Source organism: Anolis sagrei, chromosome 3 (assembly GCF_037176765.1).
Source record: "Anolis sagrei isolate rAnoSag1 chromosome 3, rAnoSag1.mat, whole genome shotgun sequence".
Lineage (NCBI taxonomy): Eukaryota > Metazoa > Chordata > Lepidosauria > Squamata > Dactyloidae > Anolis > Anolis sagrei.
The window spans coordinates 265,395,903-265,467,991 of NC_090023.1; the positions used below are offsets into that span (position 1 = coordinate 265,395,903).

General features: G+C 43.8%; 2 protein-coding genes across 3 annotated transcripts in view; both read right to left on the minus strand.

Annotated features, from left to right (window-relative positions):
- Positions 1 to 3,309: 3,309 nt before the first annotated feature.
- CHRNG (cholinergic receptor nicotinic gamma subunit) lies at positions 3,310 to 39,748 on the minus strand. Of its 2 annotated transcripts, none has more exons than XM_060767330.2 (12): positions 39,601 to 39,748; positions 31,780 to 31,919; positions 30,753 to 30,797; positions 28,226 to 28,335; positions 24,735 to 24,890; positions 24,337 to 24,434; positions 19,966 to 20,169; positions 18,381 to 18,495; positions 12,861 to 12,975; positions 10,267 to 10,477; positions 9,204 to 9,337; positions 3,310 to 6,208 (listed from the first exon to the last, which is right to left on the minus strand). In XM_060767330.2, the coding sequence occupies exons 1-12, from the start codon at positions 39,644 to 39,646 to the stop codon at positions 6,044 to 6,046; spliced, it is 1,539 nt and encodes a 512-aa protein (XP_060623313.2). In that variant the 5' UTR covers positions 39,647 to 39,748; the 3' UTR covers positions 3,310 to 6,043. The 2 variants fall into 2 exon arrangements, with proteins under 2 accessions (XP_060623313.2, XP_067322208.1); XM_067466107.1 differs by lacking the exon at positions 39,601 to 39,748 and adding an exon at positions 37,383 to 37,546.
- Positions 39,749 to 50,556: 10,808 nt separating this feature from the next.
- Positions 50,557 to 72,089, minus strand: part of CHRND (cholinergic receptor nicotinic delta subunit) — a 27,072-nt gene continuing 5,539 nt past the window's right edge. The window contains exons 3-12 of the mRNA XM_060767329.2: positions 70,966 to 71,010; positions 69,805 to 69,914; positions 64,941 to 65,096; positions 62,899 to 63,041; positions 62,369 to 62,569; positions 59,410 to 59,521; positions 56,778 to 56,892; positions 55,144 to 55,354; positions 54,109 to 54,227; positions 50,557 to 50,941 (exon numbers count right to left, since the gene is read on the minus strand). Coding sequence (XP_060623312.2) covers positions 50,759 to 50,941; positions 54,109 to 54,227; positions 55,144 to 55,354; positions 56,778 to 56,892; positions 59,410 to 59,521; positions 62,369 to 62,569; positions 62,899 to 63,041; positions 64,941 to 65,096; positions 69,805 to 69,914; positions 70,966 to 71,010 — 1,395 coding nt within the window. The 3' untranslated portion in view covers positions 50,557 to 50,758. The remainder of the gene's footprint in view (positions 50,942 to 54,108; positions 54,228 to 55,143; positions 55,355 to 56,777; positions 56,893 to 59,409; positions 59,522 to 62,368; positions 62,570 to 62,898; positions 63,042 to 64,940; positions 65,097 to 69,804; positions 69,915 to 70,965; positions 71,011 to 72,089) is intronic.

Here is a 72,089-nt window from a genome sequence, read left to right on the forward strand (position 1 = left end):
TCTATGTGGATCTTCGTTGCCAGTCTGATGTCTCTACTCTTCACTATTTTATCAAGATTGGTCCTTGCTCTCCTCCCAAGAAGTAAGCGTCTCCTGATTTCCTGGCTTCATTCTGCGTCTGCAGTCATCTTTGCACCTAGAAATACAAAGTCTGTCAATGCCTCCACATTTTCTCCCTCTATTTCCAGTTGTCAATCATTCTTGTTTCCATAATCTTGGTCTTTTTGATGTTTAGCTGTGACCCAGCTTTTGCATGTTCTTCTTTCACCTTGATTAGAAGGCTCCTCAGCTCGTCCTCGCTTTCGGCCATCAAAGTGGTGTCATCTGCATATCTAAAGTTGTTAAGGTTTCTTCTAGCAATTTTCACCCCAGCCTTGGATTCGTCAAGCCTCGCACATCACATGATGTGTGTTCTGCATACAAGTTCAATCAGCCTGGTGGAGCCCCTGGTGGTGCAGTGGGTTAAACCCCTGTGCCGGCAGGACTGAATACCGACAGGTTGCAGGTTCGAATCCGGGGAGAGGCGGATGAGCTTCCTCTATCAGCTCCAGCTCCTCATGCGGGGACATGAGAGAAGCCTCCCACAAGGATGATAAAAACATCAAATCATCTGTGCGTCCCCTGGGCAACGTCCTTGCAGACGGCCAATTCTCTCACACCAGAAGCAACTTGCAGTTTCTCAAGTTGCTCCTGACACGAACAAAAAAAAAAATCAGTCTGGTTGCCTTCATCTTGGTTTTTATTATGTTTATATCCCTCTGATGCAACTGATATTTCCTGATTTAGTTTTGGTAAGTTATCTTCAGTTTCAGCTCTGACATTAAAGACAACTTCTAAACAAATAAAGAAATAGGAAAGGGGGCTTGTTTCAATCAAAATGTCATTGGCAAACGCAATCCCGGGGGCTGCAATCGCAAAATGAAAATGGAACAGAGACATAAACGGAATGGAACTGGCAAACAAAATTCCAATTTAATATAATACAGGATAAAAGTCTGCTGTAGTAATGCTGCAGTTTGGTGTCTCTTGAAATGCTACAGAATCCTGGAATTTGTTGTTTGGTGAAGCACCAACACTGTTTGGCAGAGAAGGTTAAATAAGGGCTTTGTAGAACAATAACACTAAGGGTTCTATAGATGGAGTTGTGCCAATGAAAGGGTAGATCAGGCATGGGCAAACTTTGGCCCTCCAGGTGTTTTGGACTCCAACTCCCACCATTCCTAACAGCCTCAGGCCCTTTCCTTTTCCCCCTCAGCCGCTTAAGCGGCTGAGGGGGAAAAGGAAAGGGCCTGAGGCTGTTAGGAATGGTGGGAGTTGGAGTCCAAAACACCTGGAGGGCCAAACTTTGCCTATGCCTGCAGTAGATGCACAAACACTCCATCAGTTCGGATGCAGTATATTTGTCCTCTGTTTTGTATTCTTCCTGTTGTTTCTCCCATTTGTTGTCATTCTGCTTTTTTTTTATGGTTGCGTTAATCGTTGAGCTGCTCGTTTCTGTGATTTTTATTGATGTGTTTTTCTGTCCTGTTTTCTATAGTGTTTAAAAATCTCTGTAGTTCGGTGCTTTTTTATTGTATTTGCATTGGATTGTTCACGATCTTGCCTTGAGCAGCGTTTTCTTTCCGAATGTCAGGAGACCCATTTGCAGAATGTCAGGAGACAAATTTGCAAATTAAATAATTTGATATATTTTGGAAACTCATTGGAAAAGGGAGCGATATCGTTGCTGTAGAAATACATGGGCAACAAATCTCAACTTCAGAAACGTGTTGAGTAAATGAAGTTGCTTTTCCCTGACGATCTTTCCTGTTTCATGTTGTCTATTTGGATTATGTACATGCTTGGACTGCACCTCCCAGAATCCCCAATGTCCCCACTTACTTACGGATCCTGAGAATTGTTGTCCAAAAAAAGTAACATTTCCAAGCTTAAGTTCTGGCTAGCAAGAATGCATCCATCCATCCATCCATCCATCCATTGATTGATTGATTCAATGCCACATAGCAATAACATACTCCATCCAACTATAAAACAATTAAAACACATGAGCAAATAAAACATATAGAACCATAATATAGATTAAAACATAAAGCACTTGATTCCATTAATCCATAATCTAGTTCAGACTGTGTCAAAATCTGTAATGTCTTAGTCTCCAGATGCCTCTCGCAACAAGTATCCAAAAAGCGAAGGAAGATGTGAGGTCTGACAGCAACGGCCACAAAGCAAAGAGGGGAAGGAATCATAGAATCATAGAATCAAAGAGTTGGAAGAGACCTCATGGGCCATCCAGTCCAACCCCATTCTGCCAAGAAGCAGGAATATTGCATTCAAATCACCCCTGACAGATGGCTATCCAGCCTCTGTTTAAAAGCTTCCAAAGAAGGAGCCTCCACCACACTCCAGGGCAGAGAGTTCCACTGCTGAACAGCTCTCACAGTCAGGAAGTTCTTCCTCGTGTTCAGATGGAATCTCCTCTCTTGTAGTTTGAAGCCATTGTTCCGCGACCTAGTCTCCAGGGAAGCAGAAAACAAGCTTGCTCCCTCATCCCTGTGGCTTCCTCTCACATATTTATACATGGGAGTCGGAGACGACTGAACGAATGAACAACAACAACAACATCATATCTCCTCTCAGCCTTCTCTTCTTCAGGTTAAACATGCCCAGCTCCTTAAGCCGCTCCTCATAGGGCTTGTTCTCCAGAACCTTGATCATTTTAGTCGCCCTCCTCTGGACACATTCCGGCTTGTCAATATCTCTCTTCAATTGTGGTGCCCAGAATTGGACACAATATTCCAGGTGTGGTCTAACCAAGGCAGAATAGAGCATGGAGAGCATGACTTCCTTAGATCTTCCTTAGATCTATGCTCCTATTGATGCAGGCCAAAATCCCATTGCCTTTTTTTGCTGCCACATCACATTGTGGGCTCATGTTTAGCTTGTTGTCCACGAGGACTCCAAGATCTTTTTCACATGTACTGCTCTCGAGCCAGGTGTCCATTTAACCAATTACTGATCCAATTACAGAAGTCAATGGCAAGCTATTAATGAGTCTTTGGATAGATGGGGCGTGCTCTAGGGATGGAAAGGGTGTGTTCCATTACACTATGAAACAAAATTTGAAACATTTTCTGTTCCTGGTTTGAAAGTATTATTTCCTGTTTAATTGTGTAGTACTTGCTTTGAAAGTAGTTGTTCTACCCCAGAAACTTTGTTTTTGTGGCCACAAACTAGGTTGAATTGGTTGAGACTTGATGAGATATTATTTGAAAAACTAGAACGAAATGTGCAACAGGATGTCACTCAGAATCAATGTTTTTGCAGTTTAATTAACCTTTTCCATGTTTTTGTGATAGAACCAATTAGGAAATGACATTTATAATGCAGGTACAAAATTTGTGTTACATAGTGTTATTTGTTTCCCTTTCCTCAATTTCAGCACAGCTTTCTTCTAATATTCAATTATCCCAAAGTTTTCTGTTATTTCTGCAGAAAACATGTAGTTCATATAGAAGAAATACAGTATATATACGAAGCAAACAATTTATTATAGATACATTATATAACAAACCTCTGCACACACGGGAAAATCGTGACATCAATAGGTGAGTGCTGAATAGCTAAATACAGGTTGAATATCTCTTATTGAAAATCTTAGGATCAGAAGTGTTTTGAATTTGAGTGTTTTTAAATTTTGGAATACTTTTACTTTCATATTGTGTACATAACAAGATGTTCTTGGAGGTGGAACTCAAGTCAAAACATGAGGTTCAATTGTTTCATATATACATTGCATACGAGGGTTGAATGAAAAGTAATGCCTCCACTTTCGTTACTTGGGTTTGGAGGGGAATATTTTAATAAATCAAATGCAGAAATAATCCTTAGAATGTGCTCTTTAACTACCACTATTCACTTTCCCACATAATCATCAGACAATTGGATACATTTCTGTCAACGATGAACAAGTTTTCTGAAGCCATCATGGAAGAAGTCGGAGCTCCCGGTGGCGCAGTGGGTTAAACCCCTGTGCCGGCAGGACTGAAGACCAACAGGTCGCAGGTTCGAATCCTTGGAGAGGCAGATGAGCTCCTTCTATCAGCTCCAGCTCATGTGGGGACATGAGAGAAGCCTCCCACAAGGATGATAAAAACATCAAATCATCCGGGCATCCCCTGGGCAACGTCCTTGCAGATGGCCAATTCTCTCACACCAGAAGTGACTTGCAGTTTCTCAAGTCACTCTTCACATGACAAAAAAAAAATGGAAGAAGTAAACACTGTGTTCCCGCAACCCATCGTGCACAGACCTTCTGATAGCTAAGCAAAGCAATAATGTCACCCACAGGTTTTTGTGAAATGCCGATTATGCTTGAAATTTCTCTGATACGACAAATGTCTTGAATCAATCTGTCAACCTTTTGTTTCTGAAACTCAGTGGTTGCTGTCACAGGACGTCCAACTCTTTGTTTATCAGATGTTCCCACCTCAACATCTTTAAACTTACTTGGCCAATGACGCACAGTATTCACATCAACACAATCAGCATAAACAGCTTGCATTCTCCGATGAATCTCCTTTGGGGTGACACCTTCTGCTGTCAAGAATTTAACGACTGCACATTGCTTAAGTCGCATTGACCAACCGTCTGCGCAGGGTTCCATACTATGCAATTTAACAGCACAATCGTTCAATGCTAAGGCTTCCTGCCAAAATGAAACTGTAGAGGAGAGTCTACTGAACAAACCAGTATCTTGTGACGGCGTAAGTGGCGCCACCTATGTGTAGATCTATTAGTTGCAAGATTTAAACTTGTATTATGCTTAATCCTGTCTTTTTACCCTGCCTATGTATAGCTGGATTGATTGGTTATTTATAGCTGTCAATCAGTGTTGTTTGCACCAGTTGAATTGCTTTCTCAGCTCAATTGTTTGGCTCCACCTCTTCCTGGAGGAGGGGAGTGCTTCCTTTTTTTTTATTCCACCATCAGATTTTCTACCAGATGGACGTGAGTAAGAGACTTGGCTCTAAAAGCCCCTGATTAAATTACCTCTCAGCAGCAATTCTGAGGTTCTTACCTTTCAGACTTATGCTTCATGTTCAGACCAACCTGAACAACATTGGGAAGTCTCAAGCGCCTTCAAACTAGTTCTTTTGGCACCAAAGGAAGACCCTGTGTCTTCAAACATAGGCCATTTGGACTGGGGTTGTAGATTGCTCCGGCATTTTCAGCCATTGAGAAAGAGGGACCTGGAAAAGCTTCTCAGCTGCAAAACTCCTTGAACCCAAGACAACCAGAGACTGTAATGCACATTTTCCTTCACCCCTTTGAAACTTCCAGCTTATTGCCTTAAAGAGATAACTCTTTGTGAACAATAAAACTTATTTTGAGTTATCTACAGTGTTTGGGTCTTTGAGAGTTCCAGTTTCCTAAAAGAGGGCAAGAAGCAATCCCCTGGGGGAAAGATGTCACATCCATGCCTCTTTCACTAAGAGCTATAGCCCCCAGGTGTGACGGCACATACCTGCCACATGCCAGTACTGCCATCTTTTGAGGAGTTACAAAGGTGGAGGCATTACTTTTCATTCAACTCTTGTACATAATCTGAAAGTGATTTCATAGAACTTTTAAAATAATTTTGTTCATGGAAAAAAATTTGTGTGCACTGAAACATTAGAAAGCAAAGGTGTCTCAGCCACCTAGGTGAACAGTTTTGGATTTTAGACTACTTCAGATTTCAGAATTATAAATACACCAGCAAAACGGTGGCAACAGCGCCAAGAAGGCAGGCCACCAGTATTGATATGCTGTTGGCTTAGGAGGCCACATGAATTGCAAGGTGGCTTCGAGACACTTCTTTGCTGATGCTTCTGAATACTGCGTGTACAAGGCAGCTCTGGAGTAAACATCAGCTTAAAGAAGAAGGACTTGCAGAACAATGCAGCTCAAGGTCAGAGATCCACCAAACCCTCAAAATTCATTTGTGAGTCAGTCTCTCTTCATCCTGCAGAAGGTTAACCCCGCTGGCCCCATGACTAGAGTCTTAGGGCAGGTATCGTTTAGGATCCCCAGGGAAGGGTAGTTCAGGTGCCTGGTTGAAGCGAGCCATCAAGAAGACGCCTATGGTTCCAAAAACAAAGATGGAAGCCATGATGAGGAAGCAGACGCGGTCAATGACTCTTCCCACCAGGATCCACTCCTCGTTCTCCTGGAAGGAAACAAAAAACAGATAGGTTGCGTGCCCAAAAAGTCTTTAAAAAGTGGTAAAGTGGGGCAACTGTGTAACAGAGCAGGGTAATCATTGTGGGCTGAATGTATTGCAACATGTGTCCAGAGAAGGGCGATTAAATGATCAAGGGTCTGGAGAACAAGCCTTATGAGGAGCGGCTTAAGGAGCTGGGCATGTTTAGCCTGAAGAAGAGAAGGCTGAGAGGAGCTATGAAAGCCATGTATAAATATGTGAGAGGAAGCCACAGGGAGGAGGGAGCAAGCTTGTTTTCTGCTTCCTTGGAGACTAAGACGCAGAACAATGACTTCAAACTACAAGAGAGGAGATTCCATCTGAACATAAGGAAGAACTTCCTGATTGTGAGAGCCGTTCAGCAGTGGAACTCTCTGCCCCGGAGTGTGGTGGAGTCTCCTTCTTTGGAAGCTTTTAAGCAGAGGCTGGATGGCCATATGTCGGGGGTGATTTGAATGCAATATTCCTGCTTCTTGGCAGGGGGTTGGACTGGATGGCCAATGAGGTCTCTTCCAACTCTTTGATTCTATGATTCTATGTTCATTTTGTATTTGGACAAATCTTTGACTTTTCTAGAGACATCTCTTCTTCCCAATTCTATCGCTTTGATATAGAACATGACAGACTGTGTGGTTGGATTTTGGGTTCTTTTACTACTGCAAAAAAGGTTACACTGCAACCTAGCAAAAATATTCACTATCTATCATTCAATGCCCCCCTGGTGGCACAGCAGGTTAAACCGCTGAGCTGCTGAATTTGCTGACTGACAAGTTGGTGGTTCAAATCCGGGGAGCGGGGTGAGCTCCCACTGTTAGCCCAGCTGCTGCAAACCTAACTGTTCGAAAACATGCAAATGTGAGTAGATCGATAGGTACCGCTTCTGCGCGAAGGTAATGGCGCTCTATGCAGTCATGCTGGCCACATAATTTAGGAGGTGCCTATGGACAAAGCCGGCTCTTTGGCTTAGAGATGGGGATGAGCACCACCCTCAGAGTCAGACACGACTAGTCTTAATGTCAGGAGAAACCTTTACTTTTACCTTATCATTCAATAGTCAGATCTTCTGGCTTCCTCTATCCTATAAATATGCATTTTGTGGATACTAATCTATATAAATAAAAATGTAATGTTTGTTTGTAGCAGAACTCAAAAACCACTGGATGAATTGACAACAAATTTGGACACAAGACACCTAACAACCTAATGTATGTCCTTCACTCAAAAAAATTGATTTTGTCATTTGGGAGATGTAGTTGCTGGGATTTATAGCTCACCTACAAACAAAAAACATTCTGATCCCCACCAACGATGGAATTGAACCAAACTTGGCTCACAGTTCTCCCATGACCAACAGAAAATACTGGAAGGGTTTGGTGGGCAATGTCCTTTGGTTTTGGAGTTGTAGTTCATCTACATCCAGAGAGCACTGTGGACTCAAACAATGATGGATCTGGACCAAACTCTACACAAATACTTAATATGCCCAAATGTGAACAGTAGTGGAGTTTGGAGAAAAGAGATTCTTGACATTTGGAAGTTGTAGTTGCTGGGATTTATAGTTCACCTACAATCACAGAGCATTCTGAACCCTACCAACAATAGAATTGGGCCAAACCCTCCACACAGAACCCCCATGTGGGCCACAGCAACGCGTGGCAGGGGACAGCTAGTGTCCAGAATAAGTCCAGAATTGCAAACAGTCTTCCCAAACAACACCATTTTCAAAGATCTCCTTGCTAAAATTGTATTTGTTTCTTCCTTTGAAAATGAAATGATCAAATAGAGGTAGAGGCTGCTTCTTTGGAAGCTTTTAAACAGAGGCTGGATGGCCATCTGTCGGGGGAGCTTTGAATGCAATTTTCCTGCTTCTTGGATGGCCCATGAGGTCTCTTCCAACTCTATGATTCTATGAAATAATAACATCTTTGACTTCCTGATGTGTTGGTTAACAATCCTCAACATCTCTGATCAGCATGCTGTCTAGGGATTATTAGTATTGCAGTCTAATCTATTTAGGCAAGGTGCACCAGGTGGAGAAGACTGCTGTCAAGCTTCTTAGTGTCCCATTTTATGGTTCACTCACTGATCTTTTCAAAACAAATTCATATTCTGACACTGGGCAATACCAGAGGCAGCTCTAGGTAATTTTCAATGGTAAGCAAACAATATTTTGCCGCCACCCCCCCCCCCCCCTCAACCAATCACTGTTCGTCATGGGAGTTCTGTGTGCCATATTTGGTTCAATTCCATCATTGGTAGAGTTCAGAATGCTCTTTGATTTTAGGCAAACTATACATCCCAGTAACTACAACTCACCTATGTCAAGTCTATTTTCCCCCAAGAGCGCCACAAGAGCGCCCCTGGGCAAAATCAACTATACTGCGAATGCTTACTTTGCGTAATGGTTGAGCCACCCCTGGGCAATACACTAGGTAAAGGGAAAGAGTTCCCCTGATATTAAGTCTGACTTCGGGAGGTGGTGCTCATCTCCATTTCTAAGCCGGAGAGCTGGCATTGTCCATAGACAACTCCAAGGTCATGTGGCCAACATGACTTTATGGAGTGCCATTACCTTCCCGCCAAGGCGGTACCTATTGATCTACTCACATTTACATTTTTTCGAACTGCTAGGGTGGCAGAAGTTGGGCCTAACAGTGGGAGCTCACCCCACTCCCCAGATTTAAACACCAACCTTTCAATCAGCAAGTTCAGCAGCTCAGTGGTTTAATCCGCTGCACCACTAGGGCACTCATGAGCTATACACTCCTATGTTACATACATACATACAAATACACGGAGTGTTTCTAAGTACTTGGTAGCTCATCCAAACGTCTTGAAGCTGTATCTTAGAAAGGGATTAAGGTTTGAAAGATATCCCACTACTGGTGCCCATCTCCTTCTCATTTGCATATAATTGCTCAACACTCCAAAACTGACATAGACAATCTAGGCTGGCACTTACGCTGTCAAACTCATTCTTCTCTTTCAAAGTCTTGGTGATGTGGTTGCAGGCGTCCACACAGGCCTGGATTTCTGGTGCAGCGTGGCGTAGGCTGCTGCAAAAGTCCTGAGGGCATCCATTCTCTATACCTTCTCCTAAACAGAAAGGCATATTCTGTACCTAATGTGTATTGCAAAAATGTTATAGTAGGTGCTTGTCAACTGTGGCCCCAACCCCAGCAACACTGCTATCTGACAGCAACAGATTGTAAGATGGGGAAAGTGTTAATGGAAACGTGAAAAGCAGGGGATGTTTTCAACATTATAACTGAGTGCAGTGAAAAATTCTTCCCCTCCATCCTGATTACAATGCCTTGTTTGTTTCATTTCTGCATATAATGGTCACAACTGCATGCAATCGAGTGCAGTATAGTGGTTCTAGGCACAGAACTAAGAATGGGTTGTTGTAGGTTTTTTCGGGCTATATGGCCATATTCTAGAGGCATTCTCTCCTGATGTTTCGTCTGCATCTATGGCAAGCATCCTCAGAGGTAGTGAGGTAGTGAGGACCTCACTACCTCTGAGGATGCTTGCCATAGATGCGGGTGAAACATCAGGAGAGAATGCCTCCAGAACATGGCCATATAGCCCGAAAAAACCTACAACAACCCAGTGATTCCGGCCATGAAAGCCTTCGACAATACATAGAACTAAGAATGTTATTTCACGAAGCAAGCAACCTAGCATTGCAGCTGAACCCTTGGTGACGGTCCCTATCACGCAACGTAACGTGCATCCTGCAATTGGTTTGCATCCTTCTCCATATGATTCCCCTATCCTTGGCTATTGAAGGAAAAACCCTTTCCATCATTCCCAATCCTGCTCCATCCCATCACCTACCATGAAGTGATGGGTGCCTTCCACTTTTGTGCTAAGATGATGGCAATAATGTGATGTTAGGAGGTGGGATTCTCCTCCTCTCCTCTCTCTTCTCTCCACCTTGCCATTTCAAAACATGGCTTGCAATTTGCACACCCCTGTCCCAGACCAAAGCCTGCTACATGCAACAAGCTTGTCCAACTCACCTATCTTTGCCAGCAGGAGCTTCATCAATCCATCTCGCTCTTTCTGCCTCTCAAAAAGGAGCTCACTCCGTGCCTTCCACAGCATGTACTCGTCGGCTTTCGCCATGAGCCCCAGCGAGCTCCGTCGACGGAGGAGTTGTGCCCCCATAGGCATGTTATTGGGCCGCCGTGTGTGCATGCCTAAAAAATTGGGCACAAGGTGCAGAAACACCTGGGGAAGAAGGAACAGAAACAAGGTGGTGGGAGAACTTGCTGTTGTACTACTATTCCTGGGATGACCCTAAGTCAAACCTATCACTTGGTTATCTTGGCAAGGCTTGGTCAGAGGGAGAATGCCTTTACCTTTTTCTGAGTCTGAGAGAATTTGACTTGCACAAGGTCACCAGGTGGGTTTCCATGGTTAAGCATGGACTCAAACCTGCTTAACCAGAGACCTAGTCCAGTGTTCAAACCACCACATGACACCGACTCCTCCTAGTGTACTATGGCACATGTTAGGAAAGGATAGATGCCATTTGGATGGTCTGTCTACCTTCAAATACAAAAATAATAGTTGTGCTTGCAATGAATGAATTTTATTGTATGTATCATATGTTTTGACTTTCTTGTATCCCATCTCAAGCCATCGGGAAAGGCATGGAACAAATGTATTGTTGTTGTTGTTGTTATTATTACATGGGATCTTTAGCTAGTTAGTTACTGGTCAGTGGGGGACGTGTGCTACTCACTTAATTTGCTAGGGAGAATTCAGGTAAGTGGCCCAGAAACAGTGAAATACTTATAATGGTTGGAAAGGCTATCCAGATCTCTACACTTCTTTAGCATGGTGCAATCATAATTCAAAATGTGATCTGGTTTCTCCCCACATTAAGACAAATTGGGGAATGTTTCAACATTTTTCTGAAACTTTGGAAGAAAATTGTGGCAAAAATTTGGAGAAGTATGGTCAACAGGACTGGGTCTGATTTGGAGTAATGTACTGTCCACACATAGCACTGCCATCATCCTCTTTCCCCTGCATTCATCAACATAGGAAAAAAACAACAGATGGAGCCCCTGTTGCGAGCATGACATTCCTAGGACCTTATCACATTAGGAAAGACTCCATTTCTGAGACTGCTTGAGAATGATTGCAAACGGGTCCCATCACATGATGTTTGCCACATCCCATCAGTATTCCATCAGAATTGATCTGCAAAGTGCCTCAGAAACGGAGTATTTGCAAGAGGAATTCTAATCGTGGTTTTTGAAATACTACGGATTCTTCCATTGCTGAAGCTCTCTTTTTGTGTGTGATAGGAAAATCTGTATGCATTCCATCAGCAATGATACTTTTTTAAAAAAGTCATAGAGTATTGTCGAAGGCTTTCATGGCTGGAATCATAGAATCATAGAATCATAGAATCAAAGAGTTGGAAGAGACCTCATGGGCCATCCAGTCCAACCCCCTGCCAAGAAGCAGGAATATTGCATTCAAATCACCCCTGACAGATGGCCATCCAGCCTCTGCTTAAAAGCTTCCAAAGAAGGAGCCTCCACCACACTCCGGGGCAGAGAGTTCCACTGCTGAATGGCTCTCACAGTCAGGAAGTTCTTCCTCATGTTCAGATGGAATCTCCTCTCCTGTAGTTTGAAGCCATTGTTCCGCGTCCTAGTCTCCAGGGAAGCAGAAAACAAGCTTGCTCCCTCCTCCCTGTGGCTTCCTCTCACATATTTATCACTGGATTGTTGTAGGTTTTTTCGGGCTATATGGCCATGGTCTAGAGGCATTCTCTCCTGACGTTACGCCTGCATCTATGGCAAGCATCCTCAGAGGTAGTGAGGTCTGTTGGAACTAGGAAAATGGGTTTATATATCTGTGGAATGACCAGGGTGAGACAAAGGACTCCTGTCTGCTGGAGCTAGGTATGAATGTTTACATACACAAGCACGTGGACAATTTCAACAGAAAGGAGGAAACCATGAAAATGAACAAAATCTGGCTACCAGTATTAAAAAAAACTGTAAAATTACAACAGCACAACAACATAGAGGAAACAAACAAGGACATCTAATCACCTCTCAACAAAAGTTTGCTCTAGGCACTGTCAGGCCATTATATGCTAATCAAGGTGGTCAGTTGAAAGATTCATACCTAGCTCCAGCAGGCAAGAGGCCTTTGTCCCACCCTGGTCATTCCACAGATATATAAACCCTTTTTTCTAGTTCCAATAGATATCACTACCTCTGAGGATGCTTGCCATAGATGCAGGCGAAACGTCAGGAGAGAATGCCTCTAGATCATGGCCATATAGCCTGAAAAAACCTACAACAACCCATGTCATAGAGTGATTGTAGCATGTTTTGAATGGATTGGGAGGAGCCAGCCTTCCGTGGTGAGATGAGTAAAAACACAGTATTTTCGATTCATAAAAATCATAATAATCAGGTATGATGAGGAGAATATGCATCAAGTCCTTTAAAAAAATATGGGGGGCATACTGGTATAAATGGATAAAATTCCAATGTGATAAGGTTCCTAGGTAGTCAAGAAAGTCCCTGACCACTGAGGGCATCTCATATTAACATCAGCAGACATGATTCTCTGGACTTACCTGCCGGACTCGCTTGGACATTGAATGGGTGTTGGGGGTCCGCAGAGAAACATTGAGTACAATAACAGCATTCACAACTATAGCTATGGTGACCACCAGTAGGAAAGTTAAATACCTACAGAAAAGAAATAAGGAGACACTAATCAGTTGGCATTGCTTAGTCTTTGATTACAGACAGGAACAACAACCCATGAATTCATGTTAGAAATCTGAGACCAATGTCTCCAATCCACAGGCTTAAGTCCCACCACTACTATGGTCTTCTCATCTCAAGATGGATGTCTTCCATGATGTACTGACTTTTTCTGTGTTGTTGAATGCTTATTCAATCGTGTGATGCCCCTTCACTTTCATTGCAAGCAACAGCATTGTCTTGGATGGTTCAAGATTGGGAAAGGCGTGCGGCAGGGTTGTATACTCTCACCCAACCTATTCAACTTGTATGCAGAACACATCATGCAATGTGTGGGGCTTGACAAATGCAAGGCTGGGGTTAAAATTTCTGGAAGAAACATTAACAACCTTAGATATGCAGATGATACCACTTTGATGGCTGAAAGTGAGGAGGAACTGAGGAGCCTTCTCACCAAGGTGAAAGAAGAAAGGGCAAAAGCTGGGTTGCAGCTAAATATCAAAAAAAACCAAGATTCTGGCAACCAGACTGACTGATAACTGGCAAATAGAGGGAGAAAACGTGGAGGCAGTGACAGACTTTGTATTTCTAGGTGCAAAGATGACTGCAGACACAGACTGCAGCCAGGAATCAGAAGATGTTTCCTTCTTGGAAGGAGAGCAATGTCCAATCTCGATAAAATAGTGAAGAGTAGAGACATCACACTGGCAACCAAGATCCGCATAGTTAAAGCAATGGTATTCCCCGTAGTGGAGCCCTTGGTGGTGCAGTGGGTTAAAGCGCTGACCTGCTGAGCTTGTTGACCGAAAGGTCGCAGGTTCAAATCCGGGAAGTGGCATGAGCTTCCGCTATCAGCCCCAGCTTCTGCCAACCTAGCAGTTTGAAAACATGCAAATGTGAGTAGATCAATAGGTACCACTCTGGCAGGAAGGTAACGGCGCTCCATGCAGTCATCCGGCTTTATGACCTTGGAGGTGTCTACGACAACGCCAGCTCTTCAGCTTAGAAATGGAGATGAGCGCCACATCCTGGAGTCAGACACGGCTGGACTTCATGTCAGGGGAAAACCGTTACCTTTTAGAGACATCACACTGGTAACGAAGATCCGCACAGTTAAAGCAATGGTATTCCCCGTAGTAAGCTACAAATGTGAAAGATGGACCATAAGGAAGGCTGAGCGAAGGAAGAGAGATGCTTTTGAATTGTGGTGTTGGAGGAAAGTTCTGAGAGTGCCTTGGACCATGAGAACATCCAACCAGTCCATACTTCAGGAAATAAAGCCTCGTTGGAGGGAAGGATATTAGAAGCAAAGATGAAGTACTTTGGCCACATCATGAGAAGACAGGAAAGCTTAGAGAAGAGACTGATGCTGGGGGAAATGGAAGGAAAAAGGAAGAGGGGCCAACCAAGGGCAAGGTGGATGGATGGCATCCTTGAAGTGACTGGCTTGAGCTTGAAGGAGCTGGAGGAGGTGGTGGCCGACAGGGAGCTCTGGCGTGGGCTGGTCCATGAGGTCAAGAAGAGTCGGAAATGACTGAACGAATGAACAACAACAACAAAGAAAGCACAAAAGCTGGGTTGCAGTTAAATGTCAAAAAACCAAGATTATGGCAACAAGAATGATTGACAACTGGGAAATAGAGGGAGAAAACGTGGAGGCAGTGACAGACTTTGTATTTCTAGGCGCAAAGATGACTGCAGACGCAGACTGCAGCCAGGAAATCAGGAGACGCTTCCTTCTTGGGAGGAGAGCAAGGACCAATCTGGATAAAATAGTGAAGAGTAGAGACATCACACTGGCAACGAAAATCTGCCTAGTCAAAGCCATGGTCTTCCCTGTAGTCACCTACGGATGTGAGAGCTGGACCTTAGGGAAGGCTGAGCGAAGGAAGAGAGATGCTTTTGAACTGTGGTGCTGGAGGAAAGTTCTGAGAGTGCATTCGACCGCGAGAAGATCCAACCAGTCCATACTTCAGGAAATAAAGCCCGGCTGCTCATTGGAGGGGAGGATATTAGAGGAAAAGATGAAGTACTTTGGCCACATCATGAGAAGACAGGAAAGCTTAGAGAAGACAATGATGCTTGGGGAAACTGGAAGGAAAAAGGAAGAGGGGCCAACCAAGGGCAAGGTGGATGGGTGGTATCCTTGAAGGGACTGGATTGACTCTGAAGGAGCTGGGGGTGGCCATGGCCAACAGGGTGCTCTGATGTGGGCTGGTTGGAAGTAACTGAACAAATAAACAACAACTACAAGTTAATTTCCTAAAGAAAGTTGGCCACTACATGTAAAATATTCAAGAGCCAAATATTCTGGGTAATGTTTTGGGAGGGTTTTGAACCACCTCTAATAAGAACAAGAAACACAGAATTTTCCAATAGCTCCCACTGGGTTGTTGTTGTTTTTAAAATCAAACTCTGATTAATACCATGCTGAGAAAGTGAAATAAGTTTTCATTTTTTGGTTACCTGGTATGCTTCCCAAACTTAAGCTATTTTACACATCGAGCTGAAATCAACCCACTGTTTTGTAATTCAAGTTCATTAATGTTGCAATAGGGATGTGTGGCTCACCCCAGTAATAAAGGTGCAAGTGAAATGTTAATTTATCGTTAGAGTTTAGGAGCAATCGGCACATGCAATAATAAGGTTAATTCAGGGTCTGGAATTAATTAACAGAGAGGGGTTGTTGCAAAGAGGGTTCAGAAAGCTAGGGACAGGGAGGAAATGGTATCTAGCAGGCAGGCAAAATAAAAAAAGATTTCCTTTTAGTCGGGATATTCAGCATAATTCTGTAGTACTTGCTTCATTCAGTTAAAAGTTTGACCAAAATGAATGTATAGAGGACTAGCGGTCCCTGCCACGCGTTGCTGTGGCCCAGTCTGGTGATCAGATAATTGTTATATTGTATAACATTATAATATTATATGTGCATACAAAATATTATATTATGATTTTGTCATTTGGGAGTTGTAGTTGCTGAGATTTATAGTTCGCCTACAAAGAGCATTATGAACTCCACCAGCGATGGAATTGAATCAAATTTGGCACAGAGAACTCCCATGACCAACAGGAAATACTGGAAGAGTTTGGTGGGCATTGACCTTCAGTTTTGGAGTTGTTGTTCACCTACATCCAAAGAGCACTGTGGACTGAAACAATGATGGATATGGACCAAACTTGGCACAAAAACTCAATATGCCCAAATATGAACATTGGTGGAGTTTGGGGGAAATAGACCTTGGCATTTGGGAGTTGTAGTTACTGGGATGTATAGTTCACCTACAATCAAAGAGCATTCTGAACTCCATCAATGATGAAATTGGCCAAACTTAGCACAAAGCAGTCCCCTGACCAACAGAAAACACCGGAAGGGTTTGATGGGCATTGACCCTGAGTTTGGGAGTTGTAGTTCACCTATATCCAGAGAGCACTGTGGACTAAAACAATGATGGATCTGGACCAAACTTGGCAGGAATATTCCATATGCCCAAATATGAACACAGATGGAGTTTGGGGAAAATAGACCTTAGCATTTGTGATTTGTAGTTTCTGGGATTTATAGTTCACCTACAAAGAGCATGCTGAACCCCACCAATGACAGAACTGGGGCAAACTTCCCACACAGAACCCCCATACTGAAGGCTATCCAGTCCAACTCCCTTCACCAGGGGAAGAAAACATAATCAAAGACCTCCTGGCAAAGACTCATCAAACCATAGATATAGAGAAAATAAATAATTCACACACAGAGAGATATAGTGTCATAGATTGGAAAGGGACCACTAAAGAAGTACAATTATATGTTGCGTGTTCCAGAGTAGGCAAACCTTTAGATTCTTAGAGATATAGATTGTGGGAGGGACTGGAAAGATACTCCTTATTGTACTGTAATTGGAAGGCTCTGCATGTGGACAATTTCAACAGAAAGGAAGAAACCATGACAATGAACAAAATCTGGCTACCAGTATTATAAAAAACCTCTAAAATCATAACAGTAAACAAAGAACACTAAAAAAAAGTCAGGGGAATTCAAGACAAGAAACCATCAGGGCCAGCTAATCAACTCCCAACAAAGGATTCTCCCAGGCAGTAAGAAGCCAGACCTTGAAACTGCTAGGCCATTAAATGCTAATCAAGGTGGCCAGTGTAAACATTCACACCTACTTCAAACAGATAAGAGTTCTTTCTCCCACCCTGGACATCGTACTGAAGGATGCTAAACAAGAGGCTTTGAATTAAATTAATAGCAAAAAAGAAACATACCCTTCCTTTGTAGAAAAATAGCAATACAAAAGAAAATGTCTTTAAGAAACAAGAAGGTACTGTGTTACACAGGATGTCGTATTGTGGTTAACTTCAAAGGTTACAAGAAGGTACTTTCTGTCAAAAGGTCAAGGAAGAGGGGGCTGGAAAGAGAGTACTTTCCATGAAAAAAAAAGTATTCTTCTGTTAAAGGTTAAAATTGTCGATCTCACAGTAAAAGGTTAAAATTGATGGTGGTGGTACTTTCCCTTTTGCATTGGGGTATAAAGATATGCAGATTTCAAGAGACGGGGTGGGCAGTCTTTGAAAGCACAAACAGAAGTGCTTCTGTCCGTCTCATGTTGATCAGCTTGATTAAATGGTGTCTTACATGAACCAATTAGACTCTGTGGATTTCTTCGAAAAGGGACCCCACACTCTAAACCCATGATTCCTTACAGTACCACAGGTATATGAACCTCCCTTGCTTTGTTTCCAACAGACCTCACAACCCCTGAGGATGCCTGCCATAGATGCAAGCAAAACATCAGGACAGTATGCTTCTGGACCGGCTTGTGGTGCAGCTGGTTGGGAGTCAGTTGCATTAAAATCATTATTGACCGAGAGGTCATGAGTTCGAAGCCAGCCCAGGTCGGAGTGAGCTTCCGGCCATTTGTCTAGTTTGCTATCGACCTTTGTAGCCCGAAAGACAGTTGCATCTGTCAAGTAGGAAATTTAGGTACCTCTTATGCGTGGAGGCTAATTTAACTAATTTACAACACCATAAAAACTCTCCAGCAGTGTGCAAAAGAATGAGGAAGTACTCCATCAGTGTCACAGATGGACGGTGAAGCAACAGCTCCCCCGATGGCCAGAATTCAAAAAGCATACCCTCATGAAGTTGGAAAGTTAAATAGCCTCTGTGTCTCTGTTTATGTATGTTGTGAGTCTAGGACATTGAATGTTTGCCATGTATACGTGCATTGTGATCCTCCCTGAGTCCCCTGTGGGATAAGAAGGGAGGAATAAAACTCACAACAACCCTTTGCATAATGTTTCTGATGGCTTTTGAGGTGACTCAGGGGGCATTTATATAGTTTTACGTTAAGACTACATACTTCTGAAGCCTTATTCGAAATGCTTACTTTCCAATGAGTGGCACATCCTGGGATGTTTCTGGGACCTTTTTGGCAATCAGGAAGAGGAAGACAGTCTGGGCGAGGAGGACATTGATGGAAACTGTGCACTTCTGGCCACCAGCTGCAGAAATAGGAAGGTAAAGTGAGAGTTAGAATCCTCCGGCCTGTGTGTATATGTGTATACCTTCTAGCATGTCACAGAAATTTGTAGCTAAGTAAACGGGTTGTAGCGCAACTGGTTGGGAGTCAGCTGAATTAAAATCACTGCTGACCAAAGCCAGCCTGGGTCGGAGTGAGCTTCCGGACATTTGTCTAGCTTGCTGTTGACCTTTGCAGCCCGAAAGACAGTTGCATCTGTCAAGTAGGAAATTTAGGTACTGCTTATGCGAGGAGGCTAATTTAACTAATTTATGCCGCCATAAAACTCTCCAACGGCGTACAAAAGAATGAGGAAGTACTCCATCGGTGTCACAAGTGAATGGTGGAGCAAAAGCTCCCCCGGTGGGTGGAATTTTTTAAAAAAGCATACCCTCATGAAGCTGGAAAGTTAAATAGCCTCTGTGTTGTTATTATTATTATTTTATTATTTACAGCTTTTATATTCTGCCCTTCTCACCCCGCAGGGGACTGAGGGGGGATTACAGTGTACACATATATATGGCCAACCCGGGCTGGCTTCGAATTCATGACCTTTGGAAAGAGTGATCTTAATGCAGCTGACACTCAGCCAGCTGTGCCACAATCCCGGTGCTCTCTGTGTTTCTGTTTATTTACAAGCCCTATGAGGAGCGGCTTAAGGAGCTGGGCATGTTTAGCCTGAAGAAGAGAAGGCTGAGAGGGGATATGATAGCCATGTATAAATATGTGAGAGGAAGCCACAGGGAGGAGGGAGCAAGCTTGTTTTCTGCTGCCCTGGAGACTAGGACGTGGAACAATGGCTTCAAACTACAAGAGAGGAGATTCCATCTGAACATGAGGAAGAACTTCCTGACTGTGAGAGCCGTTCAGCAGTGGAACTCTCTGCCCCGGAGTGTGGTGGAGGCTCCTTCTTTGGAAGCTTTTAAACAGAGGCTGGATGGCCATCTGTCAGGGGTGATTTGAATGCAATATTCCTGCTTCTTGGCAGAATGGGGTTGGACTGGATGGCCCAGGAGGTCTCTTCCAACTCTTGGATTCTATGATTCTATGTTGTGTGTCTATGGCATTGAATGTTTGCCATGTATATGTGCATTGTGAGTCCCCTGCAAGGTCAGAAGTGTGGAATATAAATACTTTAAATAAATAATAGCAAACATTGTTTACAATGGCAAGACTCAAGCTGCAGCAATTTGCTTTTGCCTGACCTACTGGGAAGAGGAATATTCTTTTCTCCTCATTTCAAGTTAGTTGAGTGCAAACTCTTTTTTGCACTTTGAACGCAGCTTGCAGCAACTGAAGTAAACCAGGTCAAATGGACAAAAGGAACACAATTTGGGGATAGGATCCCACGCCCTGGTTACTTGAGTGAAAGTTCATACAAAAGTCCCCATCAGATCCACTTCCCCGGGAGAAGCTCCCAGCCACTACTGCACGGTAACACAGCGCTGCTCACCTTTGGCAGGCAAGAAATACACAACCACGGCCACGGAGGAAATGAGCACACAAGGAATGATGATGTTGATGATGTAGAAGAGCGGCTTCCTTTGGATGATGAGAAAGAAGACAATCCGCTGGTATTCAATATCATCTGGTGTGAAAGATCCAGCATTGACTATCTTCTTTGCTGGCCGGTGTTTAATTGCCCATTCTCCATTCTCTGTAGGAAGGTGACAGCACACGCGGAGGTGAGGGAAGCCCTTTGGTAGCAGCAGATGCAGCTTAGAATAACCCAGGTTTCCCCCTGTTTCTGACATAGACCTCTACAAATCATAGCCAGGCCAGCATGGACTTCAGCCATCCCATGAATCTCAACATATTTTGTAATTCCGACCCTTCATTCTACATTGCCTGCTTAACTATACCGAGGACATTATCACACAAGGCTATTATATCCTCATAGCGATGCATCAGGACCACTTTTGCCTCAACTTAATCACACAATGTTGTTGCTCTCCAAGCATTGTTGAGTTGCAAGGTTATTTGAAAGGTATTATTTCATACTGGAAATGTTTATTTATTTATTTACGGTATTTTTATTCCACCCTTCTCACCCCACAGGGGACTCAGGGCAGATTACATTGTACATATACATGGCAAACATTCAGTGCCATAGACACACAAGATATATAGACAGTTCAGTCGTCCGACTCTTCGTGACCTCATGGACCAGCCCATGCCAGAGCTCCCTGTCGGCCGTCACCACCCCCAGCTCCTTCAAGGTCAGTCCAGTCACTTCAAGGATGCCATCCATCCATCTTGCCCTTGGTTGGCCCCTCTTCCTTTTACCTTCCACTTTCCCCAGCATAATTGTCTTCTCTAGGCTTTGCTGTCTCCTCATGATGTGGCCAAAGTATTTCAACTTTGTCTCTAATATATAGACAGACACAGAGGCAATTTATCATTCCAGCTTTTTTTGAGGCTATTTTGGCCACAAGGGGAGTTGTAGTTCCTGGGATGTATAGTTCACTTATAATTAAAGAGCATTCTGAACCCCACCAACAACAGAATTGGGCCAAACATCCCACACTGAACCCCCATGACCAACAGAAAATACTGTGTTTTCTGATGGCCTTTGGCGACCCTTCTGACACACCCTCGCAACACCCTCAGGGGTCTTGACCCCCCAGGTTGAGAAATGCTGTGTTATAGGGATGTTTTCTCTATATTGTCAAAGGCTTTCATGGCTGGAATCACTTGGTTGTTGTAGGTTTTTCGGGCTGTATGGCCATGTTCTAGAAGCATTGTCTCCTGATGTTTTGCCTGCATCTATGGCAGGCATCCTCAGAGGTTGTGAGGTCTTTTGGAAACTAGGAAAATTGTGTTTATATATCAATTTTCCTAGTTTCCAACAGACCTCACAATCTCTAAGAATGCCTTCCATAGATGCAGGCGAAACATCAGGAGAGAATGCTTCTGGAACATGGCCATACAGCCCAAAAAACCTACAACGACCTAATGTTTCCTCTGCTACCATGGCTGCTCTGGTTCATGATAAGAATCCAGCAAACAAATGATTTGTATTCATCCTTCCCGTTTCATTATTCCTGCTCCCCCTTCTTCTCTGGGCCTCTCCTCAAGCTAACAGTTGCATTTCAGCTGACTGACCCATTGACACAGTTGTCCTGAGCAGCTGCCGCTGCCATTCTCCATCATATCTGACCAGCATATTGATGTTGCACAGTTTCTCTTTTGGCAGCGAAAGGCTTTTTTTTTTTTTCATTACAGAGACAAGCTGGTTATTTTCGCACTATTAAAAAGCCATCACTCCATCAGATATGACAGGAGGGTGGAAACTGCATAACAGGGTGTTAATACATGGCGTGTGATGAGGAGAAAAGAGAAGAAAACATGGCCTTTATAGCAGCGGGCTCAGGCTATTGGGACTGAATTCCTGGCAGAATGAGCTCTCCGCTCCATCAAATCCCAGCATCTGGCTGAAATCCCCTTGCCTTGGAAGGCAGCAAACTGGTATGGCTCCAAATATCCAGTCTGAGATGAACTGACTTGTATGATTATGGACATCTCTATCGGGCTCTGCTTTAGCCATCTAAATCCTCACTTAGATCCAGAGCCCTTTGCTCAGGGTTTTATATTATCCATTTAAACAGACCTTCAAGCCATTACGTTTGGTATTCTAACTCCCAAAATCTGCAGTCCAAAACATAATGGAAAAAACAGGGGAAGGTTTGGGGGTTTTGGAGGAGGTTTTTTTTGCTTCCTCTGTCATAATGTTGGAAGTTGGATGAGGACTAGAAAACAAGACATCAGAGATACAGCAGATACCTAACTTCTGGAGTTTTTTGCTACATGCCCTGCGGAAAGCTGGTAATTCCCACAAGGCACAGACTTCAGGTGGCAGAGTGTTCCAGAGCGATGGTGCCACTGCTGTGAAGGCTCTGCGTCTCGTTGCTGTTAGACGCAAGGTCTTGACGCTGGGAATTTCCAATAGATCTTGGTCCTCAGAACGGAGGGATCCCTGGGGTTGGTAGGGGGTGAGGCGGTCCCTCATGTACATCAGCCCCAGACCATGCAAGGTCTTAAAGGTGAGTACCATCACTTTGAAAGTGATCCGGTGCTCAATTGGTAACCAATGCAGCTGTAGTAAGATTGGGGTTATGTGGCATCTCATCGAAATTCCCGCAAGAAGCCGAGCAGCTGCGTTTTGTACCAACTTGAGCTTCCGGATCACCGACAGAGAAAGGCCAATGTAGAGGGTGTTACAGTAGTCCAGTCTTGAGATGACCGTGGCCTGGATCACCATAGCTAGGTCGTCCCTGGACAGGGAGGGGGCCAGCCATCTAGCCTGCCGCAGATGAAAGAAGGCGGTTCTGCTAATGGCGGAGACCTGGGCTTCCATCATCAGCAGAGGGTCCAAAAGGACTCCCAGACTCTTTACCAATAATGACAGGCGTAGCGCCTCGCCATCCAGGGTAGGCAGCTGGATATCCCCACTGCCCGGTCGACCCAGCCATAGGATCTCTGTCTTTGCTGGATTCACCCTCCGTATTCACAGACAGTGTACCCTTTGAATGTGAATGAGCAGGACCAAACGTGTATGGCTTTAAAAAAAAATGTGAGTTTGCCAAAGTCGTTGGGTTGGTGGAAACAAGATGATGACTTAGATGAGATCTTAGTCCAATGGAGAGTTAGTTAGTGTTTTGGACTTTGTGTGTGTGTGTCAGGAGCGACTTGAGAAACTGCAAGTCACTTCTGGTGTGAGAGAACTGGCTGTCTGCAAGGACATTACCATCCTGTGGAAGGCTTCTCTCATGTCCGCACATGCGGAGCTGGAGCTGACAGAGGAAGCTCATCCCGCTCGCCGGATTTGAACCGCCAACCTTTCGGGCAGCAGTCCTGCAGGCACAAGGGTTTAACTCATTGTGCCACCAGAGGACTACAACTCCATATTCCCCCAGCACATGTTACAACTAGACTGATGCAAGAAAGTTACTAGTAGTAGTAGTAGCATTTCTGTTAATCAAGGCGGGGAACAATAACCAGTTAAAATAAAGCAGAAACAACTCTTTAAAATGGCTGATAGCAATTAAAGAGCATACAAAATCACTACATATTGAAAAACAATCAATTCCCACTTCAAATATTTTAATTTTAGCGTCAGTTGAATGCGCATGTTGGAAGAGACTGATCTTTAATGCCTTTATATTATATCTTTGTATTTCTAGGCGCAAAGATTACTGCAGATGCAGACTGTGGCCAGGAAATCAGAAGACGCTTACTTCTTGGGAGGAGAGCAATGTCCAGTCTCGATAAAATAGTGAAGAGTAGAGACATCACACTGGCAACAAAGATCCATTGCCTAGTCAAAGCCATGGTATTCCCTGTAGTCACCTACGGATGTGAGAGCTGGACCTTAGGGAAGGCTGAGCGAAGGAAGATTGATGCTTTTGAGCTGTGGTGTTGGAGGAAAGTGCTGAGAGTGCCTTGGACCGTGAGAAGATCCAACCAGTCCATCCTCCAAGAAATAAAGCCCAACTGCTCACTGGAGGGAAGGAGACTAGAGACAAAGTTGAAGTACTTTGGCCACATCATGAGGAGACAGCAAAGCCTAGAGAAGACAATTATGCTGGGGAAAGTGGAAGGCAAAAGGAAGAGGGGCCGACCAAGGGCAAGATGGATGGATGGCATCCTTGAAGTGACTGGACTGACCTTGAAGGAGCTGGGGGTGGTGACAGCCGACAGGGAGCTCTGGCGTGGACTGGTCCATGAGGTCACGAAGAGTCGGAGACGACTGAACGACTGAACAACAATTATATCTTTAAAGATCAGCCAGTATCAACCACAACTTACATGCAGACATGCTTACCTGTGAAATCTTCAGGGTCAATAAAGATCCATTCAATTGTCTGCTCCTCTTCAACTGTCAACAGTAGATTGATTTCATGGGCATTGTAGGTCTGTGACCTTGTAAACACATAATCACCAGATAGAGTCAGTTTACACAATGGCCAGTGTGGCTTTGTGATTTGGGCGTTGGACTAGGATTTGTGGAAACACACTGGACTTGAGCAAGTCACATTGGCTAAAAGAGGGATTCATAGAATTGAAAGAGACACAAGAGCCATCCAGTCCAACCCCATTCTGCCACATGGGAAGATACAAGCAAAGCTCTCCCAACAGATGGGCAATCACCCTCTGTTCAAAAGCCTCCAGAGGGGATTCTGCCACTCCAGGGTATAAAAATCATAAAGATCATTGACTCACTGGAATTCAAGGGAGCAATTCTGCCAGTCGAAGGGAAAGTAGGTGACAACGATAGAGCAGACACTGCGATAGATGGCCGGAGGAAGCCAGGTGATGCTGCCACTCGGAGACACCAAAACATTGGCGTATAGCGCAACATCAAACACACCATCGATACTGCAAGGAACAAGGGGAGAAAGAGGGCAAGTTAAGATCTTATAGGACCAGAAGGTAAGTCTGATATATTCTCCAATAGTTCAGAAACTAAAGGTGAGACACTTGTGACCAAGCAACCACAGAATGTGGTCAAGAGAACAACATGCATTCTTGAAGAAGAGCATACAAGGTAGGAGAGGGTGCAACCATTTGCTTTTGCCTAAATCTACTGAGAAGAGTAAGATCCAGCATCCTCCTCTCTTCTCTGCCCAACTGAGTTAATACAGTGTTTCTCAACCTGGGGGTCGGGACCCCTGTGGGGGTCGTGAGGGGATGTCAGAGGGGTCACCAAAGACCATCAGAAAACATAGTATTTTCTGTTGGTCATGGGTTCTGTGTGGGAAGTTTGGTCCAATTCTATCGTTGGTGGGGTACAGAATGCTCTTTAATTGTAGGTGAACTATAAATCCCAGCAACTACACTACCCACATCCACACGCACAAAAGATGTTGAAAAATCAACTTTCCGTTCTTCAAGCCAAGGACCATTTACACTGCCATTATAATGTAGATTAAATTGGATTACATGGATGATATAATCCAGTTTAATGCAATGTAGATGGGACCTGTGTCTGTAGAAAACAAATCCCACAATTCCACTGAAAATGCTGATCCTTTTGTCCCAAAAAGTAACAGACTCATGAGCTGGAAATATTTTGTAGATTCTCTTCTCTTTTAATATTAAGGCACTAACATTTGTGACCACTATATTGAACCGCTAAAGTGTTCAACATTTGCACTGACAAAAGATTTACCGTATATACTCGAGTATTAGCCGACTTGAATATAAGCCAAGGCACCTATGTCAAGCTCTAGTTTCTCCAAACTCCACCAGTATTCACATTTGGGCACATTGAGTATTCGTGCCAAGTTTGGTCCAGATCCATCATTGTTTGGGTCCATAGTGCTCTCTGGATGTAGGTGAACTACAACTTCCAAACTCAAGCTCAATGCCCACCAAACCCTTCCAGTATTTTCTGTTGGTCATGGGAGTTCTGTGTGCCAAGTTTGGTTCAATTCCATCGTTGGTGGAGTTCAGAATGCTCTTTGATGGTAGGTGAACTATCAATCCCAGCACCTAAAACTCCCAAATGACAACATCAATCCCTGCCCTCCGAACCCCACCAGTATTCAAATTTGGGCGTATCAGGTATTTGTGCCAAATTTGGTCCAGTAAATGAAAATACATCCTGCATATCAGATATTTACGTTACAATTCATAACATTAGCAAAATTACAGTTATGAAGTAGCAACAAAAATAATGTTATGGTTGGGGGTCACCACAACATGAGGAACTGTACTAAGGGGTCACGGCATTAGGAAGGTTGAGAAACACTGTTATAGGACCAGAAGGTAAGACCGACATATTCTCCTATAGTTCAGAAACTAAAGGTGAGACACTTGTGACCAAGCAATTACAGAATGCAGTCAAGAGAACAACATGCATTCTTGAAGAAGAGCAGACAAGGTAGGAGAGGGTGCCACCATTTGCTTTTGCCTAAATCTACTGAGAAGGGTAAGATCCAGCATCCTCCTCTCTTCTCTGCCCAACTGAGTTAATAGAACCCAAACAGCTTTGGCACTTTGAACTCAGTTTGCAGCAACAGGAGTAAGCTGAGCACTAAGGGAAAAAGTAGTAGGAGGAAAGAAAAACTGGGACATTTGAAAAGCAGCTGGAAAAGTGGGACGACAGAGAGTTGGAACTGTCCTTTCCAAATTGGCATAAAATATTATGTGTTTGTTGGGAGATTTCAGCTACATCAAGAACTTTGGGTGTGTTTAGTTAATCCAAAAGGTGGAAACACAAATGAAATAGAAGGAATGAACAGAGGTTTATTCTCAATGGCCAAAGAGGATGTCAGTGGAGAAAGCACTCCAAAGTACTGTTGTGTTTCATTTGACAGCTATCCAATACAGCTATTGGAAAATGAGAATTCGCATTCTGATAGGCTTGGGACTTCATTGGACGTCTTTGTTGGTTGATTCTTGGTGGTGGAGGAAAATTCAATAAAATATTATCAAAGCATTTGAAGCACCAGTTTGTTTAATAATCTAGGTATGGTAAACATAATAGGGCTAGTCCAATGCACACAGTAGATATTTGGGGATGATGTCCATTTCAATAGATGAAAATGGCTCCGGGCATGGGTGCCAGATTGTTCTCTCAGGTAGCCCTGATCTTATCAATAGAAGAAGGAAGCACTCCTTAAGTCATGCCCTCCCCCCACCCACCCATCTCCCAGTCCATTGTGAGGAGATTATGGAAATTAAAGGCAGGGGTTTTGAATATGACCAGACAATATCCTAAGAACACTTTATACAAAAGATAAATGTAAGGCATAGCTCGTTGGGTTTTCAATTTTATATAATTTTATACATTTCAAGGAGCCCTGGTGGTGCATTGGGTTATAAAGAGCTGAGCTGCTGAGCTTGGTGACCGAAAGGTTGCAGGTTCGATTCCGGGGAGTGGTGTGAGCTTTTGCTGTCAGCCCTAGCTTCTGCCAACCTAGCCGTTCGAAAACATGCAAATGTGAGTAGATCAATAGGTACCACTCTGGCGGGAAGGTAACGGCACTCCATGCAGTCATGCTGGCCACATGACCTTGGAGGTGTCTACGGACAATGCCGGCTCTTCGGCTTAGAAATGGAGATGAGCACCACACCCCAGAGTCAGACATGACTGGACTTAATGTCAGGGGACAACCTTATACATTTCATAGTTTGGGGATATGATTTCTTGATGTCAATGTTCATTACATACTAGTCATGGGAGAAGATCTTCTACCATGCCCTTTGGAAGCTACTTTGCATTCCACTCTGGGAGAAAAGTGATATATAAATTAAATAAATACACTCCAGGCAGCTGCCATCCAGAAAGAGACATGGTAGACCATTTCTCCTGTTACAGAAGAGGCAACACAAATGCACTCATCCTTTGGAGGAGGAGGAGGAGGAGGAGATGGAGGAGGAAGAGAAGGAGGAGGAGGAAGAGAAGGAGGAGGAGGAGATGGAGGAGGAAGAGGAGGAGGAGGAGATGATGGAGGAGGAGGAGAAGATGGAGGAGGAAGAGAAGGAGGAGGAGGAAGAGAAGGAGGAGAAGGAGATGGAGGAGGAAGAGAAGGAGGAGATGGAGGAGGAAGAGGAGAAGGAGGAGGAGATGATGGAGGAGGAGGAGGAGGAGGAGATGATGATGGAGGAGGAGGAGGAGATGGAGGAGGAGGAAGAGGAGGAGGAGGAGGAGGATGAGAAGGAGAAAGAGGAGGAGGAGGAGGGAAGAACCCTTGAAGGACACTAACTTGTTCTCCAAGACAATATCTGGCAGCCACACCATCGTGGAGGGAATCCGTAAACACTTGATATTGTCATAGTCATTTGGATCCCACTGCAGGCGATAATCGTTCCACTTCTGGCAACAAAGAAACTGATTCATTATCTTAGACCGAGGAAGAATTGTAATGCCATATGGTGGCTCTCAAAACAAGGAATCTAAATCTTGAATCATTCATATAGGTGCTCTAATGTATACAAAAGAAAAAACATTACTCTACAATCACCCAGAAAATAAAACATAACAAGAAGAACAAAACACTATAAAGAAAGGCAACAAGAAAAACATGAATACTGATTGCCCCAAATTGCTATAGACTACCCACATCCACACACACAAAAGATGTTAAAAAATTGACTTTTCGTTCTTCAAGCCAAGGACCATCTACACTGCCATTATAATGCAGTTTAAATTGGTTTATATGGATTATATAACGTAGATGGGGCCTGTGTCTGTAGAAAACAAATCCCACAATTCCACTGAAAATGCAGATCTTTTTGTCCAAAAACGTAATAGACTCGTGAGCTGGAAATATTTTGTAGATTCTCTTCTCTTTTAATACTAAGGCGCTAACATTTGTGACCACTATATTGAACCGCTAAAGTGTTCAACATTTGCACTGACAAAAGTTTTACCATATATACTCGAGTATAAGCCGACTTGAATAAAAGCCGAGACACCTAATTTTACCACAAAAAAACTGGGAAAATCTATTGACTCGAGTATAAGCCATGGTTGGGAAATGCAGCCGCTACGGGTAAATTTCAAAATACAAACAGATATCAATAAAATTATATTAATTGAGGCATCAGCAGGTTAAATGGTTTTGAATATTTACATAAAACTGTAATTTGATTAAACTATTATTCTAACCTTCTTCAATGTAAACGTGCTTACGTATCCTTCCAATAATAATAAAGAGACTAAAATAATAAATGTAATAATAATAATAGAGTAAAATAATTGAAATTCAATAATAACAATAATAATAATAGAGTAATTGTGCTGTAGCACACTGGGCCTGTGCATAAGACTGTAGACAGGACATAAATTCTGTGTGCCCAACGGGACGCCCGGGCTGCCTCAGATTAAAGACCTTTGGATTTCCTTAAAACAGAGTCTTTAGATTGCTTAGAGGTTCAACAAAGTTCTTTATTATTGAAAACAAACAGGTACTTTAAGGCTTTCTTAACAGTCTATTGGCTCTCTCTCAATCTTGTCCAGGGGGAACAGGCACTATCTTCATAACTGTATACTAACTAATGGGGAAATCCTTAACTTCTAATCGGGGCAGTCTGTCTCTGCCTCTGTTGGTGTGGAGCCCCTGCACCCGGTACCAACTGCTCTGGCTTCCGCAAGTGATCCTTACCAAGCAGAGCTTTGTAGACTTCCAGAGGAAAAAGGAATTCAGGTTTCGGTGATGGCTGGCTGAAGTCCCTCAGCAAAGGAGCTGTAAGGCTGTATAATCCTCGGACAAGTTGTAGTGCTGTATATCCCTGGCCAAGCTGTAGAAGACGAAGCTTTCTACAGGAGCTCTTGGTTTTATGTCCTGTATGAAAGGCTTCTCTGTGTGAACTGACCCAAAATGGCTCCTATTCCCTCCAAAAACCCAAAAAGAGGCGGGACCAGGGAACCTAACTATAATTGAAAAGTGGCTTGCCCTATGATTGCAGCCAAAAGAAGCCACCTATCTGCAGAGTCCCTGAAACTTAGGACTACAACAATGCAAAGCAAACAAAATTGGAGCTCCTGGTACAGCTGTACCTGCACAGTAATATAATAATAATAAATGTAATAATAATAAATAGAGTAAAATAATAAATGTAATAATAATAATACTGTAAAATATTGTAAATATAATAATAATACATTAAGTTAAATAATAAATGTAATAAAAATAATACTAATAACAGAGAAAAATAATAAATAACCTTGACTCAAGTATAAACCGAGGGGAGCTTTTTCAGCCTAAAAAGGGGGCTGAAAAACTAGGTTTATACTCGAGTATATACAGTAAATCCTAAATTCAACAGAGGCCCCTTCCACACAGCTGAATAAAATCCCACGTTTTCTGCTTTGAACTGGAATATATGGCAGTGTGGACTCAGATAACCCAGTTCAAAGCAGGTGTGGTGGGATTTTCTGCCTTGTTTTCTGCTTCCGTGGAGACTAGGACGCGAAACAATGGCTTCAAACTACAAGAAAGGAGATTCCATCTGAACATGAGGAAGAACTTCCTGACTGTGAGAGCCGTTCAGCAGTGGAACTCTCTGCCCGGGAGTGTGGTGGAGGCTCCTTCTTTGGAAGCTTTTAAACAGAGGCTGGATGGCCATCTGTCAGGGGTGCTTTGAATGCAATATTCCTATTTCTTGGCAAGGGGTTGGACTAGATGGTCCATGAGGTCTCTTCCAACTCTTTGATGATTCTATGATTCTATGATATTCTGGGTTATATGGCTGTGTGGAAGGGCCCTGAGACTTGAGCTGCTCTCTTACCAGTTCCACCCAGACGTTGGTTGTGAGCGCCTCATCCCGTTCGTTCTGGAAAAAGATAAGAGGGTGAAATGGGTGGCTGAAACGCCAATATAGTCCTGTTACAACTTCCTTTAAAAATCCTGTAATGGGATTTTGGCCTACATCAATACCTCACTACCTCTGAGGATGCTTGTCATAAATGCAGGCAAAACGTCAGGAGAGAATGCCTCTAGAACATGACCATATAGCCCAAAAAAACCTACAACAACCCAGTGATTCCGTCCATGAAAGCCTTCAACAATACATTAAATAGGAGTATAGTGTCTAGATCCAGGGAAGTCATGCTACCCCTCTATTCTGTCTTGGTCAGACCACATTTGGAATACTGTGTCCAATTACGTACATCACAATTGAAGAGAGATGTTGACAAGCTGGTATGTGCCCAGAGGAAGGTGACTAAAATGATCCAGGGTCTGGAGAACAAGCCCTATGAGGAGTGGCTTAAAGAGCTGGGCATGTTTAGCCTGAAGAAGAGAAGGCTGAGAGGAGACATGATAGCCATCTATAAATACGTGAGAGAAAGTCATAGGGAGGAGGGAGCAAGCTTGTTTTCTGCTGCCCTGGAGACTAGGACGCAGTGGAACAATGGCTTCAAACTACAGAAAAGGAGATTCCACCTGAACATTAGGAAGAACTTCCTTACTGTGAGAGCTGTTCAGCAGTGGAACTCTCTGCCCCGGAATGTGGTGGAGGCACCTTCTTTGGAAGCTTTTAAGCAGAGGCTGCATAGCCATCTGCCAGGAGTACTTTGAATGTGATTTTCCTGCTTCTTGGCAGAATGGGGTTGGACTGGATGGTCCATGAGGTCTCTTCCAACTCTAGGATTCTATGATTATTTCATAGCCTTGAACCATAGCAGTTAAAATGGTGTGAAACTGCATTAATTCAGTTCTCCTTGTGTTTTCAACTCAGTTAAGGGTGCATCTACACTATCAAAACACTAGCATTTTGCCATGTGGTCTCGGGGGGAAATGGCGCTTTTCCTTACCAATGTGATGAGGTTGGTGAGAGTTAGCTTGAGGGAAACATCAATAATGTCCCCTTTGTCTCTAGCCGGGCGAAAGTTGCGGTTATAGTCAGCCATCAAGTCATTGATCAGTTTCTCCTCCTGGTTCTGGCTCAGGACCACTGGAAAAAGGAAGCAGGCAGATGCTGAAGATATGCAAGGATTGTGATGCAAATAGTCAGTCATGAAGAGGACAGTGAGTGAACTGAACAAGCTCTTCGGCAATTGTTTGAGAACCCTCTTGACCAGGGGTTCTCAACCTTCCTAATGCCATGACCCCTTAATACAGTTCCTCATGTTGTGGTGACCCCCAACCATAACCCTAACATTATGAATCGCCATGTAAATAATGATCGGCAGGATGTATTTTCATTCACTGGAGCAAATTTGGCACAAATATCCGGTATGCCCAAATTTGAATACTGGTGGGGTTGGCAGGGGGATTGCTTCTGTCATTTGGGAGTTGTAGTTGCTGGGATTTATAGTTAACATGTAAGCAAAGAGCATTCTGAACCCCACCAACAATGGAATTGAACCAAAGTTGGCGCAGAAAACTCCCATGATCAACAGAAAATACTGGAAGGGTCTGGTGGCCATTGACCTTGAGTATGGGAGTTGTAGTTCGCCTGCATCCAGAGAGCACTGTGGGCTCAAACAATGATGGATCTGGACCAAACTTGGCACGGATACCCAACATGCCCAAATGTGAACACTGATGGGGTTTGGGGAAAATAGACTTTGACATTTGGGAGTTGTAGATACTGGGATTTATAGTTCACCTACAATGAAGGAGCGTTCTGAATCCCACCAATGACAGAATTGGGCCAAACTTCCCACACAGAACCCCCATTACCAACAGAAAATACTGTGTTTTCTGATGGTCTTTGGCGACCCCTCCGACACCCCTTCGCGACCCCCTCAGGTTGAGAAACACTGCTCTTGACCATTTGCTTCCACTTAAGGGTCTCCTAACCTATTATTTGTTTCTGCGATTGACCATTCAGACTCTTCTGCGTAGTTGTGATTGCTTACTAGAGTGTTTATGATTATTGTTTATCCTATAATGTAAAATAAGAATAAAAGATTCAGCTGTATCCTGACCTGTTTTAATGAGCCTAACCAGCTCCATTTTGACCATTGTGAACATCTCCCCATGACCTGTGTTACGTGCTGCGCTCTGTCATTTGTGCTAGGCTAAAAATGATGTATTTGCAATATTATGTGCTCAGGGTCAACAACTAGAAGTAATGGCCAGATGCAGTGCCAGACTCTGAGTGTGCTGTCGCACGCTGGGCCTGTGCATAAGACTGTAGACAGGACATAAATTCCATGTGCCCAATGAGACGCTGGGGCTGCCTCAGATTAAAGGCCCTTGGATTTCCTTAAAACAGAGTCTCTAGAATGCTTAAAGGTTCAACAAAGTTCTTTATACATGAAAACAAACAGGTACTTTAAGGCTTTCTTAACAGTCTATTGGCTCTTTCAATCTTGTCCACAGGGAACAGGCACTATCTTCTTAACTGCAACTAATCTGGGCAGTCTGTCTTTGTCTCTGTTGGCGTGGAGCCCCTACACCTGGTACCAACTGCTTCTGGCTTCCGCGAGAGACCCTTACCAAGCAGAGCTTTGTAGACTTCCAGGGGGAAAGAACTCGGGTTTCCGTGATGGCTGACTGAAGTCCCTCAGCGAAGGAACTGTAGGGCTGTATAACCCTGGCCAAGCTGTGGGCTGTATATCTCCCCGGCCAAGCTGTAGAAGACGAAGCTTTCTACAGGAGCTCTTGGTATTATGTCCTGCATGAAAGGCTTCTCTGTGTGGACTGAACCCAAACTGGCTCCTATTTCCTCCAAAACCCAAAAGGGGGGCGGGACCAGGGAACCACCTATAATTGACAGGTGGCTTGCCCTATGATTGCAGCCAAAAGAAGCCACCTATCTGCATAATCCCTGAAACTTAGGACTGCAACAAACATTCAATGCAAAGCAAACAAAAGTGGAGCTCCTGGTACAGCTGTACCTGCACACTGAGAAACAGCCTTATCAACAACAAGTAAGTTTATTTATTTCTAGCTGTACCTGCCACGCGTTGCTGTGGCCAACCTCCCCTCCCTCTTTCTCTCCTTTCTTTCTCTCCTTCCTTCCCTCCTTCCTTCCTTCCTTCTTTCCTTCCTTCCTTCCTTCCTTCCTTCCTTCCTTCCTTCTCTTCCTCTTCCCTTCCTTCCCCCCTCCTTTTCTTTCCCTTCCTCTTTCTCCCGTTTCTTCCTTCTCTACCTATTCTTGGACTGCAACTCCCAGCAGTCTTCCTGATATACCTACCTACCTACCTATCGATCTCTATCTAATCTATCTACCTTATCTGGAGGATTGCTGGAAGTTGCAGTCCAGGAATAGGAAATTGAAAATATGCAGGGATTGGGATGCTCTCAAAGAAATCCAAGGAGAAGAAAGCTTGCATCTTGGAAGCAGTGCATTTGGATCACCCTCCTCTCCGAAAGGAGCTGTAGTCTGGAAGAGAGTGTCGATATGCTATTGTGTATTTTGTTTTCCATGGGGAGTCGTTTTTGCGCATGCGCTATAGCGTATTTTTCCTTTTTTGTCTTTTTAAGTCCCTTCTGCTGTGTTTTTCAATATTTTTATGAGCGATGGCCACTCGTTGGCCTGATAGGTGTCTTGTGTCCAGATTTCATGTCAATTCATCCAGTGCCAAGTTTGTTGGTGGGGTTCAGAATGCTCTTTGATTGTAGGTGAACTATAAATCCCACAAACTACAACTCCCAAATGACAAAATCATTTTTTTAAGTAAAGGACATAAATTGCATTGTTAGGTGTCTTGTGTCCAAATTTGGTGTCAATTCGTCCAGTGGTTTTTGAGTTATGTTAATCCCACAAATGAACATTATATTTTTATTTATATAAATTTCAAACATTTGTACCCCCTCCTTCTCAACTCCCGAGGGGGACTCAGGGTTGGCAGCAATTCAATGCAAATGCATACACCATAACAAATAACACAGATTCAACATTAATTAAAACATTAACTTATAAAATAGTCATTTAAAACATTTAAAACTTTATTATTACAATAACAATATAACTGCATCCAAGTTCAGTAAAGAGATCCAGTCCAAAGCCTGTGCATTATCAATTAGAATATAACATTACAACTGCAACAGGGAGGAGGGAGCAAGCTTGTTTTCTGCTTCCCTGGAGACTAGGACGCAGAACAATGGCTTCAAACTACAAGAGAGAAGATTCCATCTAAACACGAGGAAGAACTTCCTGGCTGTGAGAGCCGTTCAGCAGTGGAACTCTCTGCCCCGGAGTGTGGTGGAGGCTCCTTCTTTGGAAGCTTTTAAACAGAGGCTGGATGGCCATCTGTCAGGGGTGATTTGAATGCAACATTCCTGCTTCTTGGCAGAATGGGGTTGGACTGGATGGCCCATGAGGTCTCTTCCAACTCTTTGATTCTATGATTCTATGCTGTTAGGCCTGTTGCCCAAATGCCTGGTACTGAAACCATGTCTTGAGCTTTTTCCTGACGGAAAGGAGAGATGGAGCCGATCTGATTTTCCTGGGGAGTGTGTTTCACAGATGGGGGGCCACCACTGAGAAGGTCCTGTCTCTCGTCTCCGCCAATCTTGTTTGCAAAGAGGGTGGGACCAAGAGCAGGGCCTCCCCAAACGATCTGAAACTCCGAGGTGGATTGCATAGAGAGATAGGTTCAGACAAGTAAGCTGGATAATATACATTCTGTACTGGTCACATAGATTTCAGATGAGGATTGCCATGTATACATTAACTATTGCTCATACATACATCTTTGCTTCTTCCAGCACACTGACATTTGTCCGCTTATCTTCCCAAGAGATTTGCAGGATTTTCTGAGACAACACTGATGGAATTGTTCCAGGAGTTGAGTGTGACATCTGTAGACAGTCCACGTTTCACAGAATTGTCTGCATAATTCTGAAGTACTATAATATACCGATGCATGGAATGAACTTTATCTCAACCAGGAGGGAGTCATTTTTGTGCATGCGCCATAGCATGCACAAAAGGAAGGAAGTTGGACTGAAAGCAGGGTTGGGACTTGGTAGATCCTTTGGCCAAAAGTATTGTTTGTGATCTGTCTGGCTTCCTGATCAGTTTTAAGTCTAGGTTCTTGTGGGTTTTTCCGGGCTATAGAGCCATGTTCTAGAGGCATTTCTAGAACATGCCTCTAGAACATGGCTCTATAGCCCGGAAAAACCCACAAGAACCTAGTGATTCCAGCCATGAAAGCCTTCGACAATACTTTTAGGTCTCATTCCAGCTCTATGTTTCACTTGGGTGATACAAGAGGGTTGATATTTCAGTTCTATCCAACAATAGGTTTCAAGATGTGCTATTTTCGGATCCAGTGCCTCTGCCCCTGAAGTTTCCATAAAGCCAGGGTAATAAATAAAAGTCCCTGACTCTGGAACACATCTGTTATGTTCCTCTTGCTTTCCTTGACCAAAAAACCTAACTCTCATGTGCCTCCCCTGAGCTACAATGAGGAATTAATTAGACAGGTGCCATGCATCCTGTTCATTCTAATTGATTAATAATAAATAACCCTCTTGTCTCTGCTTGCGATCCACCCTCATCTGGTCCATGGACCATTACCTTACTAATGATGTTTTTTAATCCCATACATTATCAAATTATGAAGGAATGGAGACTGCCCAATAAACTCTTACAAGGGAACCATGTGGGAGAAGTGTTGGCAAATTGCCTTCATTACGCTAATTGCAGTTACTTTCAGGCCGGCAAGAAGGCATTCGAGTTGCCACCATGGTATTTATTTATTTACTGTAGTTATATATTGCCTTTCTCACCCTGGAGGGACTCAAGACAGTTTACAACATATTAATTGTGTCCAGAATTGGACACAATATTCCAGGTGTGGTCTAACCTCTATTCCGCTTTGGTTAGACCACACCTGGAATATTGTGTCCAATTCTGGGCACCACAATTCAAGAGAGATATTGACAAGCTGGAATGCATCCAGAGGAGAATGACTAAAATGATCAAGGGTCTGGAGAACAAGCCCTATGAGGAGCGGCTTAAGGAGCTGGGCATGTTTAGCCTGAAGAAGAGAAGGCTGAGAGGAGATATGATAGCCATGTATAAATATGTGAGAGGAAGCCACAGGGAGGAGGGAGCAAGCTTGTTTTCTGCTTCCTTGGAGACTACGACACAGAACAATGGCTTCACACTACAAGAGAGGAGATTCCATCTGAACACAAGGAAGAACTTCCTGACTGTGAGAGCCATTCAGCAGTGGAACTCTCTGCCCCGGAGTGTGGTGGAGGCTCCTTCTTTGGAAGCTTTTAAACAGAGGCTGGATGGCCATCTGTCAGGGGTGATTTGAATGCAACATTCCTGCTTCTTGGCAGAATGGGGTTGGACTGGATGGCCCATGAGGTCTCTTCCAACTCTTTGATTCTATGATTCTAATGATAAAAATTCAATGCCAACATACAGTGCACAAAGAATTACTACATATAACTATGCACTTAAAATAAATTAAATGGTACCCTGAACTTCACTGTATTTACTTACTTTGACGAACCCTCATAGCCCGAGGATGATGGTCCTCCAAGTGTAGTGTCTTGGTGGTGGGTCCATAGGTGGCTGTGGAGCCCTATTCATGATCCGCATGTTCTCCTGCAGTGAGGATATGGGTTTCCAGGTGGAAGGCGGTCCCAGTCAGGGTTGGCTTGACACACATCCTCTTGGCATGTTTCTCCCTTTTGCCCTCCATTCGTGCCTCTTGGAATTCTGCAGCACTGCTGGTCACAGCTGACCTCCAATTAGAGCACTCGAGAGCCAGGGCTTCCCAGTTCTCGGTGTCTATGCCACAGTTTTTAAGGTTGGCTTTAAGCCCATCTTTAAATCTCTTTTCCTGTCCACCAACATCACAGTTCCCTTTCTGGAGTTGGGAGTATAGTAACTGCTTTGGGAGATGGTGATTGGGCATTTGGACAATGTGGTCAGTCCAGCGAAGTTGGAGCACCTCTTCAACGCTAGTAGTCTTTGCTTCTTCCAGCACACTGACATCTGTAGACAGTCCACGTTTCACATATAGCAGGGTTGGGAGGACAATAGCTCTATAAACAAGCACTGACCGCATAGGGAAGCTGATGAGGAAACACAACATACAAACAATCTACAAACCCACCAAGAAAATCCAACAAATGCTACGTTCAGCAAAGGACAAGAGGGATCCTCTCCCCTCTGCAGGAGTCTACCGTATACCATGCAGCTGTGGACAAGTCTACAGAGGGACCACCAAACGCAGTGTTGCCCAAACACGAATCAAGGAACATGAAAGGCACTGCAGACTACGTCAACCAGAGAAGTCAGCCATAGCAGAGCACCTGATGAACCAGCCTGGACACAGCATATTATTTGAGAACACAGAAATGCTGGACCACTCCCACAACCACCATGTCAGACTACACAGAGAAGCCATTGAAATCCACAAGAATGTGGACAATTTCAACAGAAAGGAGGAAACCATGAAAATGAACAATATCTGGCTACCAGTATTAAAAAACTCTAAAATTACAACAGCACAACAACAGAGAGGAAACAACCAGGCACATCTTAACACCTCTCAACATAAGATTTTCCCAGGCTCAGCCAGGCCTTCAAATGCTAATGAAGGTGGTCAGTTGAAACATTCACACCTAGCTCCAGCAGAGAAGAGCTCTTTGCCCCACCCCAGCCATTCCACAGATATATAAACCCATTGTCCTAATTCCAACAGACCTCACTACCTCGGAGGATGCTTGCCATAGATGCAGGCGAAATGTCAGGAGAAATGCCTCTAGAACATGGCCCTATAGCCCGAAAAAACCCACAAGAACCTAGTGATTCCAGCCATGAAAGCCTTCGACAATACAATAAGCACCTTGGTCTCCCTACGGATGTTCCAACTTTTTATATAGGGCAACCTTCTTGGCTCTTCAACACAAACTGGCCACTTGGAGTTTCTTTGGTGTTGCTGTAAGACGGTCCTCCATTGTGCATGTGGCAGGGCTTGGGTTGCATTGTAATAGGTGGCCTGTGGTTTGCTCTTCTCCACACTCACGTGTCATGGCCTTCACTTTCTAGCCCCATTTCTTAAGGTTGACTCTGCATCCCATGGTACCGGAGTGCATTCTGTTCAGCGCCTGACATGAGAGAAGCCTCCCCACAGGATGGTAACATATCTGAGCGTCCCCTGGGCAACGACTTTGTAGATGGTTGATTCTCTCACACCAGAAGTGACTTACAGTATTTAACCAACCAAACAACCAACCAAACAGATCTTTTCAAGACCAGCTATGACAATAATCTCAATTAACATCGAAGGCAGGTCAGCTACCAAAGAACAGTTGCTTTTATGAACTGTGTTAAACATTATGATGAATGGCCCCATCCCTTGCACATTTAGTTCAGTTTCAAAACCCCTGCCTTTCCTGCCAGTAATAGTATATGTTCTAGGTTCTTGTAGGTTTTTTCGGGCTATATGGCCATGTTCTAGAGGCATTTCTCCTGACATTTCTCCTGCATCTATGGCAAGCATCCTCAGAGGTAGTAAGGTCCTCACTACGTCTGAGGATGCTTGCCATAGATGCAGGCGAAACGTCAGGAGAAATGCCTCTAGAACATGGCCCTATAGCCCGAAAAAACGTACAAGAACCTAGTGATTCCAGCCATGAAAGCCTTCGACAGTATATGTTCTATTCCTGGATGCTAATCCATAGTTCCCCTCCCGATCCGCAAAGCTTACCTGTAAGAAAGCTAAAAGTAAGGAAGACCACGCTAGGCCAATTCATGCTGTCAATGGGGTTCAGCCTTCCTTTCCCCCCCAAAGCAGAAGCCTTTGCCTATACAGCTGGGAGGGTCTGGAAGATTATTTTGAGCTGGACCCACCTCTCCCTTCTTCTTCCTCCCACCCAACCCTGTGTCCCCTCCTCTGTGGACACTTTGCTGCCCAGCTGTCTGACCGCTGCCGCATTGTCAGCTGTTTTCCTCCATAATGATGACAGCTGTCAGAACAACAATAGATTTGAGGGGGGGGGGGCATATGGCAGAACTGACTGTCCCTACCAACCCCTTTGGGGATGCAAACCAAGCCAGTCTGCTGTATGGGAGAATCGTCTTGACGAATGAAGCGGAAGTGTTTCAGGAACGTGCCAGAGATATCTCTGTGCCCAGCCCACGATTACATGGACCAGCCAAGCCAATTTCCTCTATTTATAGGAACCTTCTGATTTGGGGAACATTTCTGCCTGGTTCACGGAGACATGCCTCAAGTGCAATTGATGCAAAAGACAAGGATACAGAGTTTGGTCAAAACTCTGTATCCTCTGATCTGGCTAAAGCAGTCCACGCCTTAGTCACCTCTAGACTGGATTACTGCAATGGCCAAAACTCTGATCTGGCCAAAACTCTGATCTGGCCAAAGTGGTCCATGCCTTAGTCACCTCTAGACTGGATTACTGCAATGGCCAAAACTCTGATCTGGCCAAAGTGGTCCATGCCTTAGTCACCTCTAGACTGGATTACTGCAATGGCCAAAACTCTGATCTGGCCAAAACTCTGATCTGGCCAAAGTGGTCCATGCCTTAGTCACCTCTAGACTGGATTACTGCAATGGCCAAAACTCTGATCTGGCCAAAGTTGTCCATGCCTTAGTCACCTCTAGACTGGATTACTGCAATGGCCAAAACTCTGATCTGGCCAAAGTGGTCCATGCCTTAGTCACCTCTAGACTGGATTACTGCAATGCACTCTATATGGGGCTGCCCTTGAAAACAGCCTGGAAATTTCAGATGATCCAACGGGTGGCAGCCAGGTTGTTAACTGGGGCTCCTTACAGGGAGAGGTCAACCCTCGTGTTCAAGGAGCTCCACTGGCTGCCATTCATCTACCGGACCCAACTCAAGGTGCAGGTTCTTACCTACAAAGCCCTGAACGGTTTGGGACCCGCCTACCTGCGTGTCCGCATCTCTGTATATGAACCCACACGATCCCTTCCATCATCCGGAGAGGCCCTGCTCTCGATCCCACCAGCATCGCAGGCACGATTGGTGGGGACGAGAGAGAGGGCCTTTTCAGTGGTGGCCCCTCAACTCTGGAACTCACTCCCTAAAGACATCAGGGAGGCTCCGACTCTGGCAGTCTTCAGGAGGAGCTTGAAGACATGGCTGTTCCAGTGTGCCTTCCCGGAATAATGATCCCATAGCACTTTGTCCTCCAAAGCACTTTATCTTTCTTTAGGTCTGCTCGTATGCCCTTCCACAAACACCACTATCACCTTTCGTCCATGTCCCAGCATTATTTCCAATTTTAACTCTACATTTGGCCTTCCCACTGTTTTTAATTGTGTGTTGTCTTATTGATAATGTTGTGTATTTTATTGTCTATGTTTTTTAATTGCTTGTATTGTTGTTATTATTGCTTGTATTGTTGTGTTTGGGCTCGGTCTCATGTAAGCCGCACCGAGTCCCTTGGGGAGATGGTAGTGGGGTACAAATAAAGTATTGTTGTTGTTGTTATTATTATTATTATTATTATTATTATTATTATTATTATTATTATTTTGCTTCTCAGAGCATTTGCATCAACCTGGCATCTGTCCTGCCTTAACAGCTGCTATTATTTAAAAAACTGTATACAAAATGTGAACAGGAGGGGAATACTCCTTTCCTATACTTGGCCAAAAAGAAGGACTCCTGCATGAATGCTCCATAGCAATTTCTGAGATTGGTTGAGACCCTTGCAGGTCATTTTTGGAAGTCCTCCTGGACTCATCACTGAGCCTGGAAGCTCAGGTTGCAGCGGTAGCTAGGGGGGCGTTGCACAATTAAAACTTGTGCGCCAGCTGTGCCCGTACCTTGAGAAGTCAGACTTGACCACGGTGGTCCACACTCTCATTACATTCAAGATAGACTACTGCAATGTGCTCTATATGGAGTTGCCTTTGAAGACAGTTCGGAAACTTCAAATAGTCCAAGGAGAGGCAGCCAGGTTAATAACTGGGGCGGCATACAAGGAGCACACAACTCCCATGTTATGCCAACTCCACTTGCTGCCTGTTTGCTACCGGGCATAATTCAAAGTGCTGACTTTGGCCTATAAAGCCCTAAACAGCCCCAGCCCAGTTTCAGCGTTTTGAAGTTATGGCCTTATGGAAGTTATGGAACTATACGTTGACAGTCTACAGGAAAGCAAGGTCTGGCCTAACAGGTGCTTCTCCAAGGAGGGAGAAAATGATATGGTAATATTTGGATGCATGTGGATGAATGCGTGTACATGTGTGTGAATGTTGAGTGAAAATATAATTCCTCTTTGTTTGTTTGTTAACTAATGTAATTGTAAATCCAATGTAGTTGCATAGAATCTGTATGTCTGTATGTCGAATGTCATTCTTTGTCTAAATGTTTTCTGTAATCTGATATACCTCCTCACACTGGAAATTGCAATAAAAAGAATCTATGCTTCAAAGTCATAGAATCATAGAATCAAAGAGTTGGAAGAGACCGCATGGGCCATCCAGTCCAACCCCATTCTGCCAAGAAGCAGGAATATTGCATTCAAAGCAACCCTGACAGATGGCCATCCAGCCTCTGCTTAAAAGCTTCCAAAGAAGGAGCCTCCACCACACTCCGGGGCAGAGAGTTCCACTGCTGAACGGCTCTCACAATCAGGAAGTTCTTCCTCATGTTCAGATGGAATCTCCTCTCTTGTAGTTTGACGCCATTGTTCCATTGCGTCCTAGTCTCCAAGGAAGCAGAAAACAAGCTTGCTCCCTCCTCCCTGTGGCTTCCTCTCACATATTTATACATGGCTATCATATCTCCTCTCAGCCTTCTCTTCTTCAGGCTAAACATGCCTAGCTCCTTAAGCCGCTCCTCATAGGGCTTGTTCTCCAGACCTTTTATCATTTTAATCACTCTCCTCTGGACACATTCCAGCTTGTCAATATCTCTCTTGAATTGTGGTGCCCAGAATTGGACACAATATTCCAGGTGTGGTCTAACCAAAATAAAATAGAGGGGTAGCATGACTTCCCTAGATCTAGACACTCCTATTGATGTCATTGAAAAGTCATTTGTGACACCAATATCATTTAAGATTCAGGCAAAAGAAAAGTGCCACAGCTTCTTGTATCAGATGGAATCTTCTTCATTCACACCTTTTCTTCATTCACACCTTTTCTTCATTCACACCTTTTGCCATTCTGATGCTGTTTGGCAGCACATCCCAGTTTTCTTCTGACATGTTGTTTTATGTTGCATGCCTTCAAGGTGTTTCCACCCTAAGGCAGACCTATAATGGGGCTCTCTTGGCAAGTAATTTCTATGGCTGGCTGAGTGGGGATTTGAAAACTGGTTTTCCAAAATTGGAGAATGCATCCTTCTATTTAGTTGCCCATCCTATGTTCTCTGAGACCCTCTTGCTCAAGGAAAAGGAACCCATGAACCTGCAGCTGTCTTCCTGTCTGGGGCTCACATTCCAGGCCTTCCCGAGCCTCAGCTGCCTCCAGTGAAATGGGATCTGTCCCTCACCCCTGAAATGCCCATTCCTCTGGGTTTTGTCTGTTTTGCTTGACGTCTGAACACTGGTCTCCTTTCCCCACACAACAACTGGTGGGGGTGGACACAGCAGGACCTGGGGGTTAAAAATAAGCCCGGGTCACAACTTGCATCTGCCTAGAAGTTGCCTCTATTGCTTTCCTGGAACTAGAAAAGGCCCAGGTATATGGACACCCAACCTGCATATGGGGTGGTAAATTTGGAACACCAGGCAAGAAAGCATGAAATTATCTCTATGGCATACCAGCCAATCTATATAGATAAAAATGTAATGTTCGTTTGTGGGATTAACATAACTCAAAAACCACTGGACGAATTACTGCCAAATTTGGCCACAAGACCTACTAACCCAAGGAGTTACCTTCACTCAAAAAAACTGATTTTGTCATTTGGGAGTTGTAGTTGATGGGATTTATAGTTAACCTACAATCAAAGAGCATTCTGAACTCCACCAACGATGGAATTGAACCAAATGTGGCACACAGGACTCCCATGACCTAACAAAGAACACTAGAAGGTGTTGGTGGGCATTGACCTTGAGTTTGGGAGTTATAATTCACCAACATCCAGAGAGCACTCTGGGCTCAAACAACGATGGGTCTGGACCAAACTTGACACGAATATTCGATGTGCCCAAATATGAACATAGATGGCATTCAGAGGCATTCAGAACTCCCAAATGCCAAGGTCTATTTTCCCCAAACTCCACCAGTGTTCACATTTGGGCATATTGAGTATTTGTGCCAAGTTTGGTCCAGATCTATCATTGTTTGAGTCCACAGTGATCTCTGGATGTAGGTGAGCTACAACTCCAAAACTCAAGGTCAATGCCCAAAAAACCCTTCTAGTCTTTTCTGTTGGTCATGGGGGCTCTGTGTGCCAAGTTTGGTCCAATCCATCATTGGTGGAGTTCAGAATGCTCTTTGATTGTAGGTGAACTATAAATCCCAGCAACTACAACTCCCAAATGCAAAAGTCTATTTTCCCCAAACTCCACCAGTGTTCACATTTGGGCATATTGAGTATTTGTGCCAAGTTTGGTCCAGATCTATCATTGTTTGAGTCCACAGTGATCTCTGGATGTAGGTGAACTACAACTCCAAAACTCAAGGTCAATGCCCAAAAAACCCTTCTGTAGTATTTTCTGTTGGTCATGGGGGCTCTGTGTGCCAAGTTTGGTTCAACCCATCATTGGTGGAGTTCAGAATGCTCTTTGATTGTAGGTGAACTATAAATCTCAGCAACTACAACTACAACTCCCCTACCCAACCCCGGCAACCCCACCAGTATTCAAATTTGGGCGTATCAGGTATTTGTGCCAAATTTGGTCCAGTGAATGAAAATACATCCTGCATATCAGATATTTACATTACGATTCATAACATTAGCAAAATTACAGTTATGAAGTAGCAACAAAAATAATGTTATGTTTGGGGGTCACCACAACATGAGGACCTGTATTAAGGGGTTGCGGCATTATGAAGGTTGGGAAAAACTGCTCCAAAAGGTTATGGAGATTCTGGTTTTCCAAAAGGCTATCCTCTCTAAAAGGTCATTCCTTTCCTAAAGATAGCGATGCTAAAGGTGAAGCACCTGACTGTGTGTGCAACCACAAGACTTCAAACAGAAACGACACATCTGATCCATGCTGTTCTATTAATGCCCTTCAGGATGCATCATTACACCTCATGCTGGTTCACATCATCTCAATATAGATCAAAATATTTGCCTATTCTCTTGCATTTAATTTCATTGCATTGCTTGACACAAACTATAATTTTCTGGCTAATATACAAAGATTATTATTTTACCTAGTGATGTAACACTAGGAGTGCCTTATGATTGCCTTCCATAAGTGAGGGTTGATTAGCATATAGATAACCAATGATGTGTGTGAGGCTGTAATTCATAGGATTGCCACAAGTCATCTCCCTGAGATGAGAGAGCTGTATCTGCAGTCTGCAACAAGAAACATTCCCAACCGGAAATAACATAGACAGTGAGACTATTTGCCATGTAGTACAGTTGATTCTGCATCCATGGAGCCCACCATCCACATCGTGAAAACATTCACACACAACAACAACATCCCAAAAGTAAACCTTGATTTTTACCAGTTGATAGAAGGGACACCATTTTTTCTTACTAAGTAGTTGTGTGTAATGGGATTTGAATGTCTATGAAATTTGGTATCCACATAGAGTCCTGAAACTAAACTCTATGAGATACCAAGAGCCCACTGTATTGCCTATGCAAACTAGCATTATATTTCTAGGACAGTGTTTTTCAACCTTCCTAAAGCCGTGGCCCCTTAATACAGTTCCTCATGTTGTGGTGACCCCCAATCATAACATTATTTTTGTTGCTACTTCATAACTTTAAATTTGCTATTGTTATTAATCATAATGTAAATATCTGATATGCGGGAAGTGTTTTCATTCACTGGACCAAATTTGGCACAAATACCCAATACGCCCAAATTTGAATACTGCTGGGATTTTTTTGGGGGGGGGGGGGTGTTGATTTTATCATTTAGGATTTATAGTTGCTGGGATTTATAGTTCATCTACAATCAACAAACATTCTGAACTCCACCAACAATGGAATTGAACCAAACTTGGCACACAGAACTCCCATGACCAACAGAAAATGCTGGAAGGGTTTGGTGGGCATTGACCTTGAGTTTTGGAGTTGTAGTTCACCTACATTCAGAGAGCACTGTGGACTCAAACAGTGATGGGCCTGGACCAAACTTGGAAGGAATACTCAATGTGCCCAAATGTGAACATTGGTAGAGTTTGGGGGAAATAGACCTTGTAGTTGCTGGGATGTATAGTTCACTTACAATCAAAGAACATTCTGAACTCCACCAATGATAGAATTGGGCCAAAGTTACCATACAGAAACTCCATGACCAACAGAAAATACTGTGCTTTCTGATGGTCTTTGGCGACCCCTCTGACACCACCTCACGACCCTCCCAGGGGTCCCGACCCCAGATTGATAAACACTGTTTTAGGGCTTCAGAAAGAAAAATATATTTTCCCATCACCTCCTACCAATTGTTTTTGCTGGAAATGTCCAGACAGAAACTTCCTGCATAGAATATATGAGCTCTTGCCTCTGATCTACCGCCTTCCAGCATAACGGTAGTATTTGACGTTCATATGCAAGGATTCTTTCAAAGCTTGAAAGAGTATGAAAACTCTGTGCAATTTTTAGATGGAAAACACCAAGGAGAAGTAGCTGTCTTTTCCATATATAAATCAACCCAAAACCGAATGCTATCCAAACAAACAGAGTAACATTCACGCACATCCATTGCAAAACTCTGGTAGAAGGGCAACCAACCATAGTGAGTCTGGAGCCTTGAGACCTTCTGGAGGCTGTATGAGCTGTCCAAAGTGCTAACTACACTTTATATCTGCCAGAGTTTCTGCTTCTTTTCCCATTGTGCAATGCATGAATAGCTGTTTCCAAAACCCTCACGAATCAAGTGGTATGTTTAAAGCATTGATGAGTGGTTGAATGCCAACCAAAAATGTATTGCTGTATGTGCAGCAGTGTATACCTGCAGAACTCTGCTTGTAAGACTGGGAATTGAATATGGATATTACGCAATGGCCCAAAGTGTCCAACTGAATATGTAAGAGAAGTTATGTGTGCATGAAACAGCCAGTATTTTTACTAAATTTGCAAGCCGGTCTGAGTCCCTCTACAGAGGTTGAGAAGATCAGGATATAAAAGTCTATATAAATAAAAATGTAATGTTCGTTTGTGGGATTAACAGAACACAAAAACCACTGGGCGAATTGACACCAAATTTGGACACAAGACATCTAATAACCCAATGTATGTCCTTCACTCAAAAAAATTGATTTTGTCATTTGGGAGTTGTAGTTGCTGGGATTTATAGTTCACCTAAAATCAAAGAGATTTCTGAACCCCACCAATGATGGAATTGAACCAAACTTGGCACACAGTTCTCCCATGACCAACAGAAAATACTGGAAGGGTTGGGTGGGCAGTGTCCTTTGGTTTTGGAGTTGTAGTTCACCTACATCCAGAGATCACTGTAGACTCAAACAATGATGGATCTGGACCAAACTCTACATGAATACTCAATATGCCCAAATCTGAACACTGGTGGAGTTTGGGTAAAATAGAATCTTGACATTTGGGAGTTGTAGTTCCTGGGATTTGTAGTTCACCTACAATCACAGAGCATTCTGAACCCCACCAACGATGGAATTGGGCCAAACCTCCCACACAGAACCCCCATGACCACCAGAGTGGGCCACAGTAATGCGTGGCAGGGGACGGCTAGTTTTAAACAAATTTTAAATTAAAAAATAGACGTGAAAAGAAATCTGTGTGCTGAACACACATAGTGGTTGGGACCAGCCATAAGGGTCTCCTATCTTTATCTGTTTTTCTATCTATCTATCTATCTCTGTCTCTCTCTGTCTCTCTCTCTCTCTCTCTCTTTATCTGTCTTTTCAGAACAATCCAGTCTAGGATACCATCCCATAACTGGGGGTGGGGGGTGTAACTGGGTAGTCACTGGAAATTTTGTTTCTCACTTCTAGTGCCAAAAGCTGATAATGTAAGCATTTAATTTTATCCATGTTCACAACAGTGTTCTTCATCCCCTATTGTGATTCCAGCTGTGCACCTGAGTTAGGTAAGATTTTCCCCTGACATTAAGCCCAGTCGTGTCCGACTCTGGGGATTGGTGCTCATCTCCATTTCTAAGCCAATGAGCCAGCATTGCCCATAGACACCTCCAAGGTCGTGTGGCCAGCATGACTGCATGGAGCGCTGTTACCTTCCCATTGGAGCGGTATCTATTGATCTACTCACATTTGCATGTTTTTGAAATGCTAGGTTGGCAGAAGCTGGGGCTAAACAGCAGGAGCTCGCATCACTCACCAGATTCGAACCTGCAACCTTCTGGTTAGCAAGTTCAGCAGCTCAGCGATTTAACCCACTGACCACTGAGTTTACAAATGACTTTTCACTTACATCAGAGTGGCTGAAGAAAACAAGCTGAAAGTTTGCCTTGAAACTTAAACATTTCTATTCAGTCATATGGAGCACCCGGTGGCGCAGTGGGTTAAATCCCTGTGCCAGCAGGACTGAAGACCGACAGGTTGCAGGTTCGAATCCGGGGAGAGGCAGATGAGCTCCCTCTATCAACTCCAGTTCCTAATGCGGGGACATGAGAGAAGCCTCCCACAAGGATGATAAAAACATCAAATCATCCGCGCATCCCCTGGGCAACGTCCTTTCAGATGGCCAATTCTCTCACACCAGAAGCAATTTGCAGTTTCTCAAGTCGCCCCTGGCATGAAAAAAAAAGTCATATGGCGACCCTATGAATTCCATAGGATTTTTAGAGACAAATAATACTTAGGGATTGTTTTGCCATTGCCTTCCTTTGAAACAGAGCCTATAGCCCTTGATATTCATTGGTGGTCTTTCATTCAAGTAATAACGAAGGCTTGTCCTGCTTAGCTTCCAAGGTCAGACCTGCTATTTATTTATCGTATCAGAAGTGAACCGAGGGTACAGTTGTAATGTCTTTTAAAAACACAAAATTTTAAAAACTTGGCATTATACTAAATGTCCTTTGACCAGTAGCTGGCCACTTGGAGTGCCTCTGGTGTTGCCATAAGAAGGTCCTCCATTGTGCATGGGGCAGGGCTCAGGCTGTATTGTAATCGGTGGTCAGAGGTTGCTCTTCTTCATACTCATCAGACCTAGTACCTTTAGGGTATTTAGTCACATGCAAATATTTTACTGTATTAAAATTAGAAAATAAATAAAGCATGTATGTCAAATCGCATGCATTGCAAGTAGGTGCCTTATACGCATGGCTTTCTTGCTCATAGAACCATAGAGTTGGAAGAGACCTTGTGCGCCATCCAGTCCAACCCCATTCTGCCAAGAAGCACCCTCAACAGATGGCCATCCAGCCTCTGTTTAAAAGCCTCCAAAGAAGGAGCATCCACCACCCTCAGGGGCAGAGAGTTCCTGTGACAACGCGAGTGGCACCACCTATGTGTAGAACTGTTAGTTGCAAGATTTAAACTGTTGTATCATGCTTAATCCTGCCTTTTTACCCTGCTTATGTATAGTTGGATTGATTGATTATGTACAGCTGTCAATCAGTGTTGTTTGCACCAGTTGAATTGCTTTTTCAGCTTAATTGTTTGGCTCCACCTCTTCCTGGAGGAGGGGAGTGCTTCCTTTTTTATTCCACCATCAGATTTTCTACCAGATGGGCATAAGTAAGAGACTCTAAAAGCCCCTGATTAAATTACCTCTCAGCACCAGTTCTGAGGTTCTTACCCTTGAGACTTATGCTGCATGTTCAGACCAACCTGAACGACGTTGGGAAGTCTCAAGTGCCTTCAAGCCAGTTCTTTTGGCACCAGAGGAAGACTTTGTGTCTTCAAACATAGGCCATCTGGACTGGGGTTGTGGATTGCTGCGGCATTTACAGCCATTGAGAAAGAGGGACCTGGAAAAGCTTCTCAGCTGCAAAACTTCTAGGAACCAAAACAACCAGAGACTGTAATGTACATTTTCCTTCACCCCTTTGAAACTTCCAGCTTATTGCCTTAAAGGGATAACTCTTTGTGAACAATAAATATTATTTTGAGATCTACAGTGTTTTGGGTCTTTGAGAGTTCCAGCTTCTTAAAGGAGGGCAAGAATCAAAACCCTGGGAGAAAGATGCCGCGTCCATGCCTTTCACGAAGAACTATAACCCCCAGGCGCGACGGCACAGTTCCACTGCTGAATAGTTCTCACAGTCAGGAAGTTCTTCCTAATGTTCAGGTGGAATCTCCTTTCCTGTAGTTTGAAGCCATTGTTCTGTGTTCTAGTTTCCAGGATAGCGGAAAACAAGCCTGCTCCCTCCTCCCTATGACTTCCCCTCACAGATTCATACATACTCATCATGCTGTTCTAACCACATGAAGAAATGTCATAAGAAAATGCCTATCTTAAGAATTTAATGGAGGAGGAATGAGATAAGGGTACACACAGACCTCTCCATCTATCTGTTTCCACTCTGACTTTTCATTGTCCCTTGTACCATTGCACTGCCCATATCTTCACACATTGTTCCACCCAGATTGTGTTCTACCCATTTTGAAAAGGTAGCATTTATTACAGCATGCGGAAAAGCAGAAATAACTTAAATGGTTTAAACCATAACACTTCACATAAGCTTTCGCAGGTGAATGAGCAGGTGGCAAAGTCGGGCCCTGGCTACAATCCCATTCCACAGATCAAGCAAAAAGGTGATGGATGTTCATGAGTCCAGGGCTTGCCCTTCTAAATGTAGTGTTTGTGTTCTTCGCTGTAGGAAAAAGGATCCCCCGCGAAGGGCAGGGGCGGAGGGTGGTTGTAGTATCCCATTATGAAAATCCATAAGGTGCCAAGGGTCAGGACCGGGGTGACCAAGAGGAAGCAGACGTAGTCCAGTGTTTGAGCAATGCGGTTCCAGCTGTCCTTCTCCTGCAAAGGCAGATATGTTAAAATCTCAGGAATGGTGTGAGGAATCATAGAATCGTAGAATCAAAGAGTTGGAAGAGACCTCATGGGCCATCCAGTCCAACCCCCTGCCAAGAAGCAGGAATATTGCATTCAAATCACCCCTGACAGATGGACATCCAGCCTCTGTTTAAAAGCTTCCAAAGAAGGAGCTTCCACCACAGGAAGATGGACTGTAAAACCCTCTCCTCCAGACAAAGGCAAGGGAACATATCTGGACAAACCAGCTGGTCGTAGTCCTTCCTTTCCATGGCCAAAGCACACAATCTAGACCATATTCTGAGTTTTAAGAACAAGAATTTTAAGCATTTTGCTACATAGCTGGGTGGCATAATACTGGTCAAAGGAAGTGACATCATTCAACTTGTATTACCTGCCAGGAGTTTGTGGTTGCCCTAAAGGCAGGGATGAAATAGGAACAGCACCCTAAACATTGAATAAGTCAGGATATGCAGACTTCAGCATTTTATAGCTAAAATCCAGGACATATGTGGCCAAGCAAGATCCATTTATGGTCAAGATGGCAAGACAGGTGTTGCACTCCAGGCCAGGGAAGCCCTCTGACTTAAAACACCACACAGCTGAATAAAATTGCAAGCAGTTTATTGGAGATATTTAAAAAGCAGTAGAAGTAAAAAAAAACATATCATAAAAATAGGTAAATCCAATTAGGTAGAAAGATAAGTAGAAACAAATAGTCCAGGAAATTAGTCCATCAGAGTTCATGAAAAACAAATACTAAAACTTCCAAGGTAAAACCCCAAAATTTGAATCAACAAGGCACTTAACACATGAATCTATCCAAGGCAAGGCTTCCAGAGACCTACGAAGAAGTCTTGACTCAATTCCAACATTGCTTCGTCTGGCTACAGATTCTGTACTTTGCACTTTTATCCCCTAATCTACTCTATATCGCAAGCGGCCAGGAATGGATTTCGTTTCAGCCTTGACTCCATTATCAGTCTCTCTCTCAATCTGGCAGAGCGCCTGAGAGTCTGATTTGTTTGCCTGTGCTGACTCAAAATATGTCTCCTATCTACTGGCTTATTCATTTCTGCAGTTGGCCCAGATGCCGAGCTTTTCTCAGGATCAAAGCCTTGGGAATTCTCTGATAGCAATTCAGACCCTTTTCCAGGGACCATGCCATCATCCCGAAACCCTTCAGGAACATTCTAATCAGAAAAGCCACTTTGGACAGGAATCCCATTGTCATTCTCTGCATCTAGAGCAACCTCATCATTAGAAACATCATTAGATACATGAACCTCATTGTTATTCCAAACATCCAGAGTACCCTGATCATTAGACACAATCACAGGCTGAACTCCAACACTAGTTTGTTTTTGCCTGAGTCAACTGGGAAGGCTAGAATTCTGCCCCCTGCTTTCCTCCCTCACTTTGCAGCATTTGAAGCAAGCTGAAAATATAGGAGGAAAGTGAGAGGAAGAAAGACCAATTGGGAGATATTAAAAGCAGCTGGATTAATCAGGACTGTCCCTGCCAAATCAGGATAGCGGGAGGGTATGGAAATGCTCAATTTCAGTAGGGTTGACTATGATCCACAATTTCACATATCCAGACAAAGTCTGAAGGTTGTACTGTAACATCAGACTAGCCCTCAGAAGCCTCAACTGTCCTTGGACTGAAAAAGAAAAGAAAAGGTGGCTACCAATCAAATTTGGGGAAATACAGAGAATCCATTGGCATGTGATGGAACAAACTTAGCACCACCAGGATTCTTATCCTTCATTCAACAAAAAGTGAACAAAGGATAAGATTAAAAGGCAATATTGAAATTAAGTCTTCTGAATTTCAGAAGATTTTTTTTTTTGTCATGTCAGGAGCGACTTGAGAAACTGCAAGGCGCTTCTGATGTGAGAGAATTGGCTATCTGCAAAGACGTTGCCCAAGGGATGCCCGGATATTTTTTGATGTTTTTACCATCCTTGTGAGAGGCTTCTCTCATGTCCCTGCAAAAGGAGCTGGAGCTGACAGAGGGAGCTCATCTGTGCTCTTCCCGGATTCGAACCTGCGACCTGTCGGCCTTCAGTCCTGCCGGCACAGGGGTTTAACCCACTGTGCCACTGGGGACTTCGATTTCAGAAGATAAAACCAAGAGAACAATTATTTTAACTGTCATGACACTATCATATGAATTACTGGAATTTGCACTTTGATGAGGAACTGGGAATACTCTGCCAGAAAGCTCTGATGTTGTCATTCTGGGAAAAATGGTCCAGAGAAACTCAGTTCTTGTGGGTTTTTTCGGGCTATATGGCCATGTTCTAGAGGCATTTCTCCTGACGTTTCGCCTGCATCTATGGCAAGCATCCTCAGAGGTCTGTTGGAATTAGGACAAATGGGTTTATATATCTGTGGAATGGCTGGGGTGGGGCAAGGAGCTCTTCCCTGCTGCAATTAGGTGTGAGTGTTTGGCTAATCACCTTCATTAGCATTTGAAGGCCAACTTGAACCTGGGAAACCCTGTTGCTGGGAGGTGTTAATCTGTGCCTGGTTTCTTCCTCTCTGTTGTTTAGCTGTTATAATTTTAGAGTTTTTTAATACTGGGAGCCAGATTTTGTTCATTTTCATGGTCTCTTCCTTTCTGTTGAAATTGTCCACATGCTTGTGGATTTCAATGGCTTCTCTGTGTTGTCTGACATGGTGGTTGTTGGTGTGGTCCAGCATTTCTGTGTTTTCAAATCATATGCTGTGTCCAGGCTGGTTCATCAGGTGCTCTGCTATGGCTGACTTCTCTGGTTGAAGTAGTCTGCAGTGCCTTTCATGTTCCTTGATGCGTGTCTGGGCGCTGCGTTTGGTGGTCCCTATGTAGACTTGTCCACAGCTGCATGGTATACGGTAGACTCCTGCAGAGGTGAGAGGATCACCTCCCTGCAGAGGTGAGAGGATCAAAGGACAAGAGGGATCCTCTCACCTCTGCAGGAGTCTACCGTATACCATTCCGGCCATGAAAGCCTTCGACGGTCCAGAGAAATCTAAGCACTTTGCATCCCAGAATTGCATAGCATAGAGCCCTGGCTGATAAAATGGAATTCAACTGCTATAATTGGCCAGAGTGTACACCAAAAACATATAGGATAAAACCAATAAACCTGATCCATTCTACTTACCTCATTGCAGTCATTCTTGTCCCGCATGTGCTTCACGATGAAGTTGGCCCCCGTAATTGCTGGCTTGATTTCATTGTAGAGCTGTTCCTCCATGCCATCCTTTCCGTGGGGGTTTGGCCCTAGTGAGACAAAGAGAGAGGAAGAGTGAGCAGAGTTTGACTGGGAAAAGAAAAGCACAAATGCAAGGTGAGAACAACAGTCACAAAGGAAACAAGGAACAGACTTTGACTCTCAACATCAGGATCTGACAGGCTTGAAAAAAACAAACTTCACTTGGTGGGTCCTCATTACCTTTTAGAGACCAGGAAGGCAAAACCAAGGATGTAACTTCTCAGGTTTCTGGTATGTTATGCAGTATGACCCCATATCTATTGGGAACCCACGTCTACATTTGGATAAGTGAAACTGAAGTTGATAGAGAACCCTAATGAAATAATCTGACCCAGGAATCATAGAGCTGGCAGAGACATCACCTGTGCACCCCTTCTGCCATGCAGGAGGACACAGTCAAAGCACTCCTGACAGAAAGCCATTCAGCCTCAGTTTAAAAACCTTGAAGGAAGAGGATTCCACCGCACTCCCAGGAAGCATAGTCTACGGTCAAACAATTCTTACCATCAAGACATTCTTTCTAATGTTTAGGTGAACTCTCTTTTTTGGTAGTTTGACTCTATTGCTCCCTAGTCTCTGGAATGCAGCAGAAAACAAGCTAATTCCATATTTATCTTTTCATATATATTTAATTTGGTTCTTGTGTCCCCTCTTAATCTTGTCACAGAATCATAGAATCATAGAGTTGGAAGAGACGTGATGGGCCATCCAGTTCCTGCCAAGAAGCAGGAATATTGCATTCAAAGACATCCCCAGCTGTTAAGATATCCCCAGCTCCCTAAGCCACATCTAATAGGGATTAATGACTTTAATAATTTGGGTTGTATTTCTCTAGAGACTTTCCAGCTTGACCCCATCGTTTCATCATCACACCCAGTAACAATGGTCAGATATACATGCACACCACCACCCAAGAATGCTCACTTGCAGGCGTGATCCGGCTGGCCAGGCCGTGTCTCTCTGACTGCTTCTCAAACATGAGCTCACTGCGGGACTTGACGGTGAAATACTCTTCAGCCTTGACAATGTAGCCAACAGAGCTGCTCCGTCGGATCAGAAGACCATCCCGGGGCTCAGGCTCACTGTCGTCTGGCCTGGACATATGCAAGAGGCGAGGGAGGGTCTCCAGAAAGAACTGTGGAACAAGGACAGAAGTAGATGAAGAACCACTACACTTCTGGATAGCAAGCCCTAACAAAAACTGCTTGGAAAAGTTCTTATCTGTGCACAAGAAGACAAAGCTAATGGCTGAGCAAGTTTTTCACCCATTGGAAATCTTGACTCCAAGGCATTTTAGAGTAATAGTTGTATATTGAAATGGATCTCCAACCCTAGCATTTGGATGGCTAATGGTGATAAATGGGCTGATCTGGTTTAGCAAAGGCTCACCGGGCACAGACCTCTTTAACTGCGGTCTTAGTTGAAATCACTACAGTCAGGATAATTTTTAAAATTGCTAGTATATTCATCTTTGCATTGCCTCTCTCCCTCTCTCTCTCTCTTTGCCTCTCTTTTTAAAAATTGCAAGAAGTGGACTGGGTACAATTATGGGATCAAAGATATTTAAAGAATTTATCGATACATGCTAAAGAAAATTATTATAAATTGGTCTGGAAATGGTACTTAACACCAGTGAAGATTGCAAATATTAATAGGAATGCCACAAAAAATTATTGGAGAGGTGCCAGGAGGTGGGTACATATATACATATGTGGTGGCAATGTAAATACGTAAATGAATTTTGGGGGAAGGTATTTGGAGAGATGGAAGTTATAATGGATATGAAGATAGGGAAAAGTGCAAGCATTGCATTGTTGTCACTATATAATGTTAAGAAATTGAAAAAACAGAGAAAGATGCAATAGATAACTGTTAACTGCGGCAAGATTATTGATAGCAAAGAATTGGAAAGGTAAAAAATATATATCAATAGAAGAATGGTATAAAGAACTATGGAAAATAGCAATAAACTATAAATTGACATGTAGGTTTAGAGTTAGGAAAGGGGTATGGAAAGAAAACGATTTTGATAAAGTTTGGGGGAAATTTATATATATATACATACACACACTCTCTCTCTCACACACACACTTATAGTTGATGTAATGAATTAAGGATGGAATATAAGAGTATTGAAGGTATTGATATATTGATGTATTCTAAGAAAACCAATAAAATATATTTTTAAAAAATCATGTACAACACAATCTGAATGTCAAGAGCATCAGTAGTGGAAACGTTTCAGTCCATGGCCTTCTGAATAGAAGAATGGAACCCAGTAACAATTTCTTGGAAAATGCCCATGTCTCTTGTAAGTGTTCTCATTCCATAAACAATGGACTCTTTGTTTTGATAGTAGATCAGTATCCACAATTAGGCACAAATTGTATTTCCAAAAGACATTTTTGCTGGGATTTACATAATTATATATATTTATTAACAGCACTTACAATTTCCTCTTGCCAGGCTGTATGGGAGTGTCCATTCTTCAATGCCTTCCCTGCCAGCTGCTTGATGTGGTTAAAAATAGATGCACAATTGAACCACAATGAACTCACCTCTTTGGTCCAGTCAGTGAGCCGGTGGGTGCTGGGTGTCCGATAATGGATATTCAGCTCCACAACACACATCACCCCGATGGCCGTAACAAGGAGCATCACAAAGAGCAGGTACCTGCCAGGGACAGATATCACATACAGGTCAAGTTCCTATTTTTAGGCATTCAAAGTGTTCAGCTTTCTGCTTCCTTGGAGGGCTTTGAAAACCCTGAAACCCTAACCCTCTTAAAACTGGAGGTCCTACTGTTGGAGGTCCTACTGTTGGAGGTCCTATTGTTTCTGCTACTTTTGTTGAAGTTACAGAAACAAAAGCAAATTTCTAGGTTGCTTTGTACAAGGAAAACTCTTAAAGGCTCCTGTTTGGTTTTGGAAGCTGACGAATGAAGGCCAAGACAGAGATCATTTCCTAAGGGCAGTGATTGCACCACTGTGGACACTCTGTGTATTATCACACTACAGCTGAAAGAGCAGGCAAAGAGTAAACATCTCACCTGAAATCCAGTGGCTGCCTCTTGCAGAATTCTGGGACTTGTAGTTTAGTCGGGCTCAGGGCCTCTCTGGCTGAGCATATTAAAGCACCTTTGTTTGGGACCTGCCTACCTGCGTGACCGCATCTCCGTTTATGAACCCACGCGTTCTCTTCGTTCATCTGGAGAGGCCCTGCTTGCGATCCCACCTGCGTCGCAGGTGCGTCTGGTGGGGACGAGGGACAGGGCCTTTTCTGTGGTGGCCCCTCGACTTTGGAACTTCAGACAAGCCCCTACACTGGCAGTCTTTAGGAAGAGTTTGAAGACCTGGCTGTTCCGGTGTGCCTTTCCAGAATAGGAACTCCAGCAATATGTCCCAGAAGCACTTTATCAGAGATTTAAGATTCTGCACATTGCACTTACCCTAAAATCTTACATTTCACCTGTCATACTCAGCACTTTTTAATCTGTACCCATTACATTCGGCCTGGCCCTAGTTTACTGTGTTATGGTGTATTGTTTGTATTGTTTACTGTTATTGCTTGACGTTTTGATTTGCTTTGTAATGTTATGTGTATTGTTATGCTGTTGTTTTTATTGAGGCCTTGGCCTTTGTAAGGCACATCGAGTCCTTCGGGAGATGTTAGCAGGGTACAAATAAAGATAATAATAATAATAATAATAATAATAATAATAATAATAATAATGGCCCCAAGATGCAGAATTCTGCAGGAGGCAGCCACAGGATTTCAGGTGGGATGCTGCTTACTCTTTGCCTACTCTTTCAGCTCTAGTGTGATACCAGCCTAAGTCACACATTCTCACTTCACTTCTCAGGGGAAAGCCACTCTCAATTTGCTTGTTGTTGTTCATTCGTTCAGTCGTCTCCGACTCTTCGTGACCTCATGGACCAGCCCACGCCAGAGCTCCCTGTCAGCCGTCACCACCCCCAGCTCCTTCAAGGTCAGTCCAGTCACTTCAAGGATGCCATCCATCCATCTTGCCCTTGGTCAGCCCCTCTTCCTTTTTCCTTCCACTTTCCCCAGCATAATTGTCTTCTCTAGACTTTGCTGTCTCCTCATGATGTGGTCAAAGTACTTCAACTTTGTCTCTAGTCTCCTTCCCTCCAATGAGCATTCGGGTTTTATTTCCTGGAGGATGGACTGGTTGGATCTTCTCGCAGTCCAAGGCACTCTCAGCACTTTCCTCCAACACCACAGCTCAAAGACATCTCTCTTCCTTCGCTCAGCCTTCCCTAAGGTCCAGCTCACACATCCGTAGGTTACTACAGGGAATACCATGGCTTTGACTAGGCAATGGATCTTTGTTGCCAGTCTGATGTCTCTACTCTTTGCTATTTTATTGAGACTGGACATTGCTCTCCTGCCAAGAAGGAAGCGTCTTCTGATTTCCTGGCCACAGTCTGCGTCTGCAGTAATCTTTGCACCTAGAAATACAAAGTCTGTCACGGTCTCCACGTTTTCTCCCTCTATTTTCCAGTTGTCAATCATTCTTGTTGCCATAATCTTGGGGTTTTTTAAATGTTTAACTGCAACCCAGCTTTTGCGCTTTCTTCTTTCACCTTGATTAGAAGGCTCCTCAGCTCCTCCTCGCTTTCGGCCATCAGAGTGGTGTCATCTGTATATCTGAGGTTGTTAATGTTTCTTCCAGCAATTCTTACCCCAGCTTTGCATTCATCAAGCCCCGCACATCGCATGATGTGTTCTGCATACACGTTAAAAAGGTTGGGTGAGAGTATGCAGCCTTGCCGAACGCCTTTCCCAATCTTGAACCAGTCTCCTGTTCCGGGGTCAGTTCTGACTGTTGCTCCTTGGTCCTTGTACAGATTCCTCAGGAGAGAGACAAGGTGGCTTGGTATGCCCATCCCACCAAGAACTTGCCACAATTTATTTGCTTACATTTGTATAATCACACACACACACACACACACCAGTTCAAGCATACGAGAAATAAGCATTCATAACCTGGGAAACTTTTCTGCAAGTTGCTGGGAGATTGTGTTGCAAAATATAAGGATGTCCTCCAAAACCTCTGGAAGAACTATTCCAAATTCAGACTATAAGGATCTCTAATTTTCTGCTAGCTAACTGGAAATGGAAGGTGTCCTGGAAATGAATTCATTTTTAAGGCAGGGCAAGACTTACTTGCCAATGAGAGGGATGGCAAAGGAGGTGGCAGGCAGACGCTGGGAGATCAGCAGCAGGAAGACAGACTGGGCCAGTAGGATGGAGATGGCCATGGTGACCTTCTCTCCACCTGGAAGCCAATAAGAAAAAAGCATGAGACAAGATAGATTTCCCAAGCTCCATCATTGGTCCATCCTGATACCCTACCTTGGTTTCTACTCTTTAGATTCTTCCCCAGAATGATGAGCTCTCTGCAAATGTAGCAGATAGAAACCAACCCACTAGAATCCTTTTAGTTTAAGTTTTAATCCTCTAGAAAAAGTTTCCTAAACTTTGATCCTCCATTTGTTTGAAACTTCAACTCCTAGGATTCAAGGCCACTGGCAAGGGTAGTTAAGGAAGACCAATAAATACATCATTACAGATTTATAGCACATTTATTTCCTCCTTTTGGTCTCCTTCACTCCACACAACTCTTTGAGACTTTAAATGCCATGGTTCCATCCAATGGATCCATGGGAGCCCACACAACTAAAATTCTCAGGATTTTGTAATATGTAGGATTTTGTAAGATGGTAGCTACTAAAGTGGAATTCAAGTCATAGAATCATAGAATCAAAGAGTTGGAAGAGACCTCATGGGCCATCCAGTCCAACCCCCTGCCAGGAAGCAGGAATGTTGCATTCAAATCACCCCTGACAGATGGCCATCCAGCCTCTGTTTAAAAGCTTCCAAAGAAGGAGCCTCCACCACACTCCAGGGCAGAGAGTTCCACTGCTGAACAGCTCTCACAGTCAGGAAGTTCTTCCTCATGTTCAGATGGAATATCCTTTCTTGTAGTTTGAAGCCATTGTTCCGCGTCCTAGTCTCCAGGGAAGCAGAAAACAAGCTTGCTCCCTCCTCCCTGTGGCTTCCTCTCACATATTTATACATGGCTATCATATCTCCTCTCAGCCTTCTCTTCTTCAGGCTAAACATGCCCAGCTCCTTAAGCCGCTCCTCATAGGGCCTGTTCTCCAGACCCTTGATCATTTTAGTCACCCTCCTCTGGACACATTCCAGCTTGTCAATATCTCTCTGGAATGTGTCCAGAGGAGGGCGACTAAAATGATCAAGCGCCTGGAGAACAAGCCCTATGAGGAGTGGCTTAAGAAGCTCATGGCAACCCTGTCACTTTTTTTAAGCTTTAAGGCCTATTTACATGGGTCCCAGGCCCTGAATTGAGCTTGTAATGCGAGGTAAACAAGGGTTATTAACACCATTTGACCTGCATTAGCAAAAGTCAGCAAATGCTCTGGAGTTTTCCTAAAGGGAGCCCTGCACTTTGGGGCTAATGTGGACATGTAGACTGGTCCTAGTTTGAAATGGTCCATTGTCAACACAGACCAGTGTTGCCATCCTCTTTTCTGTGGGATGAAAGCTATCTGAGGGCATCCTTTGATGCTGTGGCAGATGGTGATGGACCTCCAGAGGGCTGGTGGTCATCATGAGGCATCTTTGCTGATATAAACGAAAGATGCTCCTGTAACTTGGGGAAAGGGGGGGGGCACCAAGGAATGACCTTTCTGGACTTTTCTAAACAGAGGTTGAATGCCTTCAGTCAAGAATGCTTTGATTGATGTTTCTGTTTTGCAAGGGGTTAGACTGGAAGGCCCTTAGGGAATCTTTGAATTCTGTGATTGTCTAGTGCGGACAAACCAGGTTTAGCCTGAGTGGACAGTTTGCACTCTGTCCTACCAAAATCATAGGGTCGGGGTACACAGTGTAGCTGTTCTGGAGTATTGCCACACTGGAGGGGCCTTGGGTTTTGCAGCCCATGTAGATAGGCCCTTTTTCCAGATTTTACAGGAAGCTGTCCAAAGTGCTGAACCGTTGCAAGTGGCTACAGCACTCTACACCAGTGTTTCTCAACCTGGGGGTCGGGACCCCTGGAGGGGTCGCAAAGAGGTGTCAGAGGGGTCACCAAAGACCATCAGAAAACTCAGAATTTTCTGTTGCTCATGAGGATTCTGTGTGGGAAGTTTGGCCCAATTCTATCATTGGTGGGATTCAGAAGGCGTTTTAATTGTAGGTGAACTATACATCCCAGCCACTACAACTCCCAAATGTCAAGGTCTATTTTCCCCAAACTCCACTAGTGTTTACATTTGGGCATATTGAGCATTCGTGCCAAGTTAGGTCCAGATCCAACATTGTTTGAGTCCACAGTGATCTCTGAATGTAGGTGAACTACAGCTCCCAAACTCAAGGTCAATGTATTGTCGAAGGCTTTCATGGCTGGAATCACTAAGTTCTTGTGGGTTTTTTCGGGCTATATGGCCATGTTCTATAAGCATTTCTCCTGATGTTTCGCCTGCATCTATGGCAAGCATCCTTAGAGGTGAGTTCTGTTGGAACCCCTTTTTCCCAGTTCCAACAGACCTCACCTCTGAGGATGCTTGCCACAGATGCAGGCGAAACGTCAGGAGAAATGCCTCTAGAACATGGCCATATAGCCTGAAAAAACCCTCAAGGTCAATGCCCACCAAACCCTTCCAGTATTTTCTGTCAGTCATGAGAGTTATGTGTGCCAAATCTGGTTCAATTGCATCTTTGGTGGAGTTCAGAATGCTCTTTTAAATTAAATGAACCATAAATCCCAGCAACTCCAACTCCCAAATGACAAAATGCACCCCCCCCCCCCAACCCCACCAGTATTCAAATTTGGGCGTATGGGGTATTTGTGCCAAATTTGGTCCAGTGAATGAAAATACATCCTACATATCAGATTTTTACATTATAATTCATAACATTAGCAAAATTACAGTTATGAAGGAGCAACAAAAATAATGTTGTGGTTGAGTGTCAACACAACATGAGGAACTGCATTAAGGGGTCACAGCATTAGGAAGGTTGAGAACCACTGCTCTACACCATCTATAGGTCTTTAAAAACTCAGATTGAAATCCAAATCAGATTGGACAAGGAGTGTGCTCACTGTCTGCTGGCAGGTAGAAGATCAGAATGGTCATGAAGGCAATGAGGATGCAAGGGGTGACAATGTTGATGATGTAGAACAGGGGCTTTCGTTTGATGATGAGGTAGAAGGTGATGTCTTGGTGCTTCTTGCTCTCCCGAGGGACGCTGGGGTCAATGTTTTTGCGGGCTGGTCTGTGAATGATCTCCCATTCGCCATTCTCTGGGTGTGGAGGAGAGACAGAGCAGGAGATGGAGAAAAAGAAATGAATGAAGGAGGACATTGAGCAGTGGGGAACAGCTGACTCCATAGGCAGTCAATTGTATGGGGCCACTGATCAATTTGTCTCCCAAACCCACCAAGCCCTCTGCCCCCTTCCAAAACTGCATCAAAATGTGTTCCTTTACCCACTGCAAAATTGGGGCAAGAAGTGGAGTGACATCCCTTCCTGTCTATTTTGGAGCAAAATGGAAGAAGAATATGATGCTACAGTATTGGGGTCTTGGGGGAGTCACTTTCTCGTGGCTGGGGGCCTCTTTCCATCCTGTTACCTGTGAAGCCTTCTGGGTCAATGATGATCCATTCCACCAGGAAAGATTGTGCAGGTTTCTCCTCTTCACCTTCGATTTGCTCTGGCAACTCTACGTCATCCTTGACTTCTAAGGTGATCTCATTGGCATTGTACATCAAGGAACTGGCAAAGGCAAAGAGAAGTCCAGTTACAAAGAGCACTGTTGTGAAGGCTGCTAAAGTCCCCCTTGGACACATCTCACGCCCTAATGCATCATAAACTTCCATCAAACATAAATGGTTGTCATTAAGGAAGCCACATTTACACTTACAACATTAAAAACATCTGAGAGAACAATACATAACACACTTTCAGGCTTTCTGAAAGCCTGAAACTAAGGTTACAACATCTGTTATAGAACTCCAGTATGCTGATGACAACGTCATCTGTGCACATTCAGAAGAAGATCTACAAGCCACTCTAAACACCTTTGCAGAAGCATACGAGAAGCTCGGCTTGTCATTGAACATTGAAAAAACCGAGGTGCTGTTCCAGCAGACACCAGCCAATCCCTTTCCAATGCCAGAGGTACAGCTTAATGATGTAAAATTAGAAAATGTTGACCATTTCCGCTACCTTGGCAGCCACCTCTCCACCAAAGTCAACATCGACACTGAAATACAACACCGCCTGAGCTCTGTGAGCGCAGCAATTTTCCGAATGAAGCAGAGAGTGTTTGAGGACCGGGACATCCGTAGGAATACCAAGGTGTTTGTTTATAAAGCTATTGTCCTCCCAACCCTGCTATACACCTGCAAAACGTGGACTGTCTACAGACGTCACATGCAATTCCTGGAATGATTCCATCAGCGCTGCCTCCGGAAAATCGTGCAAATCTCTTGGGAAGACAGGCGGACAAACGTCAGTGTGCTGGAAGAAGCAAAGACCACCAGCATTGAAGCGATGGTCCTCCGCCATCAACTCTGCTGGACCAGCCATGTTGTCCGGATGCCCAACCACCGTCTCCAAAAGCAGTTGCTCTACTCCAAACTCAAGAACAGAAAACGGAATGTTGGTGGGCAAGAAAAGAGATTTAAAGATGGGCTCAAAGCCAACCTTAAAAACTCTGGCATAGACACTGAGAACTGGGAATCCCTGGCCCTTGATCGCTCCAGCTGGAGGTCACCTGTGACCAGCAGTGCTGCAGAATTTGAAGAGGCACGGATGGAGGGTGAAAGAGAGAAATGTGCCAAGAGGAAGGCACGTCAAGCCAACCTCAACAGAGACCGCCTTCCACCTGGAAACCAATGCCCTCATTGTGGGAGAAGATGCAGGTCAAGAATAGAGCTCCACAGCCACCTACAGACTCACAAGAATTCTGATCCTGAAAGACTATCCTACTCGGCCAACAAGGGATCGCCTAAGTAAGTAAGTAAGTAAGTAAGTAAGTGCATAACACACTGAACACTGAAGACACACTGAAAGCATTAGTGGCATAGGAGATGAGCACCTAATAGGCACAAATCCATCTGAACATGAGGAAGAACTTCCTGACTGTGAGAGCCATTCAACAGTGGAACTCTCTGCCCCGGAGTGTGGTGGAGGCTCCTTCTTTGGAAGCTTTTAAGCAGAGGCTGGATGGCCATTTGTCAGGGGTGATTTGAATGCAATATTCCTGCTTCTTGGCAGGGGGTTGGACTGGATGGCCCATGAGGTCTCTTCCAACTCTTTGATTCTATGAAATCCTACACTTATTCAATTTGCCAGGAACAGTCCTGATTAATCTTCTATCAACCCACTTTTTCAGCTGCCTTATAAGGGGATGATTTAACTTCTGCTTTGCTATTAAAACTGAGTTACGGTGTCACAAAATGATGCCTATCTAAAAATATGTCACCAACAGGATACGTTTGGGAAGCTTTGCGGCATCCCCCTCTGGCTTATTTCCTGCCCCAAGAATAGTCTTACTAGCAACTCCACAAAGGTCTTGGTTACAAATCAAGACATGCTAGGAGACCAGGATCTCAAATGCACAGACACATGTTCACAAAACAAACGGAGGGCGGACGAGCACTTTCTCACTTGAACTTCAAGGTACAATTCTGCCAGTCAAATGGAAAGAAGTCGACATTGATGGGGCAGGCGCTGCGGAAGATGGCCGGCGGGAGCCAGTACACTAAGCCATTGCTGTACACAAGGATGTTGCAACTGTAGGTGATCTCAAAATTACCGTCATTGCTGAAACAGAAAAGAAAACCATCTTGGTTGAGAGTGGGATCATCTCCTCCAGCTAAGCTTTGTTCACTCTAACATATAGATTTTGTTCACTCTACCATATAGACTCACATCTAAGTTGATCTCATATATAAGTCAATGCCAGAATGACAAGATGGACAGGCAGAATAATGTGTTGCGTATCACAATATGGGCTGAGTATCACTTATTCAAAATTCTTGAGACCGAATTCAGAGTTCCGATTTTTTTGGATATTGGAATATCTGTTTTTGCATAGATAGATAGATAGATAGATAGATAGATAGATAGATAGACAGACAGACGTCTTAGACCTCATCTACACTGCCATATGGAGCCCACAGTGGCACAGTGAGCTGCTGAACTTGCTGATCAAAAAGTCGCAGGTTCGAATCTGGGGAGCGGCATGAGCTCCTGCTGTTAGCCCCAGCTTCTGCCAACCTAGCAGTTCAAAAACATGCAAATGTGAGTAGGTTGATAGGTACGGCTCCGGCAGAAAGTTAACGGCACGCCATGTAGTCATGCTGGCCACATGATCTTGGAGGTGTCTATGGACAAAGCCAGCTCTTCGACTTAGAAATGGAGATGAGCACCAACTCCCATGACTGGACTTAATGTTAGAGGGAAAAAAATATCTTTTTACACTGTCATATAATGCAATTTCAAATGGAATTATATGGTGAGTGTAGACTCATATAATGCAGTTTAATTGCAATGAAGTACATTAAATGTGTCTACACTCACCATGTAATTTAGTTCCAAACTGCATTATATGGTAGTGTAGATGGGACCTTTAAGGTGAGACCCAAGTCTAAACATGAAATTCATTGATGTTTCATATATATATATCATAGACACATCCTAGAGATCATTTTATGTGACACTTTAATCCTTGTGGGCATGAGACAAAGTTTGTGTCCATTGACCCATCAGAAAACAAAAGTATCACTATTTCATTTGAACAATTTCAGATTTTGAGTTTCCAGATCATGGATGGTCAACCTATACTAGGATATTGAATTTCCTAATTAAATGAAGATTAGCTATTTAACATACTTTCAGACATAGTAGAGCAAAGTATTATTTCTAAAAATTGTATTGAACTTTGAAAATCTATAACTGTAACCAATTACTTCCAAAAATAATTTCCCATGCTCTCAATTAGCATTGCATGGCCTGGTCATGATTGGCCCCACATATTTACAGGACTGCATTATATGGTTAGCGTAGACCAGGCGAGATCAAACTTGGGCCCTCCAAATGTCTTGGACTTCAACTCCCACAATTCCTAATAGCCTACTGTTGTTCATTCGTTCAGTCGTCTCCGACTCTTCGTGACCTCATGGACCAGCCCACGCCAGAGCTCCCTGTCGGCCGTTACCACCCCCAGCTCCCTCAAGGTCAGTCCAGTCACTTCAAGGATGCCATCCATCCATCTTGCCCTTGGTCGGCCCCTCTTCCTTTTGCCTTCCGCTTTCCCCAGCATAATTGTCTTCTCTAGGCTTTCCTGTCTCCTCATGATGTGGCCAAAGTACTTCAACTTTGTCTCTAGTATCTTTCCCTCCAGTGAGCAGTCGGGCTTTATTTCCTGGAGGATGGACTGGTTGGATCTTCTTGCAGTCCAAGGCACTCTCAGCACTTTCCTCCAACACCACAGCTCAAAAGCATCGATCTTCCTTCGCTCAGCCTTCCCTAAGGTCCAGCTCTCACATCCGTAGGTGACTACAGGGAATACCATGGCTTTGACTAGGCAATGGATCTTTGTTGTCAGTCTGATGTCTCTACTCTTTACTATTTTATCGAGACTGGACATTGCTCTTCTCCCAAGAAGTAAGCGTCTTCTGATTTCCTGGCTACAGTCTGCATCTGCAGTAATCTTTGCCCCTAGAAATACAAAGTCTGTCACGGCCTCCACGGTTTCTCCCTCTATTTTCCAGTTGTCAATCATTCTTGTTGCCATAATCTTGGTTTTTTTGACGTTTAGCTGCAACCCGGCTTTTGCGCTTTCTTCTTTCACCTTGATTAGAAGACTCCTCAGCTCCTCCTCGCTTTCGGCCATCAGGGTGGTGTCATCTGCATATCTGAGGTTGTTAATGTTTCTTCCAGCAATTTTCACCCCAGCCTTGCATTCATCAAGCCCCGCACATCGCATGATGTGTTCTGCATACAAGTTAAAAAGGTTGGGTGAGAGGATGCAGCCTTGCCGTACGCCTTTCCCAATCTTGAACCAGTCTGTTGTTCCGTGGTCAGTTCTGACTGTTGCTACTTGGTCCTTGTACAGATTCCTCAGGAGAGAGACAAGGTGGCTTGGGATGCCCATCCCACTAAGAACTTGCCACAATTTATTATGATCCACACAGTCAAAGGCTTTAGAATAGTCAATGAAGCAGAAGTAGATGTTTTTCTGAAACTCCCTGCCTTTCTCCATTATCCAGCGGATATTGGCAATCTGGTCTCTCGTTCCTCTGCCTTTTCTGAACCCAGCTTGAACATCTGGCAACTCTCGCTCCATGTATTGCTGGATTCTTCCTTGAAGGATCTTGAGCATTACCTTACTGGCATGAGAAATAAGGGCCACTGTACGGAAGTTTGAGCAGTCTTTCGCATTTCCCTTTTTTGGTATGGGGATATAAGTTGATTTTTTCCAGTCTGATGGCCATTCTTGTGTTTTCCAAATTTGCTGGCAAATGGCATGCATCACCTTGACAGCATCATCTTTTAAGATTTTAAACAGTTCAGCTGGGATCCCGTCGTCTCCTGCTGCCTTGTTGTTGGCAATGCTTCTTAAGGCCCATTCAACCTCACTCCTCAGGATGTCTGGTTCTAATTCATTCACCATACCGTCAAAACTATCCTCAATATTATTATCCTTCCTATACAGATCTTCTGTATAGTCTCGCCACCTTCTCTTGATCTCTTCAGCTTCTGTTAGGTCCCTGCCATCTTTGTTTCTTATCATACCAATTTTTGCCTGAAATTTACCTCCAATGTTTCTAATTTTCTGGAAGAGGTCTCTTGTCCTTCCTATTCTGTTGTCTTCTTCCACTTCCATGCATTGCTTATTTAAAAATAGTTCCTTATCTCTTCTGGCTAACCTCTGGAATTGCGCATTTAACTGGGCATATCTCCCCTTATCCCTGTTTCCTTTTGCTTTCCTCCTTTCTTGGGCTACTTCCAGTGTCTCAGCAGACAACCATTTTGCCTTCTTGGTTTTCTTTTTCTTTGGGACGTACTTTGTTGCCGCCTCCTGAACAATGTCTCGGACTTCTGTCCATAGTTCTTCTGGGACTCTGTTTACTAAATCTAGTCCTTCAAATCTGTTCTTCACTTCCACTGTATATTCGCTAGGAATGTTAGTGATATCATATCTAACTGGTCTGTGTATTTTCCCTGATCTCTTTAGTTTTATTCTAAATTGAGCAATAAGAAGTTCGTGATCTGAGCTACAGTCAGCCCCAGGTCTTGTTTTCACCGACTGGATGGATGTCCGCCACCTTTGGCTGCAAAGGATGTAGTCAATCTGATTTCGGTGTTGACCGTCTGGTGAGGTCCATGTATAAAGCCGTCTTTTAGGTTGTTGGAAGAGAGTATTCGTTATACACAGCGAGTTTTCCTGGCAAAATTCTATCAGCCTGCGTCCCGCTTCATTTTGTTCTCCCAGACCATGCTTGCCTGTGATCCCTGTTGTCATTTGACTTCCCACCTTGGCATTCCAGTCTCCTGTAATGAAAATAATGTCTCTTTTTGGTGTATTATCCAGTAGGTCCTGCAGATCCTCATAGAACTGATCTACTTCTGCTTCTTCAGCAGCTGTGGTTGGGGCGTATATTTGGATCACTGTAATGTTGAAAGGCTTTCCTTGCACTCGAATTGAGATCATTCTGTCATTTTTTGGGTTGTATCCAAGCACCGCTTTAGCGAATTTCTTATTAATTATGAAGGCTACTCCATTTCTTCGATGTTCCTCTTGTCCGCAGTAGTAGATCTGGTGGTCATCTGATGTGAAGTGGCCCATTCCAGTCCATTTCAGTTCGCTGACCCCCAGAATGTCTATCTTTAGTCTTGACATCTCACCAATAACAACATCCAATTTGCCCTGGCTCATAGATCTTACATTCCAGGTTCCTATGGTGTGTTGATCTTTAGAGCATCGGATTCGTCGTTCACCTCCAGTACCGTCGGCCGCTAGCCTTCCTTTCGGCTTTGAGCTAGCTGCGTCATCACATCTGGGGCTAGTTGAACTTATCCTCTGCTCCTCCCCAGTAGCATTTTGGCCATCTTCCGACCTGGGAGTCCCATCTTCCAATGGCATACCGACATATCTCTGGTTGTACTGGTCCATTTAGTTTTCTTGGCAAGGATACTGGAGTGGTTTGCCATTGCCTTCCCCAGGGATCACGCTTGGTCTGACCTCTCTGCCACAACCGTCCCGTCTTGGGTGGCCCTTCACGGTTTCGCTCATGACATCATTGAGGTGCTCAAGCTCCAGCGCCCCGTCAAGGCGGTGATCCTTTGCTGGATCAATAGCCTACTGGTTGTTTAGAATTGTGGGAGTTAAAGTCCAAACATCTGGAGGGCCAAGGTTTGCTCAAGCCTGATGTAGACTCATTGCATTGAATTGCATTATAATAGGCACAAGAACAGGGCCCGTAAACCAGCCAGCGATGCTAGGTGTAACCGAGCTGGACCTTACTTGTTCTCCAAGACAATGTGAGGCAGCCACAGCATGTCTGGTGGGAGACGGAGGACCCCAATGCCACCGAACTCTGATTCATTCCACTGCAGCCTATAGTCTGTCCAGCCCTAAGAGAAGTCAGGAACATACAAGGTGATCAGATCAGTATCATGTCAGGCCATAATATCTGTGCTGTCATGCGCTGGGCCTATAGCAGTTGGCTTTTGAACAGGATGTGCTCTTTGTGCCCAGCGGGAAGCCGGGGTGCCTCAGCTGAGAGGCCCTAAGGATTTTCCTATACAGAGTCTTTAGAAGCTTGAAAGGTTTAACAAAGTCCTTTATTATTGCTTAAGTCTTCAACAACAATCAAATACTTCTTAGATCTTCAACAAATTAAACAAATGCTTCAAGGCTTTGAATCAACTAGTGGCTTTCTTAATCTTGTCCACAAGGGACAGGCAACTGGCTTCGTGAACTGCTTCTTTCCTTTAAGAGGAAAACCCTTTTTAACCCCTCCTTGGGCAATCTACTTTCTAAACTTTGCTGGTGTGGGCTGTACTCCCAGCTCCAAACTGCTTCTTGGGTCCCGAGTAGGCCTACCAGTCAAGGCTTTGTAGATTCTCCAGCTGGAGTCCTTTGAAACTGTTTTCCCCTGGAATTTCCCCAGGATGCTGTGAGAAATGAAGCTTATCTACAGGTGGAGCTAATCCACGTCCTGTAGCTAAGCTTTCCAATGCAAGACTCACCTAAAATGCCTCCCTCTCCTCCCAGAGCCCAGGGGAAAGGGGTGGAACCAAAACTTAACAGTGATTGATGGGTCACTGGCCCTATAATTGCAAACCAAGGGAAGCCACCTTATTGCAAAATGCATAGAACTTTGGAATACATGAAAACGCTCAAAGAAAGAAAATGAAGTTGGAGCTTTTGGTACAGCCGTACCAGCACAATATCTCATGGACAAACCTGCCACCAAGCAATGCCTCCTGGCAACCATGGAAGTTGTGTTTTGGTGAGATACTAACATCCCTTTGCAGAGAAGGCTCACAACCTTATAAGACTATAAATCCCATAATGCCATAGCATTGAGCCATGGAAATTAAAGTGGTGTTGGACTGTTTGAATCCCACAGTGCAGATGCACCCTGAGCAGTGTAGAATTGACTTGAATGATTTTACTCACATGTTCAATCCAGACATTGGAGGTAAGGGTTTCCTCCGCTTCTTTCTGTAAGAACACAAAAGGAAGAACACTCAGGGCCAAACATTCTTCATGCATGAATTCTATCATCCACATTTATGCTGAGAATTAAATAAATAAATTAATAAAAAATACTAAAAAAATGATAAAATAATAGTAACAATAATGCAACTATAATAAAGTGAGAAAACACATTATAAACTTACACATTTTTTTAAAAACACCCACACCCACTAATCTACTTTCTAACTAGTTTAAAAAGTATATACCAGACAACACAAAAAGCATATATACATAACAAATTAAACAATACCAACATAGGAATATACACTTAATATACTTGACTCTGAAGGAGCTGGGGGAGGTGATGGCTGACAGGGAACTTTGGCGTGGGCTGGTCCATGAGGTCACAAAGAGTCGGAAGTGACTGAATGAATATACAACAACAACAACTGTGACGGCGCGAGTGGTGCCACCTGTATGTAAAACTTTAAGTTGCAAAGGTTTGAACTGTGTAACATGCCCAAACTTGCTTGCCTATCTTGTAAATGTATAGTTGGATTGATTGGTTATTTATAGCTGTCAATCAATGTTGTTTGCACCAGTTGAATTGCTTCTCCAGCTCAATTGTTTGGCTTCACCTCTTCCTAGGGAGGGGGGCAGTGTTTCCTTCTTCATTATACTATCAAACAGCTATACAGATGGACATGAGAAAAACTTGGCTCTAAAGCCCTTGATCAAGTTATATCTCATCACCAATTCTCAGGATTTTACCCTTGAGGCTCATACTTCATGTCCAGTTCACCCTGGACGACGTTGAGGAGTCTTAAGCGCCTCCAAACCAGTCCTTTGGCAGCAAAAGGAAGACTTTGGCCTTCAATATAAGCCATTGGAGTGGGGTTGTGATTGTTCCGACTTTCATAGCCATTGAGAAAAGAGAGAACTTGGAAGCTTCTCAGCTAGAAAACTCCTTGGACACAGGACTCCAGAGATTGTAATGTATATTTTCTTTACCCCCTTTGGAACTTCAAGTTTAATGCCTTAAAGGGATAATTCTTTGTGAACAATAAAACCTATTTTGAGTTATCTACAGTGTCTTGGTCCTT

Coding starts and splice junctions, on each gene's coding strand:
- CHRNG (XM_060767330.2), bottom strand. CDS start 39,646: ATGAATTGGCCTAGCGTGGTCTTCCTTACTTTTAGCTTTCTTACAG. Junction 30,798..31,779: donor TCACCAACCTCATCACATTG/GTAAGGAAAAGC, acceptor ATCTTTTTCCAG/AACGAACGGGATGAGGCGCT. Junction 24,435..24,734: donor AATTGCTCCCTTGAATTCCA/GTGAGTCAATGA, acceptor TGTGTTTACAAG/GTCACAGACCTACAATGCCC.